General features: G+C 34.1%; 2 protein-coding genes and 1 pseudogene across 2 annotated transcripts; 2 read left to right on the forward strand and 1 right to left on the reverse strand.

Moving 5' to 3' along the window:
* Window positions 1-17,982: 17,982 nt before the first annotated feature.
* Window positions 17,983-20,354, forward strand: LOC107916619 (nuclear transcription factor Y subunit C-2). The gene is made up of 3 exons (XM_016845925.2): window positions 17,983-18,135; window positions 18,661-18,719; window positions 19,176-20,354. Exon 3 carries the CDS (start codon window positions 19,226-19,228, stop codon window positions 20,018-20,020), a length of 795 nt encoding a protein of 264 aa, XP_016701414.1. The 5' UTR covers window positions 17,983-18,135; window positions 18,661-18,719; window positions 19,176-19,225; the 3' UTR covers window positions 20,021-20,354.
* A 20,996-nt stretch (window positions 20,355-41,350) lies between these two features.
* LOC107917339 (SKP1-like protein 14) lies at window positions 41,351-41,886 on the reverse strand. The gene is made up of 2 exons (XM_016846696.2): window positions 41,689-41,886; window positions 41,351-41,635 (listed from the first exon to the last, which is right to left on the reverse strand). The coding sequence occupies exons 1-2, from the start codon at window positions 41,884-41,886 to the stop codon at window positions 41,351-41,353; spliced, it is 483 nt and encodes a 160-aa protein (XP_016702185.2).
* Window positions 41,887-49,554: 7,668 nt separating this feature from the next.
* LOC107917659 (ammonium transporter 2 member 5-like) lies at window positions 49,555-52,004 on the forward strand (annotated as a pseudogene).
* Window positions 52,005-72,089: the final 20,085 nt, after the last annotated feature.

Genomic DNA, 72,089 nt, shown 5'->3' on the forward strand with positions numbered 1-72,089 from the left:
CCAAGAGCAACTAGCAGATGCATTAACAAAGGCCTTATCAAAAAAGAAGTTCAGCTATTTTAGAAGTCTACTTGGTGTCTGCAACTTTGAATTAAGGGAGAGTGTTAAGAATTAATTCAAAGTAGTGGGTTGTTTAGATGACCAAGTATCTCGATAGAATCTTTGTTAGTTCCAGATTTTCAGTTTTATTGAATAAGTTGTTAGCTATTTTTGTGTTAAGGTAGTTTCTTTGTAAGCCTATAAATATAGACATTTATGCTTTGTTTTATCAATTCAGTGTTCATTAAAAATAGAATAACTTTGATGCATATTGTAATTGTTTCTTTCACGTTTCCTTTTTCAACAATGTAGTATACCTATCCAAATTTGATAGAAAGCTTAAGAGAAATGGGGTGCTAGAAGCAGTGTGAATACTCTTAGCCATATGATTTAGGGGATGTTGTTTCCAAATATCTTCAGGGTTTGCATTCGGAACTTTTTAACTTCCTTTCGAATTATGCAAAGTTTTCGGATCATAAATGAAAAATCCCTCTTAGGTTTCCACACATGGTGCCTATGCTAAGACCGAACTTGGAGTAGTCTATTTCTTTTCTTACCGCAGACGAGTATGATATGTTGTTTGTTCATTTTTCTGATTTCTTATGTGGCCACATGTTTATTTTGTGTATTGTGGTTTTGTAGACCTTTCCCCAAATGATAAGGATGAGCAATCAAAGGTGCAACTATTGAAATAAAAAAGGTTAGCTAAGGATGTTTCTAGTCAGGACAAGCAACGAAAAATGGCTATTCCAAAGTGTGAACCTACACAACATAGGTCTTGTATGATTTTTATCCGAGAAACCTATGCTAATCTTGCTCAGATGGATCTTCCCTTGAAAGATCTATCCAAGGGGGTGTTGCGTTGCGATCCTCTTCCTTAAGGGACACCTTGTAACATCCCTAACCCATATCCGCCACTAATGTAACAGCCCGATTCTGGGCCTAGTCGGAATAGTGGTTTCGGGACCACAAATACGACGAGGGAAAGTATGGTTATTATTATATTTTTATGATCTACAATTTCACGGAAAATTTTCGTAAAAATTTCGTTCGAAAATTTCGACGTTTGGGCACTCAATTTAGTCAAAAGGACTAAATTGTAAATAGTGCAAAAGTTGAGTTCTACATCTTAGAGGTGTCTAATTGTTATGAAATTTTAAATTGGAAGTCTTTATGTGGTAATTAGACCATTAGTTAGTTGATGGACAAAAATAGACATAAGAAATGGGTGAAATAGATTTTTTTTAAATGGGGGCATTTTAGTCATTTGGTTATTAAATAGAATTAAATGGGAAAAAGATGGCAAAATATGCTCATCTTCTTCATGGTGAACGAAATCAGCAAGGGGGAAGCCATATTTAGGGTTTTTAAGCTTTCAAGCTCCATAGTAAGTGATTCTAAGCCCCGTTTTTAATGTTCTTCGTATTTTTGGAGTCCCGGTAACTTGGTTTAGCTTATTCTACCATTAATTCATGTTAGGGTTCATATTTGGAAAAATATCCATAGGTGAAATGTGTTTATTTTGCTGTTTTATGGTGGAATATGAAGCTAGAGATTATGTTAAACAACTTTTGCTAAGCAATTTTAAGCGAAAACGGGTAAATAGACATAATCGGTAAAAATAATTAATATTCAAAAGTATGTGTTGGAGTGGGAATTTGATGTTTCCATAGAAGGGAAAAATGTTCAGCATGTTATAAAACTTAAGAATAAGTGATGAAGTTTAATTTCCGAGCTTGGGGACAAAAGTGTAATTATGCAAAAGTTTGGGGGAAAAATTGTAATTTTCAAAAAGTTGGGTGGTGGATTATTTTAATAAATGTGGACTTTAAACGAGTTAAATTTGCTATTATAGATCAAGAAAGACGTGAAGAGTATATCAAACGAGGAAAAGAAAAGATAGTGGAGTAAAGTGCAAAATTACGATATTTTGCATCGAGGTAAGTAAACACGTGACTTAATGTATTATTTTGATATTATTTGATATATGTTGAGATTTATTTGGAATTAAAATAAATGTTTGGCAATATCCTAAAAATGTTGTTAAATCGGGAAAGGTGATAAAGGGTTGCAATATATGGTTTATGGGTTGAACACTCGGAATAAGCAGGAGTATGTTGTATATAAAAGGGGTTGCTGTGTGCTGATTCCCCGATTCATTGGTGGTGCTATGTGCGTGATCCACCATATCTTTGAAATGTGAAAGGGGTTGCTATGTGCTGATTCCCCCGAGGGGTTGCTAAGTGCTGATTCCCCGATTTCATTGGTGGTGCTAAGTGCGATATCCACCATATCTTTGAAATGAAAAGGGGGTTGCTATGTGCTGATTCCTCCGAGGGGTTGCTAAGTGCTGATTCCCCGATCCATTGGTGATGCTAAGTGCGATATCCACCGTATCTTTGAAATGAAAAAGGGGGTTGCTATGTGCTGATTCCCCCGAGGGGTTGCTAAGTGATGATTCCCCGATTCAGTGGTGGTGCTAAGTGCGAGATCCACCAATAACGGTTAACATTCCGAGTGTTCAACGAAAAAGTGTGGAAGGTGAATATTGCCATATGGTGGAAAATTTTATGGGGTAAATATTGAGTTGGACACTAAATCGATCCATGTATGAGATGGGAGAAAATATCAAAAACGAAAAAGGAACGATTTAATTATAAACTGTGTTGAACAACAGCAGTTGGGTAACTTTGAAAAATCACCATAAATGGTGGAAAATGAATGGGAAGCTGAATAATATATGAAATTGAAGCTGGATGTGTCTGTTTTCATATGAAAGAAATAGAATAAGCAAAAGAGTTGTATTTTTGGAGATATCTGAATTTTACTAAAACAGGGCTGGATTGATTTCGAGATCCCCTGTTCTAACTTTGGAAAATTACCAAAATTGTAAAAAAATAATTATGGCATGAAATTTATATCCCTGGAATCCTTATTGAGTCTATTTTTATTAGAAACAAGAAAATCCATATTTCAAATTTTGTACAGAGAGTAAAATAAATTTTAGTGAGGAAGGTTCAGAACCGTTGGGCAGTGAAACAGGGGAAGGTTTAATGAATAAACTGTACTAATTGGCTGGGTTAAAAATTCTGAAATTTTTATGGTGAAATGGTATATGAGTCTAGTTTCAGGGAAAATTTACGGAACTCAATTTGGAGCCCTGTAGCTCCAGATAAAAATAAATTAGCGACTATGACGCAGAAAAACAGCTTGCTGGAAATTGCCTAAACAATAAAGTTATTCCTGAATAAGTTTATATTTTGGTGTAGTTATGGGAGTAATTACTTATTTATCATGTGTTTACTTACTAAGCTATATGCTTACTCGATTTTATTTTTCTCTTGGTTATAGTGACTTCCAACAACTCCGAAATTGGAACGAAGTCAGACAATCATCTACACTATCCTTCACATTTGGGGTATTTTACTACTAGTGTTCCGAAATTTTATGGCATGTATAGACACTTTATGTAATGTGGGATCATCATGTAAATATATGTTATGGTTCCCTTTTAAATGTAGTGTTTATTAATAGTTAAACTATATGTGTGTTTATACAAATGAAATTGGTTGGTATATTGGAATGTGTTCTAAATTTGCAGGAGGTTTAAGCAAAAATAAGTAGGAATGCTGTCGAAAATTTTTAAAAATTTAGTAATACCTCATACTCTGTTCCGGTAAGGAATACGGGTAAGGGGTGTTACATTTTAGTGGTATCAGAGCTACGGTTTAGTCGGTTCTCGGACCAATAAAATACGTGTGGAAGTCAGTCTATACATGCCATAAAATTATTGTGATAGTGTGATGATTTCTGACAATTTAAAATTTTGTTTTATATAGTAAATGGATCCTGATCGAAGTGTGGCAGATGATGTTGAAAGTAACGCGCCGGCTCTCGCGCAAGGGACCGCGCAGGAAGAGAGTAGACATGAGACACATGGACAGGATGAGGCTCGGGAAACCCTCCTCCGAATGATGAGTGATTGGTATATAAAATATGTCCGTGTAAATCCGAATGTTCCTCCTCCTCCACCCCCTCCTATTCCTCAACCGGTCCCCGTAGCTCCACGGAGTGCCGAATTGGTGAGATCAAGTAAGCCACCTGTTGATAGAATTCGAAAGCATGGGGCTGAAGATTTTAGGGCGAATGTTGATGATGATCTGGAAAAAGCCGAGTTTTGGCTTGAAAATACTATTCGGGTATTTGATGAATTATCTTGCACCCCTGAAGAATGTTTGAAATGTGCTGTGTCTTTATTGAAGGATTCGGCATATCGTTGGTGGAAAACATTGATATCGGTGGTTCCAAAAGAAAGAGTTACTTGGGACTTCTTTCAGGAAGAATTTAGAAAGAAATATGTAAGCCAACGATTTATTGATCAAAAACGCAAAGAGTTTCTCGGGTTGAAACAGGGCCGAATGTCCGTAGCAGAATATGAACGGGAGTTTGTTCGGCTTAGTAAATATGCCCAGGAATGTGTGCCTACGGAGGCTATTATGTGTAAAAGATTTGAAGAGGGGCTAAATGAAGACATCAGATTGCATGTTGGGATTTTAGAGTTAAAAGAATTTGTGGTGTTAGTTGATCGGGCCTGTAAAGCTGAAGAACTGAGTAGAGAAAAGAGAAGGGCAGAGATGGAATCTCGAGATGTAAGGAAGAGGACAATGGGCAGAACATTTCAATCTCATTCGAAGAAGTTTAAAGGGATGGATCCACGACCAACTGGTTCAGTTGGGTATTCACGCAGAGACCGAGGGAGGTCGTATTCTGGAGCTACAACTCGAGCTATCTCTGTAGCAAGTGTGGGCAATGTAGGAAACACCCGGCCTGAATGTCAACAGTGTGGCAGGCGACATATTGGTGAGTGTTGGGGATTTAAACGAGCTTGTTTCAGGTGTGGTTCCCAAGAGCATTATGTAAGAGATTGCCCTGAGAGAAGAGAGGAAGAAAATTTGCCAAGAGCTGGATCGGGTGATATTGTTAGTAGAGGGAGACCGCCGAGAAATATGGGAAGCAAAGTCAGTGGTAAAAGTGTGATGAAAGATGCAGCTGGAGGATCAGAAATTAGAGCGCCTGCCAGGACTTATGCCATACGTGCTCGAGAGGATGCCTCATCTCCCGATGTGATTACTGGTACATTTTCTCTTCATGATATAGATGTTATTGCTTTGATTGATCCCGGCTCTACTCATTCATATGTATGCATGAAATTGGTATCTAGTAAGAAATTGCCTGTTGAAAACACTGAATATGTAGTTAAAGTATCAAATCCATTAGGCAAGTATGTCTTAGTTGATAAGATTTGCAAGAATTGCCCCCTGATGATTCAAGGTCACTGTTTCCTGGCTAATTTGATGTTGTTACCATTTGATGAGTTCGATGTTATTTTGGGGATGGATTGGTTGATATTGCATGATGCCAAGGTGAATTGTAGACAGAAAATTCTTGAATTAAAGTGTGAAAATGGTGAAATTCTCCGGATTGAAACAGAGGAGCCGAATAAGTTGCCTATGGTGATTTCGCACATGTCTGCTCAGAAATACTTGAGAAAGGGATGTGAAGTTTATCTTGCTTATGTGTTGAATACTGATATAACTGGGTCGAAGCTTGAATCAGTGCCGGTAGTCTGTGAATTTCCAGATGTATTTCCAGAGGAATTGCCTGGGTTACCTCCGATTAGAGAAGTTGAGTTTTCTATTGATCTGTTACCTGGTACTGCACCGATTTCTATTGCACCGTATCGAATGGCTCCGACTGAGTTGAAGGAATTAAAAGCTCAGTTACAAGAGTTGACAGATAAAGGATTTGTGAGACCGAGTTTTTCTTCTTGGGGTGCTTCTGTGTTATTTGTGAAAAAGAAGGACGGCTCTATGAGACTTTGTATTGACTATCGTCAGCTCAATAAGGTGACCATAAAGAACAAGTATCCTTTGCCGAGAATTGATGATTTGTTTGATCAATTAAAAGGGGCAACAGTGTTCTCCAAGATCGATCTGAGGTCTGGTTACTATCAGTTGAGAGTTAAAGAGTCTGATGTGCCGAAAACCGCCTTCAGAACGAGGTATGGACACTATGAATTTCTGGTAATGCCTTTTGGGTTGACTAATGCTCCAGCTATTTTTATGGACTTGATGAACCGAATTTTTCGGCTGTACTTAGACAAGTTCGTGGTGGTGTTCATAGATGATATTTTAATCTATTCTCGGGCTGAATCGGAACATGCAGAACATTTGAGAACTGTGTTGCAGATTCTGAGAGAAAAGAAATTGTATGCTAAATTCAGCAAAAGTGAGTTTTGGCTTCGTGAGGTTGGATTCTTGGGACATATAGTTTCAAGTGAAGGTATTCGGGTTGATCCAAGCAAAATTTCAGCAATTGTTGATTGGGAGCCACCAAAGAATGTGACTGAAGTTAGAAGCTTCCTGGGCTTAGCTGGGTATTACAGACGGTTTGTCAAGGGATTCTCGATGATTGCTTCTCCTATGACTAAGTTACTGCAGAAGAATGTCAAGTTTGAATGGACCGATAAATGTCAACAGAGTTTTGAAAAGTTGAAGGCATTATTGACTGAGGCGCCAGTGTTGGTGCAACCTGAGTCCGGGAAGGAGTTTGTGATTTACAGTGATGCATCGTTGAATGGCCTTGGGTGTGTGTTAATGCAAGAGGGCAAAGTAATAGCTTATGCTTCGAGACAGTTGAAACCGCATGAGAAGAATTATCCGACGCATGATTTAGAATTGGCTGCCATTGTTTTTGCTTTAAAAATTTGGCGTCATTATTTGTATGGTGAAAAGTGCCGAATCTTCACTGATCATAAGGGTTTGAAATATTTGATGAGTCAAAAAGACTTGAATTTGCGGCAACGAAGATGGCTCGAGCTAATCAAAGACTATGAGCTAGTGATTGATTATCACCCCGGGAAAGCTGATGTGGTTGCTGATGCCTTGAGCAGAAAATCTTTATTTGCTTTGAGAGCTATGGGTACGATGTTAACTTTATCTGATGATGGCTCAATGTTGGTTGAATTGAGAGCTAGACCGTTATTTCTTCAGCAAATTCGGGAATCTCAAAAGAATGACAGTAAATTGCAAGCCAAGAGAGCTCAGTGTGAAGCAGGTGTTGACTCAGATTTTCAAATTGGTTCAGATGATTGCCTGATGTTCAGGGACAGAATATGTGTACCGAGAAATGATGAGCTAATTCGGACTATTTTAGGTGAGGCACACAGTGGTGATTTATCAGTCCATCCGGGTAGTGTGAAAATGTACAATGATTTGAGGAAGTTGTATTGGTGGCCGGGCATGAAAAAGGATATCTCGAAATTTGTAACAAAATGTTTAATCTGTCAACAAGTGAAGGCTGAGCATCAAGTGCCATCGGGTTTACTTCAACCGATAACGATTCCAGAATGGAAGTGGGACAGTATCACGATGGATTTCGTGACAGGATTGCCTTTAACTCCAAAGAAGAAAGATGCTATTTGGGTAATTGTGGATAGATTGACAAATTCAGCCCATTTTATTCCGATACGCATTGATTATTCACTTGACAGGTTGGCTGAATTATATGTTGCTGAAATAGTGAGACTACATGGGGTGCCTAAATCTATTATATCGGATAGAGATCCGAGATTTACTTCGAGGTTTTGGATAAAGTTACAGGAAGCTTTGGGTACGAAATTGAATTTCAGTACTGCATTTCATCCGCAAACTGACGGACAATCAGAAAGGGTGATTCAAGTTCTTGAAGACATGCTCCGGTGTTGTATTTTAGAAATGAAGGACAGTTGGGAGAAATATCTACCACTGGTTGAATTTGCTTATAATAATAGTTATCAGTCAAGTATACAAATGGCACCGTATGAAGCATTATATGGGCGTAAATGTAGAACCCCTTTATATTGGACTGAACTCGGTGAGAATCGGATTCATGGAGTCGACCTGGTGAAAGAAACTGAAGAAAAGGTGAAAATAATCCGTGATTGCCTAAAAGCTGCCTCAGATCAGCAAAAGTCGTATGCGGATTTAAAGAGAAAAGAAATTGAGTTTCAAGTGGGTGATAAAGTGTTCTTGAAAGTATCCCCATGGAAGAAGATTCTGAGATTTGGTCGTAAAGGCAAACTAAGTCCACGTTTTATTGGACCATATGAAGTTACCGAGAGAGTTGGCCCTGTAGCATATCGGTTAGCTTTACCGCCAGAGTTGGGAAAGATACATAATGTATTTCATGTGTCGATGTTGCGACGTTATCGTTCGGATCCTTCACATATAGTTTCTCCTTCAGAGATTGAGGTTCGACCAGATATGACTTATGAAGAAGAACCCATAAAGATTTTGGCTCGGGAGGTCAAACAGTTAAGAAATAAAAGTGTAGCCTTAGTGAAAGTGTTGTGGCAAAAACATGGAATGGAAGAGGCTACGTGGGAACCGGAGGAAATTATGAGGAAACAGTACCCAAACCTCTTTTTCGGTAAGATTTTCGGGGACGAAAATCCCTAAGGGGGGGAGAGTTGTAACAGCCCGATTCTGGGCCTAGTCGGAATAGTGGTTTCGGGACCACAAATACGACGAGGGAAAGTATGGTTATTATTATATTTTTATGATCTACAATTTCACGGAAAATTTTCGTAAAAATTTCGTTCGAAAATTTCGACGTTTGGGCACTCAATTTAGTCAAAAGGACTAAATTGTAAATAGTGCAAAAGTTGAGTTCTACATCTTAGAGGTGTCTAATTGTTATGAAATTTTAAATTGGAAGTCTTTATGTGGTAATTAGACCATTAGTTAGTTGATGGACAAAAATAGACATAAGAAATGGGTGAAATAGATTTTTTTTAAATGGGGGCATTTTAGTCATTTGGTTATTAAATAGAATTAAATGGGAAAAAGATGGCAAAATATGCTCATCTTCTTCATGGTGAACGAAATCAGCAAGGGGGAAGCCATATTTAGGGTTTTTAAGCTTTCAAGCTCCATAGTAAGTGATTCTAAGCCCCGTTTTTAATGTTCTTCGTATTTTTGGAGTCCCGGTAACTTGGTTTAGCTTATTCTACCATTAATTCATGTTAGGGTTCATATTTGGAAAAATATCCATAGGTGAAATGTGTTTATTTTGCTGTTTTATGGTGGAATATGAAGCTAGAGATTATGTTAAACAACTTTTGCTAAGCAATTTTAAGCGAAAACGGGTAAATAGACATAATCGGTAAAAATAATTAATATTCAAAAGTATGTGTTGGAGTGGGAATTTGATGTTTCCATAGAAGGGAAAAATGTTCAGCATGTTATAAAACTTAAGAATAAGTGATGAAGTTTAATTTCCGAGCTTGGGGACAAAAGTGTAATTATGCAAAAGTTTGGGGGCAAAATTGTAATTTTCAAAAATTTGGGTGGTGGATTATTTTAATAAATGTGGACTTTAAACGAGTTAAATTTGCTATTATAGATCAAGAAAGACTTGAAGAGTATATCAAACGAGGAAAAGAAAAGATAGTGGAGTAAAGTGCAAAATTACGATATTTTGCACCGAGGTAAGTAAACACGTGACTTAATGTATTATTTTGATATTATTTGATATATGTTGAGATTTATTTGGAATTAAAATAAATGTTTGGTAATATCCTAAAAATGTTGTTAAATCGGGAAAGGTGATAAAGGGTTGCAATATATGGTTTATGGGTTGAACACTCGGAATAAGCAGGAGTATGTTGTATATAAAAGGGGTTGCTGTGTGCTGATTCCCCGATTCATTGGTGGTGCTATGTGCGTGATCCACCATATCTTTGAAATGTGAAAGGGGGTTGCTATGTGCTGATTCCCCCGAGGGGTTGCTAAGTGCTGATTCCCCGATTTCATTGGTGGTGCTAAGTGCGATATCCACCATATCTTTGAAATGAAAAGGGGGTTGCTATGTGCTGATTCCCCCGAGGGGTTGCTAAGTGCTGATTCCCCGATCCATTGGTGATGCTAAGTGCGATATCCACCGTATCTTTGAAATGAAAAAGGGGGTTGCTATGTGCTGATTCCCCCGAGGGGTTGCTAAGTGATGATTCCCCGATTCAGTGGTGGTGCTAAGTGCGAGATCCACCAATAACGGTTAACATTCCGAGTGTTCAACGAAAAAGTGTGGAAGGTGAATATTGCCATATGGTGGAAAATTTTATGGGGTAAATATTGAGTTGGACACTAAATCGATCCATGTATGAGATGGGAGAAAATATCAAAAACGAAAAAGGAACGATTTAATTATAAACTATGTTGAACAACAGCAGTTGGGTAACTTTGAAAAATCACCATAAATGGTGGAAAATGAATGGGAAGCTGAATAATATATGAAATTGAAGCTGGATGTGTCTGTTTTCATATGAAAGAAATAGAATAAGCAAAAGAGTTGTATTTTTGGAGATATCTGAATTTTACTAAAACAGGGCTGGATTGATTTCGAGATCCCCTGTTCTAACTTTGGAAAATTACCAAAAATTGTAAAAAAATAATTATGGCATGAAATTTATATCCCTGGAATCCTTATTGAGTCTATTTTTATTAGAAACAAGAAAACCCATTTTTCAAATTTTGTACAGAGAGTAAAATAAATTTTAGTGAGGAAGGGTCAGAACCATTGGGCAGTGAAACAGGGGAAGGTTTAATGAATAAAATGTACTAATTGGCTGGGTTAAAAATTCTGAAATTTTTATGGTGAAATGGTATATGAGTCTAGTTTCAGGGAAAATTTATGGAACTCAATTTGGAGCCCTGTAGCTCCAGATAAAAATAAATTAGCGACTATGACGCAGAAAAACAGCTTGCTGGAAATTGCCTAAACAATAAAGTTGTTCATGAATAAGTTTATATTTTGGTGTAGTTATGGGAGTAATTACTTATTTATCATGTGTTTACTTACTAAGCTATATGCTTACTCGATTTTTATTTTTCTCTTGGTTATAGTGACTTCCAACAACTCGGAAATTGGAACGAAGTCAGACAATCATCTACACTATCCTTCACATTTGGGGTATTTTACTACTAGTGTTCCGAAATTTTATGGCATGTATAGACACTTTATGTAATGTGGGATCATCATGTAAATATATGTTATGGTTCCCTTTTAAATGTAGTGTTTATTAATAGTTAAACTATATGTGTGTTTATACAAATGAAATTGGTTGGTATATTGGAATGTGTTCTAAATTTGCAGGAGGTTTACGCAAAAATAAGTAGGAATGCTGTCGAAAATTTTGTCTAAGTGCAGCCGAAATTTGAAGGAAGCCATAGCTAAGGTTTCTTTGCTTTCTCAAGCTCATAATCAAGAAAGACGTGAAGATTATCTCAAACGAGGAAAAGAAAAGATAGTGGAGTGAAGTGCAATATTACGATATTTTGCACCGAGTGACTTCCGACAACTCGGAAATTTGGAACGAAGTCAGACAATCATCCACACTATCCTTCACACTTGGGGAGGTTTAAGCAAAATTAAGCAGGAATGCTGTCGAAAATTTTTAAAAATTTAGTAATACCTCATACTCTGTTCCGGTAAGGAATACGGGTAACGGGTGTTACAACTAAAATAAGGTTACAAAGCATTATTAGAATTAACGGATCAAATATAATTATTTAATATCATTTAACATCCATATCATAAATCAATCATACTCAACCATTTTTTCCCTTACATGAGCCCTCGAGTCCCAAAATATGTATTAGAAATAAGTTGAGACTAAATTGGGTGCTTAGAGAATTTTTCGCGAAATTTCAAAATTTTCACTAGGCGCAAGGGACACATACCCGTATGGCCAGGCCGTGTGAGAGACACGTCCGTGTCTTAGGCTGTGTGGGCATCCAAAGTAGGGTACACGGCTGTATCCCAGCCCGTGTAACTCTCTGACTTGGATCACACGGCCAAGCCACACGTCCATGTGCTAGACCGTGTGAGCAATTTAATTTGCATAAATTAGGTGCAGGGGTCGCACGGCCAAGCCACATGCCCGTGCGCTAGGCCGTGCGGATAATTTTGAGCATTTTGTTTCTAAAATTTTAAGATGCAGGGGACACACGGTGAATCCACACGCCCATGTGCTAGGCCGTGTGTCACACACAGTTGAGATACATGCCCTTGTCTCTACCCGTGTGGATGAAAATAGGTTTCCATGCCACATTTCTCACCCAAGTTGTTTTCCACCTGCATCAACACTGTGATACATTCACAAGGCAATACCAATCATTCAAATCAAGCCAAAATCAAGACAAGTCATTTTATCACATATATCTTAGCATTCACATTTACCATGATGATCAAAACAAATATTTGCTTACTTATACTAAACATACTATTTCAATCTTTTCATCAACATGCTTATAAACTACTTCACCAAACACATATCAAGCATAATAAAATCACACATATATTTACATCAAAATATGTTCAACATAAGCCATACCATTGGAAAATCACAACCAAACACATCCGTGCCATCATTTGGCCAAACTTAGCCTATACATGACATTATACCCAAAGTAAATTTTGTTATTTATACCGAAACGAGCTACAGAATAGTGTGATGTTGCTCCGACTGGCTTCCAACCTTTATGAGCTTTTGATTTACTATAAAATATAGGAAATAAAATAAAGTAAGTCTGTATAACAAGAAATTAACTTACCATTCATTTTTATTAAAATAAACATACAAAATGCATCCAAGCAATTAGGCTGATAGCCTAAACACAACACTTCACCAAACATGTTAGTCAATCATTTCACATGAATATAAAGAATTGCTTATAAGTTCACCAACATCAAATTTCCATGTATTTTGTGTATATATAGGTAACGATGCATTTTAATTCATTTATTTTCACATATCGAGATTTTGCCCGTTGAATCATTTAAAATATTGATGGATACCCAGGTAGTACACACGAAATGTACAAATTTGAAATTCGTCAATTCATATTTGAGAATGCTCATACAAGCACATAAACCGGAAGCTTTTTCGAGCCATATAACAGGAAGCTCATGTGAGCCATGTAATGGGAAGCTCATAAGAGCCGTAATTGGGAGGCTAATAAAAGCCGTAATCGGAAAGCTCATGCGAGCTAGTATCGAGAAGGTTCAAGCGAGCCATTATCGATAAGCTTCAGAGAGCCATTAACTGGAAGCTCATAAAGACCCTTCAATCGGGAAGTTTACAAAGAGCTATATATCGGGACGCTCATAAGAGCTACGGTGTGTCCATAACACATGTAGGATCACAACCAATCGGGATGCTCTAAAGAGTTATTCGCGGGAAGCTCGCAAGAACCATATAACGGGAAGCTCATAAGAGCTAATAACGGGATGCTCTTTCGAGCTGTCGTGTGTCCGCAACACATGTAGGACCACAACCAATTCGGGAACCCTGTATCCATCAAATTTCATTTGTCCAATCAGGACTTATTACTTGATGATCATTGTCGGGTATGTAATCAATTTTGATAAACATAGCAATTATACATTCACATACACACAATTCAATTTAAAATATATAATTATACAATTTAGTTACATGAACTTACCTAGACAACGTTCGTGTACATAAAAGTTACTAATCCGCTACTTTCTCTTTTTCGGATCTATACGAATAAATTTAACATCAATTTAATACAATTTACATTCAATTCAATCCAATTCACATCTTAGGAAAAATTATCATTTTTCCCTATACTTTTAATTAATTCTAATTTCGTCTCTAGGCTCGAAAAATGAAATTCATTCAATTTAATCCTTATTCCAAGCCTAGCCGATTTTTACATATAACAATAACAGTCTATGTATTTCACAAAAATTAGAATTTTTCCATGAATTTTTCCATGAATTTTACATCTTTTCAATTTAGTCCTTAAATCAAAATTTCATGAAATTTCCTTTACAAAAGTTGTTTATCTATCAACAACCTTTCATTTTCTACCATAAAACTTCATAATTCATGCATACTCATCCATGGAAAAACTTTAATGCTTTAAAAACTTTGGATATTAATCTCCGAGATAGCTAGATTAGGTTATTACGATCTCAGAAATATAAAAATTACTAAAAACAGGACAAGAATACTCACCTAATTTAGCCAAATAACTTTGTCTTCTTCAAGATTTTCTAGCTAGGGTTTCTATGTATTTTTAATTTGGGGAAGATGATGAAATAATATGATATTAGAATTTTAAAATCTTTAATTATTTCTACTTCCAATTTAATCTTTTTCTTTATTTAATTTTTCATGGATGAATCATCATGTTTATTTACGAACTCCTCTTAATGGTCTATTTTCCATATAAATACCTCAAATTTTAAATTCCATAGCTATTTGATACTTATAGCTACTAAAACTCAACTTTTACATTTTATGCAATTTGGTCCTTTCTATCTAATTAAACATGTAATCGGTAAAATTTTCTTAACAAAATTTTCGTACGTCATTCCTATTATAATGCAGATCATGCAATAATATTAAAATGATTTTCCTTCGAACTCGGATTTATAGTCCCGAAACCACTGTTTTGGTTTCACTGAAAATGGGTTGTTATACACCTCTTTTCGGAGCTACATTTATTCCTATGAAGGTTTAATATGTTTCTTCTCTAAAAACTCTCATTGTCACCTCACTTGGAGTAGAGTCTCCTATTGGTGCAAAGAATTTTTCATCAATTCCTCATGGGAACTTTGCTTTGGAGGATGCAAGGTAAAGTTCTATAGATAACATTTCAAGTTGTTAATGCCATTGGTTATCTTAGATATTAATTCTTTGCTTGTAATAGAGACTGATCAAATTGTAGAGACTTCTTATTCTCATCATGATAGTTTTTTGAAGAATAAATGGATAACCTATGAAGGCATGATTGGTATGATGGAGTAGTATTAACAACTAAGTAAGATGCTACGAATGGTTCAGACTGGGAACTCTTTCTTAAAAAGGGAGAATACGAAGTTGAAGAAGGAGGAATAATAACTCCGAGAGGCCATACTAGAGTAAGATGGTGAAGTTAAGGATTTAAGCATGTAGTTTCAAAATGTTTGTCGATTTTTAGAAAAAGAACAAAAAAGGTTGGAAGACGTCTAAGTGACTGTCCCTACCATTTCTGTAGATGGGGCTATACTAGCTATGCAAGTATCTTTTGGTCTCGTGCACACATATGGGATGGACTTTAGACCATTTTTTTACGAAATTAGGTGTGCCTGGTGCCTTAATTTAGACATTAATAGCCCATTCGGGATGGTTGGTGTTTTTTTCGCTAAAAAATGAATCCTTTCATTTTTACTGGGGAGTCTTCGAGAAGTAACTTCATGGGAAACGAGACTTGGAGGTTAAAAGCGTTCTTAGAGGAGCTAAAAGAGGATGGAAAAAGAATAACGCTCCTAGGTGGAGAGTCTAGTTTGCTTGGTGCAATTCTTGAGGACTCTTCTGCTAGAGATAATAGAGATAATCTGTTGTAGATAAAGTATAGTGTTGCATAGGTTATTCTAATTATAGTCTTTATAATTATCCTTTAATAAAGCATTGTCCTTGTAACATCCTTCCACTATGTTTTATGTCTAAGTATTCTCATCTTGTTTGTGTTTGACAGGTTGAATAGTATAAAATAATCTGCTGCTACTGAAAATAATGTTTTATTTTGACTAACAGGTGATAGTGTATAGTTTTTTTGCTTTCTTGTTTTTAGGTCTTGGTTACCGTCTATTTTGTACGGATGACTTATTAAAAGACCTACTAACTATAACAAGAGGTTTATTTACGTGAACATCTATTTTATATGCCCGATTATGAGAACTGAAATCGCGTGTTTCTTTTACTCATGCTTGGGAAGCTTTTAGAAGGGGCAAAAGGGATGCACATGCATTAATTACGTGGTTGGCAATTTTATCTAGGGAATCGATATCATTGATGAAACATCATTTGTCATGCCTTAGTGGGATGCATAGTTGTCCCTGGTTGGGTATTTTTAATCAGGGATTGTTTCTTATAACGATTCGTATGGTTTCCCATATCCTATAAAATCCTTTTCTTTGTTTTGGTTACTTTACTTTTGATATTCATCTTTGTTGGTAGTCTCTGCATTTTCTTGTAACTTTCTTTCATTGTTTCTTGTTCTTTTCCTTTGTTTCTCTTTTTGTTTGTGAGTAGTTGATTTTCACTCTGTTAGTCACAAGTAAATAAGTTTATCTTTTCTTTTTCTTGTTTTTCTTTATTTCTCTTATTTGAAATTCGATCATGAAGTCTTCCACTTGGGAAGAAGAGGCTAGCGATTCTGCTGTTGAGGAAGGGAAGAAGGATAAGGCTCCATCGCTCTTGAGAAGGAAATATGGTTGCTAGTGTTGGATCTGGTGCCTTGAGTATAGTATATATGTTTATAAACTTGTAATTGTTTTTCGAACAGATTGGTTAATAAAACAAATTCATTGATTACATTAATATACTTTTTATAATTGTCCTCACATAGCTTTTGTACACAAAGCAAAATAGAAGTAAAATTTACTCATTGATTGTCTAAATGTTTAACTAATACTAAGCGGTATTACGTTGTCTGATCGTAGTGCATTGGAGTGTGAAGAAAACAAACACCACAATCTTTGATACATGCACGGATGGGATGAAATTATTAAATTTAATTCACTAAAGCTGTCAGTTTTCAATTCTAGAAAATCAACTGACTTACCACGCATTTTTGGATGGAATCTAGGCTTTTTTGGGTAAAGATATCTTCTAATCAATGAAAGAACTACATTTTATCTTCGAAACATACTTTGAATCACCTAATTTTGAGTTCAGAAACTCATGTTATGGTCATTTTAGTGAAGACTGCAAAAGTAAAAAATTTTGGACATATTTGTTACTAGAATTACGAGTTTTGGATTTGGTTTACTTTTAAATCATATTGAATTCAATTTTGAATCTTAATTTTAATTGTATATAAGTCCAATATTTTATTTATTAAGTTTTATATTTTTGTATTTATTCATTTCAAAAACTAGGAGATTTTAAGTTTTTTAAGTTGTTTAAAGATTTTATGTTTCTTACTAGACAAAGAAAGTTTAGTTCAACTCCAATTTAGAGGTTTTATTATAATCGTGAGATTTTCATTTTGTAGCCTATATAAAGAGATCTTTATTATTCATTAGAAAAAGGCATTTTGATTATTTGATTAATAAAGCACTCTTTGTACTTATAGGATTCAGTTCTTATTTTTATCTTAGAATATTCATTTTTTTTCATCTTATTTAATATTTTTGTTGTTCTAATATTATATTTTCAGATATTAAAATTAAATTTCAAATATTTTTTTGTGTGAGAGAAGATTTCGAGCTTTCGATAAATAATTTGTTGCTTTTGGAATCAAAATTGAAATAAAATAGAAGATTTGAATTAAGGAAGGAAAGAAAATACCCTAGGTTTGAAACCTTAATTTGTTTTTCCTCTGCAATTTAAAAGAGGGGGAGTGAACGAGAGATATAGACGAAGGAGAGGTAAAATCTTTTTTAACCACATCACTAAATTCATTTAAAACAATATGAATTAATATGTAATTCTAATATTAATTTTTATAAATTTTAAATGGTTAAATTTAAAAGTTACATACATGGCATCCTCTCATTGGCTCGTTACTTTTTTTAAAGGCAGTTTATTTTTGGACTAAAAACTATAATGTTTTATAACTTTAAGTACCTGATTGAACAAAAAAATATATTTCAGGGGCCAATTTGTAATTAAGCCTTTTCTTAAATATCCTCCCACTTTGACATGCATTGTCAGAACAACCCTCCCCATTATATTCGCAGTCATTCATCGTTACGTCAGCGGTGGAAGACGTGAGCCTCCTCCTCTGACCTTTCTGTCCACTTGCTATTTGCCACATGGAATCAAATGAAACTCAGTCCTGGCTCAGGGTTTCTAATTGAGCGACACGTGTTCGCTTGTTAGATACCTCCAGATAACTCTTTCTCTTTCAAAATTAAAGTTTTTATCTTTTATAGAAATTCAAATTGAAGCTCTCCCAGTCCCTCCCTTTCTCTGTACTTTTTCTTTTTTATTGGTTCTTGAGAAGATTCAACTGCTGAAGGGAAGATAGATCAAAGGTAAATTTTATGAATGTTTTTATTTTTATTTTTTTGGTTTTCTAGGGTTTTTACTTTCCTGTTTGGTTGGTGGGAAAGGATCATATAGAAAATTCTATTTTGGGTTTTGATATCTTTTGTGTTAGTTTGGGTTTCAGACGACTAAACCAAACTCGGTTTGTTCTAAAACCTTTTTCTTTTCCTTTTATTTTCACATGAAAAGAAGAAGTTTGTTATCAGTTCTTAGGAATCAAGCAAAGCAGTTAGTGTTATTTTTTGGGGCGAAATGTCTTTGAAGTTACTTCCTTTCCATGCATGTATGGTTTTCTTTTTAAAAATTTAGTGTTGTATAGGCATGAAAAAAAAGAAGTAAAGTTTTGGGCTTTCAATTAATTGTTTTTTTTTTCTCTGCTATGAATTAAAAAAGCAATTACTTGATTGTAATTAGGCTAGTCATGCATGTCAATTGCATGTTGTAGATTAGATGGATAGTTTGTATTTCAGGGTTTTGTTAAAAGTAATTTAACTAATCAATTATATGTGCAGGTTGGAATAAATTAGTGGCATTCAAGTGTTTGGTTATCTGCTTTATTTTCTTTTCAAGGGTAAGTGTCCCACATTATCTTAAAAATTACTTTTCCTCTGTGTTTAGATTTTTTTCCCTTTTCTTGAGACTGCAACTTGTCAATAAATGGATTGGCTATAAGATGGAATTTTGTTGCTCTTACAAATTCATTCAACTTGCTACGAGATGGTATTTTGTTGCTGTTAGATAATGCAGGACATTTGAAGAGAAAGCTTAATTTGCCGTAAACTACTGACTAGTTTCGTGTATGTGGCTGCTAGAGCTAACATTTGGACAAGAAAGTATAATGTTAACAAATAGTGGAATCAAATTATCAGCATTCTAAAAAGCTTTTCTTCTATGTAGTTGTTAGTGAGTAGGTCTATGCCTGTTAATAAGTTGGTTAAATGATTTACAATAACGAAGGAAGTTTCAGGTCAAGCTACTTACTTATGTTAAAGGGATAGCTGTTTTAATCTATATTTATTTGTAACAGTGTGGGGTAATGAGAAGATAGAAGAAGATCAAAGGCTTCTTTTGTAAATCATGGATCAACGGGAAAAAACACAGCAGCAGCAGCAACAGCCTGTGATGGGAGTTGTACCTGGTGCTGGGCAGATGGGCTATTCTACTGCTTACCAAACTGCTTCCATGGTCGCTTCTGGCACTACAGGAGTAGCTGTCCCTATACAAACTCAGCCTTCTGCTACTTTCTCTAGTTCTCCACATCAGCTTGCCTACCAACAAGCTCAGCACTTCCACCACCAACAGCAGCAGCAACAACAGCAGCAGCTTCAAATGTTCTGGGCTAACCAAATGCATGAAATTGAGCAAACAACAGACTTCAAGAATCACAGTCTCCCACTTGCTCGGATAAAAAAGATAATGAAAGCAGACGAAGATGTGCGGATGATATCAGCAGAGGCTCCTGTAATTTTTGCGAAAGCTTGCGAAATGTTCGTCTTGGAACTGACTTTACGCTCTTGGATCCATACAGAAGAGAACAAAAGGAGGACACTACAGAAGAATGATATAGCAGCCGCTATTTCGAGGACTGATGTCTTTGATTTCTTGGTTGATATTATTCCAAGGGATGAGTTGAAAGAGGAAGGACTTGGGGTCACCAAGGCCACTATTCCTTTAGTTGGTTCACCTGCTGATATTCCTTATTACTATGTCCCACAGCACCCTGTGGGATCCCTAGGGATGATAATGGGAAAGCCAATTGATCAAGCTGCATTGTATCCTGGCCAGCAGCCTCGACCGCCCATGGCTTTCATGCCATGGCCTCAGGGTCAGCCACAACAGCAGCAATCTGAACAGCAGCAAAGCGATTCTTGATTCTCCCGATGCATTGTAACCGGTTGGCTGCAGTGAAATATCCAAGCAATTAAATCAAACACTGCTTTATCTATAGTTAGTTTGTTGTAGCGGTAGGTTAGGCACAAGCTGTAACATTGAGAGTCGATGATGCCAGTTTCAATCAATGGCAGCTTTAACATGTCATTTGCTGTGAGCGGGTATAGTTTCCAAAGGGTTTTATTGAAGACGCTGGTTAGTTGTAATTGGTAAAGCTTGGTACTGCCCTAGAGACGATCGAAATTTATTTTGTGCTTTTCCGGGTTCAAAGAAAAGATATCACTTATTTGGTTATATAATTTTACCATTTTTTTAAGTTTTTTGTTTAATTTTTATTCTATCTTTTTTAACTTTTAAATTAATGAGTTGTTTGTTAAATTATTAAAAAAAATGTTTGTTAAATTTATTAATGTAGCATATAAGTGGATGGTCACGTGAAAGTCATGTTAATAATTAATTAAATTTTAAAAATTTTAAAAGTAAAAATATAAAGATATTTAATAATAAAAATATTTTTTAATTTTTTTAATTTTTTTAAAAATTAAATGAAAACTAAAAAAAATAATTTTTTTATAAAATTGAAAGAAGAAAAATATTTTTATGCTTCAAGAAAATACTACAGACACATATTTGAATTCCTACTAAGCTTTTGTGAAAAATATTCTGTAATTTGAAAATTATCCATTTATCTTTCGGAAATTGATTAAAAACACATAAATCATTCGACATTTATATACCAAATAAATTTTAATTAAAATAATATCATACTTTGGTTAATTATTATATTTTTTATTCCTACTTTGGTTAATATTAATAATGCATTTTTTATTTTATTTTATTTTTATCCAAGTTTTCAATTGCAAAATGAGTTCTAGAATTGTCATAATTACTATGAAATAAAATTTTAGTGAAATTATACTCTAATTGAAGTAAATCTTAAAATTTTAAACTTATTTTAAATTCAATCATAGTTCATTAAATTATTTTCATTTAAATAAATTACTAAAATGTAATTTTTTTATTATAATTGAAGTAAATTTTAAAATTATTTTTAACTCAATCATTACTCATTAAAATGTTTTTGTTTAAATAAATGAGTGTCTAAAATGAGAAATTTAACTAAAACTAGTGCATATCAATATTGTCATTAGTCGTAAATAATTAAAACAAGAATACTATCTAATGACGGTACTATATATGAAAATTTGAGTTTATATACATACATGTATACAACCACTAATGCGACATATGAAATAAATTTTTTAATATGTTTTATATACAACTAGATTTTATCACACCTACAACATTGGCGAATAAAAATATTTTATATTTAAAAAATATATTTATGAAAAAGTTTAATAAATGATTAGTAGTGGAGTAGTAAGGGGTTTTCTTATGAGAACTTGTTAGTCTTGTGTTTAATTCTCAAATAATGTTTTCTAATTATTTTATTTAAAGATTATATAAAAGTATGAAAATATGAAAATACCACTATAATAATATTAATTGTCCTTTAAAGTAAGGTTATTTTAATAATTTCACAGCTGAATTGATATGGAGTTGATTTATGACACTAACTCGGTCATCCAGTTTATATATAGTATAGATTAGAAAGCATTTTAAGCTTCAATTTGTTTTTAGTTTTTTTCTTTATATAGAATTTAGCCTCTTAGCGTTTTTTTTGTCACTTTGGTCTTAATTATTTTCTTATCACTTTGATATTTAACCTTTAAATTTTAGTCAAATTATTATCTTTTATGTAAAAGCTAACTAGACTACTAATTTTGAGGATGCTAATGTGGTAACTCACATCACAGACTATATGTACTTTATAGTAATATGAATAATTTTATTTGATTTTAATGAAGAAAACTGTATTTTTAAATTTTTTCTATGAAGTAATATGAACTGTCATGCAAATTATCATGTTAGTGTCATTAAAACTTGTCATAATGATAAATTTAGCCCCTAATGTTTACCTTTTTTTACTTTGGCCCTAATTTTTTGATCACTTTGGTACTCAACCTATAAAGTTTAGTCAAATTGCTTTTCTTTAGGCGGAAAAATTGATCGAACTGTTAAAGTTTTAAAGACACTGACATGATAGTCTGTGTGGCACTCCATGTATACTTCATTGTGATGTGGATGATTTTTTTTTAAAAAGTATGAACTTTTTATTAATTTTTTTAGGTAAACTACACTAATAGTCACCTAACTATTAGTTGATTTCTTTTTTGGTCATCCAACTATGAAAATTTACAAGATAATCACCAACTATTCAATGTTGTTGTTGTTGTTTTTCTTTTTTTTTGCCACTACTAAGCTAATGGTGGTAGTTTTTAAAATTGACATGACAATAATTTTAATCCTCAATATTTATATATTATGTCAATTTAGTCTCGATTCTAAAAAAATCTAACTCTAAACATTTACACATCGTGTAATTTGGTATTTTTTTATAGTTTTGCTTTTCTTTGTGACCCTTTCACCTAAAAAGCTAAAAAAAAACTTATTTTAACTTGATTGAAAATATAAAAAACAGAAACACCGAAAAATTTAAAATAATAATTTTCATCTTTTCTATTTATTTTTAAAAATTAACACTTAATGCCAGAAAGAAAAGAAAAACTAAAAAAAAGACCCACAATGTATACATGTTGAGGGTTAAAATTTTTTAGAATAAAGACTAAATTTGTAACACCCCATACTCGGCCAGGACGGTTCGACCCAAATCCGGAATATCACATTAGTCACCAGAGTGACTCTCTGTTCCATCTCCAACCGAACCTCCAACACACCAGCATATCGTGTAACACGCCAAACCCAACCCTTATGGAGGATAAAGTATATCGTGTTACAACTCATAAAACCTATTGTCTTTAAACTATATCTGGCATGTAATTAACAAAACTTGTGGTTTGAGTTGTTTTCAAAACTATATAAAATTTTTGGAAATAACCATGTAGCATTCTAAATATAATAAATCACCCTCGTTGAACCAAACATATCATTTTTCAAATCATTCCAATTACGATAGATTTTCAAATAAGACATCTTGATAAGTAAATGTTTGTTATACTGATTTCTTCTCAAAATAAATCTCTTCACACCACACCCTTTATGTAATGCTTAATACAAAATAACAGGAGTCTCACAGCAACATGTGTGCTTTGGCGTAGTCTAATAGAATATTGTAATAGTTTATTTTTCAGTTGTGTTAGAAACAGTGGTTTCGGGGCTATTAAATTCGATGAGTAAATTTGTAAATATTGTTATTTAATATTTACGAGTCAAATATGGTTTTAAAAAGGTTTTCTATTTGATAATTTATGTTATATAAGCGATTTATTAAGTTCAAGTGGCAAGACCTTAAGGTCAAGTGGTTTTAGAAAATGAGGTATCGAGACCTCGTTTCTATAAACCGAGCTATAAATATTTTTATAAATATTTATGGAGTGTCATTAAGGTTTTAATAAAGTTTCGTTGAAAAATTTTAATGTTTCAATAGTTAATTAAGTAAAAAGGACTAAATCGTAAAAAGTGTAAAATATGATCACTATTTGATTAGAGTGATTAAATGGTTTATTAAATAAAGGTAAGTGGACTTGAATGGTAAATATGCCATTTTTAAAAGGTTTTGGACGGTTAGTGGGGTTATTTAGTTAAAGAAATGATGTTTATTAATCTATAAAAACATTATATTATGTTATAATGTTAATAAAATAAGAAAAAGAAATTAAAAGATGATTCATTCATCTTCTTCACCATTGTTAGTCGAAACGAAAAGGGGGAGAAGCTCCAAGCTTCGGCCAAGCTTCAATGGGTGCATGTGAGTCCGTTTTTCACCGGTTTCTTTTAATTTTTATGTTTTTGAGATCGTTGCAACTAGGTCTAGTTAGCTTGTACTTTCGATTTTGAAACTATTAAAGATATTGAATGTTGCCATTGATGAATCTATTTGATTTTAGTTATAAATGATGAATATAAAGTATTAGTTTTTATTTATAAGTATTTTATTAAGTAACTTTGATGAATTTACCGATTAGGGACTAAATTGTTGAAATAGTAAAAATATAAGGTTTTGATGTGAAATTATTGTAAATATGGGATTTTTTTGTGCCATGAATATTCGGCTGATGTGAATTGACATTAAAAATGATTAATTTGCATGTTTTAGACTCAGAGACTAAATTGAGTAAAAGTAAAATGTTAGGAGAAATTTTGTAAAAAATTCAAAAGTGACTAAATTGCATAAAATATATTGTTTTACTATCTAAATTAATAGATTGAATGAAATTACTAATTTAGATCAAGATCGAGTGGAAAATTGAGGAGAACAAAAAACTACCAAAATGCCCCTGTACTTTGTCATTTCTACAATTTAGCCAGGTAAGTTCGTTCGGTTGAATTTCAGTTTATATTTAAGTGAAATATATGAACCTAATTGCATAATATTAGATTATATTGATGTGTGTAATTGAAAACGAAAATAATGAATTGATATTACGTCAATCATTGATTGAGAAACTTGGAGCCATTACTGCAAATTAGCTTTGTAAGTTCATTAATATGAACTCAATCATATTTCTAAGTGTTTATGAATATTAAAGTTTAAATGATGTAAAATTACTTATATTAAATTGATTTGTTGATAGAACAGGAATTGTAAAAAGTTAAGAAAATGATAATTTCTGATATCAATGAAGACAGGTTGCATTCTCACGTAAGACCATAGCGAGGCTATGGCAATTATTCAAACGTAAGACCATGGTTGAACCATGACAGTGTTTATATGTAAGACCATAGCTGGGTTATGGCATTCTGATGATAAGACCATAACTGGGTTATGTGACTATGGATGTAATACCATGGTTGGACCATGATAGTGTTCATATGTAATATCATAGGTTGGGTTATGGAATTCTGATAATAAGACCATAACTGGGTTATGGCACTATGAATGTAAGACCATGGCAGGGCCATGGCAATGCATATGTAAGACCATAGTTGGACTATTGCACAAATGAAACGTGTACCAGGGTTTCAATCGTCTTCACAGTATTTACCGATTATAGAAAAGGGATAATTTTGACCATTATTTAGCACACTTTGTGTGAGCTCCGGTAAGGGTTCCGATTGACTTCACTACGAAAAATATGGAAATGTATGATGTACCAATGATTAAAGTATGAATATTCATAAATATGAAAGGTATGATTTAAAAGATGCTATGTTTATGTACTATATCTTACCATGTGATGATATCACTAAGTTATGTGTTTAATCATTAGCTTGTGGCTATGGTAAGTGTTTAATATGAACCAAGGTATGTGTGTATAAAATTTATTGAAATGATGATACATGGAAAACATGATATGTTATGAAGGATGATAAATCTAATTGGATCATGCTCAAGTATAATGGTTATTTATGTTAAGTTCACATGAATTATATTCAATTATGCTAACATGTGTTGTTGTTAGTGCTTAGGCTTGTGCCAAGTTGGTGATTGAATTATATCATGTTTAATCTGAATGAAATACATTGAAACAATAAGTTCTCAATTGGTAATGTGCTTATGTCCATGAAAAGGTTCTCAATTGGTAATGTGCTTATGTCCATGAAAAGGTCGAATAAATCCAAGTATGTAATTTCTTATGCAATGGTTGATTATGTGGTTGATTCTAAAAGAGCTATATTTAAATGCACTAGTTTGTAGTCATGGTTGATGTTATGCTTATAACTTGTATGTTATGCATATGAAATGGGTGAAGAAAGGCAATAAAATGGTAAATTCATAGTTGAAATGAAATTTGAGGAAAAAGGAACTAATGAGTTTGAATGATGTATTATATGTGGAAATTGACGTATGCTATGGATGAATATAATTATAACATGCATAAATACACTAAGTCGGGAATTGATAATGTTGTTTAGGCTTATGATAAGCATTGGGAACATAATAAAAAAAGGGTAAATTGAAAAGTGTATAATCTTATATAAAGGTGGATGATTATCTATTAAGTCCCATAAAATTCTATCATGATATGAATGATAAATATATATGACATTAGTGAACTTACTAATTTGTCAGTTAATGATCATATCGATTTATAAATCTTATGGCATTGGCATAGATTTATGTTTATTTTATAAAGTATATTATTAAAATGGAATATTATGCTTAAAGTTTATTCGAACTTACTAAGCATTCACTACTTACATAGTTATTCTCCTTTACTTTACAGATTATCAGAAGCTCAATCGGGTTGGAAGCTAGTTGGAGATCCATCACATTATCCATCGGCTATATCGGTAGATTTTCATTATTTTGAGTCACGGTTATAATGGAATGTATAGGTGTCTTTGTTTGATGAAATGAGCCATTATGTTTGGCTTTTAAATATCCAATTTTAAGTAATGAAAAAGTTGTTATGTTGACATGTATGTATGGTACTTTAATGGTTGTCAGTTTGGTATCTAAGTACTTAAATGATGGTAGTTGAAATGATGAATATAATGGTATGCTATGAAAGGTTAGTTTGGTATGGAATGAGATAGTGCATTGAGTTTTTAAATGACTAGTTTTGGTAGCTTTGATTATGGTTGGCATATGGCTAAGTTGCTAAGGTATTGATTGAGTTGTGCGAATGATCATATTGGTGGTTATGAGTACGAAAATGATATATGAATGTTATGGTAAATGTAGTACATAAGTTGTTCAATTGGTTGATTGATTAATGGTTAAAATTTAGAAAATGTTTAGGCAAATTTGATTATTGTGTTTGAGGTGCCATTAAGGCATATTGGTTGTATGGATAGATGTCATTTTAATTTAACTACATCATACATGTTTTAGATAAATTTTTGAATGTTTGGAATATGTACAAATGGTTTTACGTGTGAACATGTTTAGGGTGAATGAAATGGCTTGAAAATGACCTGTTTCTCATCCACACAGCCTAAGACACGGGCATGTGTCTCAGTCGTGTGTGAGACATGGTCACGCGACATAGCTGTGTATCCCCTGTAGGTTTTTATAAGTTGTATTTCAAGAGTTACACGAATTTGTACACGAGCGTGTGGCTTGACCTTGGACCCAAGTCAGAGAGTTACACAGGTACGGACATGAGCTGGGACACGACTGTGTGTCCCTACTTCGGATACCCACACGGCCGTGTGACCCCTATAGTATGAATTTTTTCTTTCTTTGCCATAATGTTCTAAATGTTTTCGATTTAGCCCCAAATCGTTTCTAAAGTGTTTCTAAGGCCTCGAAGGCTCGAAAAAGGAACGTTATGCATGTGTTTGAATAGAGTATGATGTGTTTTATAAATTATTGTAATTGAATGTTTTAAGTTAAAAGTTTTTGGTAATGCTCCATAATCCTATTCTGGCGACGGATACGAGTTAGGGGTGTTATAATGTCATTTTTTCAATAGAAAGATTGAGAAGGAAAGGAAACTAGGTAAGTTCAAAAGAACTTAATAAGTTCTAGATAACATCAATCACATAGATATTGGTATTTCACCACATAGCCATTCAAAGTTTCAAACACAATATTACAGTTCTCCAGATGGTGAGTACCATACACAGACAGACTATACGCCAATTTCCTTTACCTTTGGCATCTACAATATGCCCATATGACTATACAAACTATCTTTTTTCATGTTAGCCACGTACCCAGATCCATAGTCAGATTCATATTGTTCACTTAATTGGTGTTCATTTTTTTCGTGTTCTGCCAATCTGGTTTGCAATATACATTTGCCTTACTAGATGCTACACTACCATTTTTCATGTATCACGATCTGCCAGTTTAATGTACAATCCATTGAAGGCACCACCATGAATATATATATTTTTATATCATTTCCATGATTCAATCCATATCCTTTTTGTTAGAAACAAAATTTAGTGGCTTAAACATGAAAAATAAACCTTACACTTCAACACTGACGTAATAGACTCAGAATGACAACTCTAAACACCCATTCTTCATATACACATTGCACCTTATTGTAGTGTAAGTACTTACCTTAACAAAACATAAACATGAATGCCCCACACATGGAAGTAAGAAGGAACTTACCAGAAATATACAACAAAGTCTAGATAGCATGACCTTTGCCCTTGTCACTTGGACCTTTAAGAGCATCTTGAGCTAAAATATAAATAATTTAAACTTATCAGGTCCCTACACCACTGAATCCAAACATGCATGCAAGAAAAATTACATTTAACCTAGAATCCTAAAGTTTCTTCCTTTACATAATGATCTAACACTTAAACATGCAGAGCTAAAAGCACGTAAATAACCATGACAATAACATAGGCTCATCATATTTACCAGGAAGCTTAAAAGAAAATAATGAAAGAGTTGGCTGAGTACAGCGAACGCAACTTTCAGATAGGTTTTTGGACTTTAAGTTTTAGAGAGAGCATAGAAAATCAGGAAGAAGATGAAAGCAAGAAAATGTAAAGATTACATGTGAAGTGACTATTATCCTTTTATACCTAATCACAAAGACAAGGTTTAGTGGAAAGACCAGTTTATTCCACTAACACCTTTGATTCCCGTGATTAAGTGTGCTTATCATCATTTAGGTCTTATCAACTACTTAACTTAGTTCAATTCTAACCAGTTCTTATTAGGCTAATTAAATTGCCTTAATAAAAATAATAAACAAATCTATTAACTATAACTAGCCTCATTTGCCTAAACATCTGAGATGGCGTATACTCAATAGAAGAGTTTGCCACATCTTAGACCACTCCAAGAAACAAAATTCGTCAAATGGTGCATCCATAAGATTCTTACACTTAGTTAAAAATTTATACTTTTCTTACTCAGAAACTACGTCAAGTACCATAGCACTATAAAAAGTAACTAGATATAGAGACTTTGTCTGGTGGTGTAATACCCCTAACCCATATCTGTCGTAGGAATAGGGTTAGAGCATTACCATACAATTGAAACATTTATAATTAATTTCATTTTAAAATCATAAACGCAATTTAAACCATTTCTACATACACATATCGTCCCTGAATCGAGCCCTCGAGGCCCTAAAAATATTTTAGAAACAAAACGGGACCAATTTGAACTCATTTAGAAAGCCTAGGAAAAATTAAGAAAAATCTCAAGCTGTGCAACCTTCAAACTAAGGACACACAGCTGTGTCCCAGCTCGTGCCCTCACCCGTGCAACTCACTAACTTGCACCTTAAGCATTCAATAGGTGACACAACCACCAAGCTGTGGGTCTCACACGGCTAAGTCACACGCCCGTGTCTCTGGCCGTGTGGACCTAAAATGTACCTTAAACAATAAATTTACCATTTCAAGATTACTTGGGCTTTAAACAATTCAAATACCAATCATTTAACCTATTCAAAATATGATTAAACATATTCAAAACATGCCAAAACAATCATCTTAAGTGCCTAACTAATGTACCCTCATTGGTACCACATTTTATATCATCAAAACATATCAACAATGTATCATCCAAAAAAATTTTTAAAGTATGCCAAAATCACTCAATTTAGCCTAACCTAAAGCTACTTAAGACATCAAGCTTTAAGTTTCATACACATCAAGCCTTTGGTCAAAACACATACTAACATTTAGCTTCAAACATAAACATATACTTATAACTCAATTTATATCACATTCACAAAACGACTAACAACCACACTTGAGATTGGAATTGTTGTTGGATGTTAGTCGATAATCAAAGAAAGTACCTAACTTGCACATGGAAAACAAAACTACATGCTGAGTAAAACTCGGTGATATTTCTATAATCTGAACATTTTAAGACATGATATGATGCATGAATGCTCAAATTGAATTATATCATCATACTACTATCTAAACATACAATTACAAGATATCACCATTTTAATTTCATGATTTCATCACCTTATTTCATGCTATACTCAATTTTCACAAGTATTCACCTTTAGTTGGGTTGAACATATCTCTTAATTCACATCACTTGTTATACAAATAACTTTGCATAGATTAATCAACAATTTACTTATACTATGGCATAACCCAATTCACATTGTAATGGCCTAAGTTTTGAAAATGTGTTTTTGTGCATGAGTGATACAATTGTGTATCTACTTCAGTGGTTATGTGTTCTAGGTGTGTTTGGGAGGTCTTAGGTTCAAGCTACAACTTGGGTAAATTTTTGCATTTTTATGAATAAAGCCTTAACTGGATAGGCTTATATTTGCTTGTTTGTAAAAACATATTAGAATGGGCCTGCTAGTCTGGTGGTTAAGTGGAGTGTTAGAGTGTTGGGGGTCCTGTGTTCGATTATCTGTTTTGGCAAGGGTTAGTATTTTTGCTGCAATATTCAGCTAGAGTTTGAGTTTTACTGAAAAACTGAGTAGTGGGTTTAGTGGAGAGAAAACCAATGAATTGTGGTTAGTGGGAGTCATGAGAATTTTTCTTTCCTGATTGTTTCCTATGAAAATTTCGGCTCTCCATATCTTTTGTGTTGTTTCTGACGTTAGCCTTATATTTTTCCCTATTTTTCAAAAGCTACTCTTTTTTTTCCGTTCCTCTATTGAAATTTTCCTGCTATATTGTTCTCCCCATCTCAATTTTCTTTCTGTCTATTCAACGGTTCTTTGTACAAAATTTAGACGATAGTTCGGTAAGTTTCCTTTGTAATCTTTGTTGTTGAACTTTAAGAATCTATATAGTAACGTATTCTTCTGCTATTGAAGGCGTTAGATGAGGTTCTGAGCAGTGATTTTTGTATCGTGGGTGTTAATGGTGTTTGTGAAGGACCTTTGTCGGCAGTAAGTCTAGTCTCTGCTTAATTTCGTTATCTGAATTCGCTAATAAATCTGTTAAACTGATGAGGGATATCTCAATTTTAGGCCTAGGAATGCTCGGGACGATTTTTGTAGCAAATTGAATTCAGGTGTGTACCCAAAAACACAGAAAAGAAGAAATAGCAAAAGCCGAAAAATGATTCTGTCGATACCACACGGGCATGTGGTCGCCCGTGTGGTAGTATACAGCTGTGTGATTGACGAGGCCAGGCCGTGCACAAAGAACATGACCGTGTGATGGCCAGGTAAGGCCGTGTGCGACACACGGGCTCGACCAATTGGGCGTGTGGGCCACACTGGCGTGCAAGGTCAATTTAGACCGTGTGGCCCACACGGGCAGACAACATAGGCATGTGAGCCCATTTTTCTGAAAAGTTTGGATAGGTTGCACGGGTTGCCCAAGTCGATTGTGAACCTACTGTAAGGTCGGTAAGCGCTCCTTAGACCCTAAATAAGTATTCTGACTGTTTGATTTTTGTACTGAGCATGAACTGTGATATCTGAATTGATTGTATGATCTGATAAATTGCATATTAGCATGTCAAATTTGTATGTTGCATTGCATCGGGGTTGGGTTGATGTTTTGGAGGAAGTATTCTGAAAGGCGCTTAAGCCCGATATCTGGCAGCTCAGCTACAATTATCTGATTATGTGCTGTATTGCGATTCAGCATGGTGTGTAGGGATGGGTGGGTCGATTTTATCCTCACATAGTGTGTAGGGTTGGACGGAATTGGTGTGTAGAGGCTGGTGGGTAGGACTCTGTTATTCTGTTGTGTTCTGCATGTTATATCTGAGATGGGTTAAGGCCCTAATTCGTATCAGATTTTGTATTTGAGTGGGCTAAACTCCACACCGATTCTATAAAAGGCTTAGGCCCGAACTATTTATAAATACATGACTGATTTCAGATATTGTGCTATGTGTATATTTTCTGTGGGGATTACACATTGAGTTTGCGAAAACTCACCCTTTTCTGTTTAACCTGTTTAGGTAATCCCCAACATTAGACGGATCGGTGCAACAGAGGACTCAATGGTGACTACTGCTTCTCCTTACGATAAATTTATGGTTTTATGCTAATTATGGTTTTAATTTTTTTTGGGGAATTTTGATGTAATTATGGCCCTTACGGGTTTTTGGTTAAATTTGGGATTTGCAACATTTTATGGTTTTTACTGCTAGTAGTAGGAAAACTCGAGTTTTCAAAATAAACAAACATTTTATCAAAATATTCACGACTACTCAACAGTTCGAAAGCTTCCGCGTAGGTTAATGTTTTGAAGATGATAAACTAAATAGGTGAGGCAATTTGAAAACCAGTGTTAAGATAATGTAGTGCTTTAAAACGAGAAATGAGGTGATAGCAACGATATGATTTCAAAAGCACTATCATGTGACATCGCTAGATTCAGCCATAACGTCCATACCGGTTTGGTGTGTTACACACATTAAGCAACTTCACTTATTCGAATAACCACAAGTATATATAAAGCATTTGAATTTATTTCACAACTTTAATAATCTAACTCAAGAATATATCATATCTTCTAATGAATAAATGTATATACATAAGTAAATATAATATTCTTTAGTAATACCTATAACCATCCTCCTTAGACGATTCATAAAACCTTGCTGTATAGTCCAATTGATACACGGCACCCGGTGCCTAGTGGATAATCGCAAAAGAGTTTGCCCCAGCGCTAGTTAGATAAACCGAAAAATGTGTTCCCAGCACTAATTAGATAAATTGATAGAGGTTGCGCCCAGTGCTAGTTGGATAAACCGACGAATAATTAGTGAGCCCAGCTCTAGTTGGATAAACCAACGATATTTGCGCCCAGCGCTAGTCAGATGAACCTACAAATGTGTGCCCAGCACTAGTCAGATAAACTGACGAAAGTTGTGCCAAGCGCTAGTCAGATAAACCGACGAATAATTAGTGAACCTAGCTTTAGTTGGATAAACCAACGATATTTGCACCCAGCGCTAGTTAAATGAATCAACGATGTCAATTACTCATTTGCAAGTCCATAATTTTTGCTTTTCATAACTCAAAATCAAATTTCATAATTTAATAACACTTCCACTCCAATTATCTACTAATCATACATTAATTTATTCCATAATTTCACATTCCATAAATCTCCATTCAATTGAATTAATTTTTACATCCATAAACTTCCATTCAATTTAATTAACAATTACATTAGGGATATATTAAGGCATCAAGTAGTAACTAGATTAATTAAAACAATTTATAAAGTTTGAGTTTGGGGACTACGAACTTACCTAAAACCGTAGACGATTATTTTGAAAACTTCTCTTTTTCCCCAATTTACAATCAATCTACTTGTTTCACGATCAAAACATAGTAAATTAATTTATTAACTAATTCAAATACCATATCATGTTCAAGTTCAAATCATTCTACCATTTAATTACATTTTTACTTATTTGCACTCAACATTTACCCTCGATACAATTAAATCCTCAATTATAAATCATATTATTTAATTAAAATCAAGAAAGTCTCATTTCAACCAATTATTCCACAAGGTTCAAAACAACTCATACTTTCAATTAATTCACAATTTAATCCTTGAATTTTCATTTCCATAATTAACCAAATATACATATAAATTATTAACAATCCCTAAATTCTTGAATTTTATAACTTAACACCATGCTAATTTAATTTATAGAATTAAACTCCTTGAAAGCTAATACTAACAAAACTCATGGTACAAAATATTTTAATTACTCACTAAACTTAGTAATTCAACTCAAATTTCCAGCACAAAGAACAATTCACCAAAACAGTCCCTAGACTTCACAAAATTAACAAATTTACCCTTAATTCTATCCAAACAACTTCAAACATTAAAGTTTTTCAACAATGGCAACTTCCACAAAAATCATAATTTCTCTAAATTTCCACATGGGTAATCTGTTAGAGTTTGTAAAATAAATCTGAAATAAAACTTAATAAACCAGAATCTATCATGTCAAATCATCAAGAATAAATCAAGAATAAAACTAGATGCGGAACCGTACCTGAATTCATGAATTCCTTATAGTTTTACTGGCTCTTAGGGATTTGATCTTCCAAATTAGCACACAAGAAATTTAGAGAATATCTGCTCTCTCTTTCCTAATGATGGGATATTAGAAAAGATATCTTGTGTATAATTTGGGGACCATAACCCTAATATTTATAACATTGACATATTAGTTCTAATCAAATTCTAATTAGCCCATCATTAATTAGAATTTGATTAGAACTCAATTACTAAAGTATCTACACATATTTGACACATACTTTATTTAATAATTAAAGCCCAATAAAATTTTAACCAAATTAGATCACTTTTAATTTGGGCTAACTTATCATGATAGTAAATAGTAATATGTAATTACCCTTATTATATATGTGATGTTCATATTTTCTAACATAATCTACTACATATAAAATTTAATTGAAAATAATCAAATCATCCCAACAAAATTAAGCTTCAAAAATGGCACTTAAAGGCCGAATGGTGCTAACTTTTCTTCTCCCCAAATCGGCATGCAAGAGATGAAGCTTTAATTTTTGTGTCTTTCATTTTTCTTTCCTTACTACTCTATTTGTTTCTTTTATTTTATTCCTATTTTCATTTTCATTATAACTTAACATATATTACATATATATATAATTCCATCATAATTATCCACTAACCAAAACTCATCAAATTAATGGACTATTTATTTAAATAGTCCTTTATTCTAATCCCATTTTGAAATTTAATACTAATTATTAATTTATCACCCACTTAAGTTAATCATTGTACTTAATTAAACACTAATAATTAAAAATTTCAAACTATCATTCAACTCGTTTCTAAAATAACTCCGTAAATATTTAGTAAAAATATTTACGAGTTTGGTTTACAAAAATGAGGTCCCGATATCTCAATTTTTGAAACCACCGACTTTAAGACAAATACTCTTGTACCTTATCTGTCTTCCAAATAACTAAAATTATTAGACCAAACTTCAATATAATACTATAATATTCGTGTAAATATTAATAAATACTATTAACTGATTCTATCATCGAAAAATAGTATTCCGAAACCATCATTTTTGACTCCACTGACTTTTGGGTCGTTATAAGTGGGTTGTTACATAACATGTGAATGAAACAAGGAACATGCAAACTCACAATACTTAACTTTCACAGGCCTTGGTTCGCATGTAGCAATAACATGTCATGCAAACAAAAGGAGAACTCATGCGAGCACATAAACATGCAGAAGACTGCTTAGGCAAAGTAACTTAATTTTAGGGCTCACAACTTACATAGCTCACGATTCTAAGTTTTCGCGAAATAAGTCTCCTTAAATAGGGTAGGTCTAGCGAATGACCCCTTTGTGTTTAGAATCTGCAAACTCGTTTCGTAGAGTCTCTTCTATTCCGCATATTGTAAATTATTAAGGGCTCGTAGGTAGCAGTTCGTTAAATGTTAGGGTTCACATATTGCACAGTTCAAAAACTTTGTCACTTCGCAGCAACTTTGGCGAACTCTATATAAATTAGTCAATTTTGATTATCTTAGGCTCTAACTAATGGTAAACCCTCTTATTAGAAATTAAATACTTAAACATGAACTCGTAAATTAAGAAAACATTAAACATGGCTTCAAATTATATTCATACTGACAAGGAATTAACATACTTAACATTCAGACATATATATAGTTTTATTGGTTTGCAAGCTTGAAAAACATAAATAACTAAGTCTTAAAGCAACCAACAAAGTTAACAAATAGAAAGATATCTCTAACCCCAAGCAGAATCCCACATTGCCTTTAAGTTCAGAGTTCGTTTGTACCACTTATTCAGTGTTTATGTCTCGCTTGGATCACTTGCTTTGTCGCTACACATCGTGCGATCTAACTATCTGCAATGTTTAGTAAAGAGTGTGTGTGTAACAGTCCGATTTAGACCCTAGTCGGAACAGTGGTTTCGAGACCACGTAACCAATTCTGAAAAATATTTTAATACTATTTTTTGTGTCTGTGATATGTGAATTTATATCTGCGAAGTTTCTGTGATTTAATTAGTTTATTTCTATGTTTAATTTGCAAAAAAAAAGACCTAATCGCGTAAAGTGTAAAAGTTGTGTGCTAGATGTTAAAAGTACCAATTTGATTTGGCTTATTTAAGTGAGGGTCCTTGCATGTCAAATTTACCATTTGTTTTAATGGTGGAAAAATATGGACATTAGTTGGTGGATTTTAAAATGAAATAGTTAAGGTTAAAATAGTCATTTGTGTAATAATATGTTTTATAATAAAGAAAACATAAAATGGCTAGGCATTTTCACCTTTGTTGGCCGATTATTTGAAATAAAAAGAATAGAAAAGATCAAGCTAGGTTTCGGCTAGCTTAATCCTTGATTAAGGCATGAATTTTTGTCTGTTTTTGATAATTTCTACGTTTCCGTGATCGTTGCTTCGTGTTCTTCAAAAGCCATGTCTGAATTTCTATTTCTGTTGAAGGTTATGAAATGTGCCATTGACGATTATATGAGCTTTGTAATGTTTTTATATGGATTATGAAAGATATATGTGAAATTATCATACTTTGTTCTTGAATTTTTGATGGAATAGAGCTATTTGGGCTAATTTGTGAAAATGATGTTTTGAAGGACTAAATTGTGAATTAAATATGTTATTTGGGCTTGTATGGAAGCTATGTATATTCAGACAAGCTATAGTCTTGGTGAATTTTGCATATTTGTGATTTTGTAAAAAATGGACTAAATTGTCAAAGTGTGAAAATGTATGGGTTAAAATGCAAAGTGCCCTAAATATGTGTTCATGGATTATTTTGAATGAAATGAATGATTTAATGGTTGAATTTTAATTGTAATAGATCAAGAACAAAGAAAATTGGACTTATATCGAGGGAAGTCTGAAATAGTTGAATAGTCGACTCGTTTCCGTCCGAAATTCGTATGAGGTAAGTCAAATTACAATTACGTGTTAAATTGACTAAATTCTGTGCATATAAACTGTAATCTGTATTGGACGGCCTTGAGAGCCTGATGAATAAATTTCGATGTAAACTCCGATAATATGCTAGTATCTAAAAAGCTCTGTATGTTTCTAAAAGAACGTTGACATTGATCTAAGATATCGTGTAAGACCGTGGATGGGACATAGGCCTTGATTTAAGATTTACGTGTAAGACCATGTCTGGAACATAGGCATCAAATCTGATTTCGTGTAAGACCCTGTTTGGAACAAAGGCATCAATACTGAATTACATGTAAGACCATGTCCGGGACGTCGGCATTGTACCCGTTTATGAGTTTCTGTATCATTTTAGAACCGTCTGATGATAGAATACGAGATATGGAAATGAATATATAAATGTATAATCTATACATGTACGTTTGTATCGTACTAAATTTTTGAATATGAAAGACTCTGTTTATGTGAAATAATGAAAGCGAAGTATGTATGAAATCATGGAAATGAAATATGACATGTATACAAGCAAATGAGCATGGTTAGGCTCATGAACTATTCTGTGAAATGATTATGAATTCTTCCTGTTGATTTTTACTTTATATGATTTAATAGTTAAACCAATTGTATTTGGCTTACTAAACTCTTTATAGGTTACTCTGTGTGGTTTCTGTCTGTTTTACAGTTATCGTAGCTACTGAAGGCTCGGGGATAGTCGAGGATTCTCACCACACTATCGAACTCATTTTGGTACTTTTGAAAGTGTAAATATTTTAAGTATGGCATGTATAGGCTGGAATGTCTATGTATTTAAGTTTTGATATGTATATATGTTATGCCATGAGAGTTGGCTAGCAAATGATATCTTTGTGCTTAGTTTTGGTATGTATTTGAATAAGTTATTGAATGATGATGATTTAATTATAGTAAAGCATGTTTTGAGCATAGAATTGGCTGAAAATTATGGAATAAATGTTGTTTAATGTTGCTTGTAGGAATGACCCAAAAAGGGGTGGCGATTTGGCTTAAACCAAGCCTGCATTGTGCCACACGGCCAGGGCACACGGGCTTGCCTTGTGGCTGTATATGCAAAGCAGTAACCTCCTAAGACCACATGGTTATGACACATGGGCGTGTCATATGGCCATGGGTTTAAGTCAGTAGCTAGCTAAGTATCACACGGCCATAGCACACGGGCGTGTCTGTTGGCCGTGGGTGAAAGTCAGTATGTATACCTTGTTTTGGCACGACTAGTTCACATGGGCATGTCTGGTTCTCGAGTGAGGCACACGGCCTGGTTACACGGGCATGTGACCTCAACAGAATTAAAAAATTTTCTGAGTTCTGAAATTTATGAATGTGTTCCGTTTAGTCCCGACTGTCCTTAAAAATATGTTTTAGGTCTCGTAGACCTTCATAAGAGATGGATTGTAGATGATTTCCTATGTATTAATGTTATGTGATATCTGTGATTCTGAATTGGTCTGAAATGTTCTGTCTGTCTGGTAATGCCTCATAACCTTAATCCGATGATGGTTACGAGTTAAGGGGGTTACAGTGTGAACTCTTGCAAGCTCGATGAATGTTCCAAAGAACCATATAGCATATACAAAACATAAGTCACACAATGAGTTCACCATTACATTCATACATTTATCTCCCATACATATATGGGTTTGCATATAAACAGTTTGCATATAAATATTTCTTTGACGACTTGAAACATAAAAGTGGACTTAAAAACCACACATTGGGTAGGAAGATCTCCACCATACCCCGAAACTCAAAGATTCATTTATTTCTCCATAAGTGTAGCATAAAATTAAACACTCTCCAAACACACCCCACATATCCCATAAGTGTAGTATAAAGCTAAACACTCTCCATTCACACCCTATATATCCTTAGGGCCTCAATGCCCAAATCACAAAGCATATAGGTGAGTACTCACAAATCCTATGGCATGCCAATGATATCCAATTGTTTCAGAGATCACAAAGTCAAATATAAATGTATAAGCAGTTCATATTAGTCAAATATAAATGTATAAGCAGTTCATATCATACTTACTCAATTACGTGCCATATATAGCTCGCAATGGACAAAGCATGCTTTCACATATCATAATCCATTCATATTCATACTTGTCGCAAACACATATAACTTACACTTGGCGAACTCACCATAAAACTATGGTTTACACATACTAATGGCGAGCTCAAAACACTCACCTGTCAAGTTCGCAGAATTGTATACCAGCTTCTCCTTGTCCTTTGCTTTGCTTGTTGATGGTTTTTTTGGGTTCACAATTTCACACATATAATCCACACAATACATATATGTTAAACACATTGAAAATCAAATAAAACATAGAAATAAGCCTAGCTTGCTTAAACCTATACTTTGCCAGTTTGGCAAACCTATTAGATTGACTTGTTCTTATAGCTTGCTATAAGTTCTCAACTTCTAAACTCTTTAGAACAAGTTGGAAATATCTTTAAAAGAGCAGATTAATTCAAAAATCCAGATTCCACCATTGATGACCTCAATTTTAATTAAAACATGAACTTTGTTTCAATGAGTTTAAAACATGTTTTCAAAAAGCTAGATCTCGCCAGAAATACTAAGCAGAACATAACCTTACTTCGCACTAGGGAATGGTGACCTGGTGTTCGCTTGTTATAAAAACCCAATAGAAACAGGCGTGAAAATCGATGAAGGCTCTTGAAAACTTTGAAAGAGTTTTTGTTGTTTAAAAGATGAGTAAAATTATAATGAAAGAGTTTGATTTTATAGGCTATCAAAGTGTTTGGGTGAGTGAAGGATGTTCAAGTCATTGCAAGAGTTTGAAGGAGAGTACCTGAGTGTCTGTCTTTTGTTCGAGGAAAAATAGGTTGATTTAAAAAAAGGTATAATAACTTTAGGAATATTTCTAATTTTTCCCTTTTTACAATTTAGTCCTCTAAATCACTTTTCAAAATTCATTTCTCTTTTGAAACCCGTTAGCAAAATATTTTCTGAACCTCACTGAAGTAGTTGGTATCGAGAACTAATTTCGGCCCAAACCAACTAAACCCGATTTACTAAACCGAAACTTTTAGGCCCAATTTTTGGATGTGACAAAATTGAGGGTTAAAGTTGCTATCATTCCAATTTTAAAAGTTGCCACCATTAGCGGGTTGGTGACCATTGGATAACTATTTTGTAACTTTTCATAGTTGGTGGCTAAAAAAGGAATTTACTAGTAGTTGGGAGATCATTTTGTAACTTTTTATAGTTAGGTGACCAAAAAAGAAATTCATTGATAGTTGGGTGACTACTAGTTTAGTTTACCTAATTTTTATGAAGTTTTTTGAATTTTTTTAAAGCACACACGAATTGCCTTGTGGGCTACCAAGTCGTTTTCATTAAAATTTTAACATTTCAATAAACTTTTCCAACCAAATAAAAGCAATTTGTTTAAAATTTGAAGGTTGAGAGCCAAAATGACAAAAAAGAATTAGGACCAAAATGAAAAAAAAGATAAATATTAATGGCTAAATTTTAATAGATTAACTAGTTTTTTCGTAAATAAAAGAGTAATTTAACTAAATTTTAGAACTTAAGGATCAAAGTGATCGAAAGAAGAAAAGAATTAAAATCAAAGTAAGATAAGGGATAAACTTTAAGAGTTAAACTTACCATTATGCAATATATTAAATCTAGTTCTTAATAAAACATATCATATTAAAATACAAAATTGTCACAGTCTGACCTAACCCATTATGTGTTATCGTGATTGTATAATATTGGGATTGTCCTATTTAAATATTGATAGGTACCATCAACATATATGCCTTCATAAATTCAAACTAACATCCTCAAACATAAATGAGCATACTTTGCAAAATGAAGTTTAAGTGGTACTCTTTCTATAAGATGCATTCATTGCTAGGGGTGAGTATTTGAAATTTAATTTTTTTCTTCGAATTGATTCGAATAATTTAATTAACTTGATCTATTTAATTCAAAATTTAAAATTTTTATCAAAATTTTTGAATTGAATCGAGTTTTGTTCACACTTTTGTATTCCGAATCAATAAAACCTTATTAAAAGGAGATGATTCTTCGAATTGATTCGAATAATTTAATTAACTTGATCTATTTAATTTAAAATTTAAAATTTTTATCGAAATTTTTGAATTGAATCGAGTTTTGTTCACACTTTTATATTCCGAATCAATAAAACCTTATTAAAAGGAGATAAAAACTTGTGAGGAGGATAATTTTAAATTTGGATAGTATGTCCTGCTAAATTAGTTCGTCCTAGCTAAGCACTCACGAGGCCGAATAGATAAATGATTTTATTTTACCCGAAAGAAGAAAAAAAAAACATAAATGATGGCTTATAATCGTAATTATTTTGTTAAAACAGTAAAAACCCATTCCTAAATCAATTATCGTCGGGATCCAAATCTTCGAAAGCCCATTCATTCTGTTTCCTAAGCTCAGCCTCTTCCTCTGGCGTATAATCGTTCTCGATCCCGAAAACCTTCCTAACATATTCCACACTCTTATTTTTTATCCTATCCGCCACTGCTTGCGTCAGCATTTCAAGCAGATCTTTTGCATCCAGATAGTTAGCCGCCATTATCATCTGTTTCATTCCCTCGTTGTCCAGCGTATTGAACAGCGCTTCATCAAACGCCTTCGCTTCCTCGTCTTCCTCCTCTTCGTACTGTAAGAATTTGATTTTTACCGGTTCGGTGCTTTCCTAGCTCGATGCTCTACATGCCACTTGTAGTATTCGATCACTTTTGCCAAGTATTTGGATGTCACGTTGGGGAGTGGAATGGCTTCATCGCACGAGTCTGGATTGTCCTCGTAGTACGTCTTCACCGTGCCGAACTCCATCGCTATGGCTTCATCCACTACGAATTCCTCTTCATCCGCCGTTAGAAGGGTGATTTTATTCGTCTCCGTCGCCATAACTGACATTGTCCACTCAAGTTTAAAACTAGATACAGATTTCAAGATTTACAGAAATGAACTTTTAAAAAAAAAAAAAATTATTCCAGATTTCAGAATGTTAGAAAAAGTTCAGAGGTGATGCATATTTATACACTCGAATTTAATTAACAAATTATTAATTTCAATTCATGGAATTTGCCTTAATTTTATATATACCATTTAAACTTCAAATCTATTTCACATGAACTAGCAATGCGGTCCGAGCTTTGCGGCTTTTATATAAATATTTTGAAATTATGAATTTGTCAAATTCTTGAAAACACTCATCACAACAACAAATATATGTTTATTTTCAAAATAATATAATAATAAACTCTTCTCTTGAGCTTTTAATGGCGAATATTTTCCTTTTATGAATAACTAATAATTTTATTATATATGTATGCATGTGAATATCATATATTTAAAATATGTGTTCATTTACAAATAACATTTAATAACAAATGAATCATATGGTTTGAAACTAATAATACTAATAACAACATATATTTAATAGGTATGTAGAAAGTGGGGGTACTTGCATTGCAAATAGAAATTACGGTTAAAATAGCATTTGGAATTTTGGCCATAGTTTCAACCATGAAATCAAAAGTGCAAAAACGTAAAAATGAATATTGAGATTGTGTATACAGTTTGACCTCAGACTATGTCTATGGGGCCTTGCCAAAGGAATGATCAACTATCTTTCTTACAATACAACAAATTAATTAATTCCTAACACCGAGCTAGCTCTCACTAATTTAGCAACCTTACCATTGTACAAAGACTAGATCACTCTCACACTAAACTTCTCTTCTAAAGCTTAGTTTTGCAACTTAAGAGACTCTTGATTGCTTACAAAAACAATGCACACATACATGTTCCTAACTTGAACAAATTTATGCTCTCTCCAACTCATCTGTCGGTTACTCTCAATATCTCTTTAACCTAGACAAAACTTAAGTTTATATACTACTTAAGTTTTGCTTACATAAGAGTTATAATCTAATCACTTTTCTATAAACTAAAGCTCAAAATCAATATAGGATAATAATTCTATAAGAGTCTTGGTGTAATTGAAAGTCTTCAACTATAGAAATGATTTTACTTGTTCCACAAGTAACCAAACTTGAACCGCAAATAACCAAACTTGAACTGCAAGAATCAATCTTCAAGACTTTAATTTTAACTCAATTGGTCTTCATGGTTTGAGCTCTAACTTGTCCAAATATCTTCAAAACAGACAGCTTAATGATTTTGTTCTAAAATATTTCAATTCTAAAAATAGATGAGTAACGCAATGAAATAGTGTCTGAAGTTGTGGTCACTATTTTAGCCACAAAAACAGCCTCAGAATTCATCTTACCTTCAAATGCGTCAACAATCTCCCCCTTTGACAATGTAAAAAAAAAGCATACACAGGGAAAATAAAATCATCGTATTACATATTCTCCCCTAAGTATCTCTCCCTCAATCAAACAATCTCTATTAAAGTAAGCATTAAGTACAAGCTTGTTAATGTGATCCAAAACATGTAAAAGCAGAAGTACAAAATTATCGGACTGAGTGAATTACCACACAAGATTGATGAGAATTGGAATCCTGAGTTTGTGGTTCTTGTTGCTAAAAAATAATACCACTCACTCATTACTCCCCATTTTTGTTCAATGATCAAGACCATAGTTGAAAGATATTATGGCATCACTAGGGAATTGTGTAAGGCCTTGGTTGAAAGATATCAAGACATCTTCAGAATGATGAAACAATTGAAAAGGATATCGATGGAATGATTATTATATCAATGTTCTAAGATTTGGTATGTGAATAAGAACTTATGAGTATTATATTAATGGACTGAAGTTTATTATCCGAATAGAATGTTGAAGTGAGTTTTAAATACGTGTACTTGTAATGTTTTATGCCATAATAAAGTCATTTGTTTCATTTGGTTCAACAGGTATTAATAAATTAAAATGTGAGTTAAATTATATGAAGTGTAATGTGATTATGAATGTTGAAATGGAAGATGATGGTTTAATGCTTTGAATGGAATGTGTTATGCAAAATGGTATTTGTGATGAATGAAAGATATATTTGGTATGTTATTATTATGTGTGTATCTTATTGAGCTCACTAACTTGTTGGGACTTTTGATGTGTAAAGGATATTATAAGTTCATGAGAATGATAATAAAAATTATGCATCAAGTGTATATAGTTGATCCTAGTAGGTAAGTTTACATTTGTAATTATACGAGCTTACTAAGCACTAGTAGCTTACTTAGTTGTTTTCTCTTCTTGTAGCTCATATGAAAGCTCTATCGGTTCAGAATCTCATCGAAATACAATCACACTATCCATCCATCATTTTGGTAGTTTTTGGTTATTTTGGTTAATGGTTATAAATGGTATGTAATAGGAGCTTTTATGCTATTTTGCCAAAGTGATGTGGTTTGAGCTTATGGTTAGCTTACTTGTAAGTATATATGTCATTGATTTTAGATTGTAAATGTCTATGTGAATATATTTCTTTGGTCACCTATTTATGCCTTTGAAGTAGGTGACTTATGGTAGAATTGGAATGTAAATGAAATGGTTAACTAGTATGTATGATGTATGTTTAAGGTTTGGACATATAGAATTGTTTTTGAATTGTTTTGGTGTTTGAATTGTGGTGCCAAGTGATGGCATATTGATTAAGCACATAGGTTGAATAGTTTTGGCCTATTTTTGGTATGTTTGAATGTATTTTAACCATGTGAATATGATTGGAAAAGATTTGGTTTGATGTCCAAGTAATGCTTGTTGTTTAGGCTTACATTAGAGGTCATAGTGAATGCACACAGCTTGGGATACGAGCTGCCACATGGCCATGTGCCACACACGACCTTTTCACACGGCTGTGTTTCCTATTAATTTTAACTGCAAGATGAACCACACGGTCACAAAGAGTTACATGGTCGATGACACGGCCGTGTCGGTCTAACTTCGAATGCATACATGGTCTAGCACACAACCTGCTACACGACCATGTGAGCCTATTTCGAACATCCACACAGGTGGACACATGGGCTTGAACACAGTCGTGTGTCCCATACTTTGAGTTGTACACGGTTGGCCACATGACCACGTTTTAAAGACGTACGGCTTGAACTATGTCACACGGCAGTGTGAACTTTGTTTCTAAATTTTTTAATTTTTCCAATTTTTTTTGTTTTAGTTCAAATTAGTACAAGAATGTTCTCAAACTATTTTTAAGGCTCATAAGAGTATTTATGATATAAATGAAATATGTTTTTGAGTGTTATTACTTAATTTGGATGATTGTTTCTATTGAAATTAAATGTTTTTAATTGTACTGTAATACTTCATAATCTTAATCCGAAGACGGAGACGGGTTAGGGGTGTTATATTTAGTCTATATTTGATCATCTTTAGTCCCAATAATTTTTAAATTTTGAAATTTTAGTCCTGGCTCAAATGGTAGACGATAAATTCATTAACTAAAATGATGTGATTTTTTATGAGTATTATATGAAAATAGCAAGGTAATATGCCATTACACACGTGATAATATGTTTGTCGCATAAAATATTAGAATAACAAATGTTAATGAATTTAATGGCTATCGTTTGGTTATGACTGAAATTTCATAATTCGAAAAAGTATAAGGACCAAAAATGATTGAATTATAGTACAATGACTAAAAAAAAAAACTTATGCATAGTATAGGGGTGTTTAAAATACCACTCTGGTCCCTCCCAAGTTCAATATTAAGCAAATTGACCCCTCAGAAAAATCGGAGCAATTTAATCTTTGTCAAATTCGAAAAATGGCAACTAAAGATAATCAATCACAAAATTAATAATTTCCTTTAATTGTACATAATTTTAATTGGAATAATAATAAATTTAGTCATTTATGTTTAATTATGATTTTTTCAATTTAATTATAATTTAAAAAAATTAATTTTAATATTTATATATTCTATCAATTTGAATTTTATTGCTCGGCCCTTCCCTTAGTAAAACAAAAATTTCTTTTGAAATTTAATTCTTTTAATTCAAATTTGATAAAAAAAATTTTGATGAAATAAAAACTTTCAAGTGTTGACGGGCAGTGGGTTGAATGTATCTTTCTTTTTGGAAGATATGCCGTGAACCTTTTTCCTTTTTAACGGCTTCTCCTTTCCGTGAGCCCTAAGTCCCTTTTGTTTTTTAAAGAAAAGATGAATTTCATTAACTATATAAAATAACCATTAGCTTTATCTACTTGAAGTAAATTTAAAATTTTTTTGGTAGCCTCATCAATGACTTGTAAATTAGATTTTCAGCTCAAACTAATTTTAGAAAGACGATGTGCTGCCAAATTTAAATTTTTTAGAATGTGTTTAATCTTCCACTCCCCTACCAATTACATGATGCGTTGAGTTCTTCGAAGCATAATAATTCATGGATCTTCCAAATCCAAAACAATCAATTTTTGAGCGACTTCAAGATTATCAATCATAATGATAATCCGTTCAGAATAAAAAAATCTCTAATTTCTTTGAACATTTGTTTTCTAATTTAGTTTTCAATTAACGTGTAATTAGGTAGAGCATCTATTACTAATTCTGTGGGATAATTAGTTCCTCTTGCCATAATGAAATCTATTCTTATCCTGATTATTGGCTTTTTTTTTATGCCTTTTGATGCCGAAAGCATCATAAAAATTCTCATAATTTAATTTTAATTTATATAATAATTTATTTGAACTTTCAAAATTAATGAAAAAATGAACGTTGATTATTTTTGTGGACGTAAAAGTTAAAATAATTTTTTTTATATATAAAAATGAAATGTCAAATAAAAATCTTTTATCAACAAAGGTGTAATTTTTTGTCAAAACTGGTTAGGCAGAGCGCAAAAACAACTTTCTAATAATTGGGTGGGGATTTTAGATCAAATTTGGAGTGTGTTAACATATGAAATTAAATTTGTTGGAAAATAGAGAAGGTTTTCCTTGATCTATCTTTTGAACATTTTAAGGGGGCGATATCAAACCCAAAGCAGAAACGCTTCAACTAAGTATGGGTTTGATATTATGAATCCAAATTGGATTTGATTGGAATTTGCAGCTGAGATGATAATCCTAGGAAGTGCTTTTGCATCTATATATCTTTGGTATTAGACTCAAAGCAAAATTCTCTTAAGCTAAACATCAAATTTTAAACATTGAGATTCTTCAAAAATTTCAACATTTTTACATATTTGAGTTGAATGTTTTATTTAGAATTAAAACTATATTCGGGTAAATGTTATGGGTTAAATTTTTTAAATTAAGATCTAATTAAATAGAATATTGTGTAAACTTTAAGAGTGAAATTTGTTACTATACTAATAAAAATGTATAATGGCTTATTTGGTGTTCCAATCTTACAAAAAAAAATCATTTTAGCCTTTTATTTAATTTTTCGCCTCTTTTAATCCTTGAATTTGCATTGTTTGTCAAGTCATCTTAAAATGGATGGAAAAATTAATGTTTGTTAGCTTTGTTGGCATGATATCCACGTGGCAGCCTACGTGTATACCATATCAATAATTAATTAATTTTTTTAAAATTAAAAAATAATTATTTACTGATGTGACATATAAGTGGACTGCCACGTGGATGCTATGTCAGCAAAGTTAACAGATGCCAACTTTTATTTTTGAAAAAGAAACAAACATCAAAATTTTCATCCATTTTAAGGTATTTTGACAAAAAGATCTAGTTTAATGGTCAAAAGAGGCGAAAAATAAATGAAAAGTTAAAATGATTTTTTTTGTAAAGTTAGAAAGCTAAATAAGTCTAATAAAAAATTATGTGCATTTGACAAAAAATATTAACACATTGATTAATTGCCCTTAATTGTTTACTCTCGAAACTAACAATGATTAAATTGGTCTTTTTACCTACAAGGACTAACAACATAATTTTACCCAAAAATTATGTATAATAAATTATTATATACATAAATCAAGAATTTTAGTACAACTTCTATTATTAGTCCCTGAACCATGCGTAAATTGTGGATTTGGTCCTTACACTTTAATTTGATCATTTTTAGTCTCAGTACTTTTCACATTTAAAATTCTCGTTTTGACCTAAATGATAATAGTTAAATATGTTTAGTTAAATTTTGCTACTAGTCTTATAATCGGCATAAAGTTATAGATTTAGTCCAAATTGTCCACTTTGATTATTATTAGTCTCTATACTTTTCCAACTTTCAAAATTTCAATCTTGTCACAAATAACAAATGTTAAATCCATTAAGGGTATCTTTGGACAACATAGAGTAATTGAATGAAAATGTAATTACTAAGGTAGACACTATCTTGTAATTACAAAAAACTGTAATTCTATAGACGTGTTTGGTTGATAGAGTGTAATTTCATCGTAAGTCCTTATGTTAAGTTTGGAAGTATAAATTGTAATTACCAATTATAATTACACAATTACATAATTTATTTTTAAAAAATATTAATTACTTTAAAAAATATCATTACGATAAATTTTTTGAAAACAAGTAATAAAAACAAAAATTAAGTCATCATATGTAATATGTTAGTCTAAAATTGTAGTTAATAACACTTTTATAACATGTAACAAAATTTATAATATAGTTTTTGGTCATAACTTTATAAATTTTTAAGATTAAAATAATATAAGGTTTTGTTATAACTTTATAAAATAGAAATAATTATTTTTTATAATAGAATTTTAATATTTTTTACCATAATCATCTCAAAGACTCATACATGTTCATGCTTGTAATATAATTTTTATCATTTAAACTTGCATAAAATTAATTTTTTAAAGTTAAATCATATACGAGTGTTTGAAAAGCCATGAGGTGATTGAATTTGAATGTAATTACTCCACTTCTCATCCTCGCTCTAAGAATTGACAAGTATTATTGGCTACTCTACTTACACCCAATTCAATGGGATTCTCTAATTATAATATTTATCCAAATATTTCATACTGTCTAATTATAAACAATTACACTTAGATTCGATTAGTAGGTGAGTTTTCAAAAACTAACTGTTTTTTTAATGAATTATATATAAAAAATAGCAAGCTACCATATAAGATTTTGAAGAGAGTAGAATTCAACCCTGTTATGTATTTAAAACAATACACCAAAATTTACCAATATTAATAAATTTGAAAAAAAAGAAATATTCATTAGGTACATATTTAAAGTATATAAATGCTTCTCCGAGTAATGTAAGTTTAAACCAGTTATTCCCCTTCCTAAGTTCTGATTAGCAATAAGGTCTTGATTCAGTCTACTCCGCAGAACAAACATTGCCATTTTCAACTAAAACGCACCCTTAAAAGAACATCTTGTCGTTTTATGTCGAAACAAAATAAAATTCATTAATCTTTTGATATCATCATTGAAGCATGAAGCAGTAACAGACAATCCAATGATATAGCAAAATTGGATCCGGTCCCAAATTTACTTCGAAATCATCGTTACAGTTGTTTGGACAACTCGATAATAACTATTGAATTTCGAACTGCTGGTGTTGCCTACCTTCAAGAAATGGGGATAAATGTCTAAAAAAAAATGACAAAAGAGATACTATAGTAATGACAGGTGATCGACATAATCGAAACGGTTCATTTCCTTGTTATATAAATCCGGGAGAAAATAACGTTTTTTTTCCATAGTCAGATACTTTTGCAGAGGGACGGAAAGTTGATAAAAAAAGATGAATAAAACTGCGTTTTCTATGCCTCCAAATCTAAACCCAGATCAAGCCAGCCCAGACTGGATGAACAAAGGTGACAATGCATGGCAACTCACAGCAGCTACTCTTGTTGGTCTTCAAAGCATTCCAGGGCTTCTTATCCTTTATGGAGGGTCAGTGAAGAAGAAATGGGCAGTAAATTCAGCTTTCATGGTGCTTTATGCTTTTGCCTTTGTTATTTTGTGTTGGGCGGCTTGGGGTTACAGATTTTCGTTCGGTGACAAGATGATTCCATTTTGGGGGAAACCCAACTTTGCGTTGGATGGGCACTATCTAATGGAGCAAACGTTTCTAGGAAATTCCCCAACGCGACAATGGTGTATTTCCAGGGCGTTTTCGCTGCTATAACTTTGGTTCTGATAGCCGGAGCATTGTTGGGACGAATGAATTTTTATGCTTGGATGCTATTTGTGCCACTTTGGCTAACCTTTTCTTAGACAATTACGGCTTTCAGCATATGGTGTCCCGATGGGTTTCTTGCTAAGATGGGAATCATTGATTATTCAGGCGGATATGTCATCCATTTATCTTCTGGAGTTGCAGGATTCACTGCTGCTTACTGGGTATATATATCAACCACCATAACCATTTCTTACGCATAGCTATGAAATGAAAGAATTGTTTTATTTATGTTGTAACAGGTAGGACCACGTCTAACCCAAGACAGGCAAAGATTTCCTCCCAATAACATCCTGCTGATGTTATTCGGAGCAGGTTTGCTGTGGATAGGTTGGACAGGGTTCAATGGAGGAGATCCCTACGTGGTCAGCGTTGATGCTTCCTTGGCTGTCATAAACACTCATATCTGCACTGCTGCCAGCTTGCTTACCTGGCTACTACTCGACATTGTGTTTTTTAGAAAGCCTTCCGTAATCGGTGCTGTTCAAGGCATGATCACTGGTCTGGTCTGCATCACACCAGCTGCAGGTAAGTATTCCCACAATTATATACATACACATAACGTTGCATTTTAGGGGTAACAGTACAAAACCTTAAAATCGGATGACATTTTGTTCACTTTACTCAAAAAATAAGTAAATTAATTTTTACATGTTAGATTAAATTGTAAATTAGTTTTTTATGTTAAAATTTTTATCTATTTGTACTGTTAAAAATTGATGAGCTTGACGGAATAACAATACAGTAACATATGAGTGCGATGTGTACATCATATTAACACGTGCAGGGATCAATTTTTAACCCTAAAAATTGATGAAATTTTTATTAAAAAATTAATTTATTCTCTAATGTAACGTATAAAATTTAATTTATTCATTTTTTAAAGAGAGATAACAAGATACTGTCTAAATCTTAATTTCTGCATGAATCTCTTTAGTACTTTCATCACATTTTAGATGCACAAATTTCAACATAAAAAAAATCAATATAAATATATTCTAAAGGTTAAAAGGGTATATAAATCTTAAGTTTGGCTAAAACATCAATTAAACTTTTTCAAGAATTGTACTCAATTAAATTTTTCGTCAAATTTCAGCGGTTTAGCTTATTCCAAAACTCGTATCCACGTGCATAATGTTTCTCAGTTGACTTTGTAAAAGGGGGTACTTCTATGCGTTTAGTTTGTTGACACAATAAAGAAAAGGATAAGATGCAAATTAAATTAAATGATGTAGGGGTTGTACAAGGATGGGCAGCAGTAATAATGGGGCTTTGTTCTGGCTCAATTCCATGGTTCACCATGATGGTTATTCACAAAAGATCTGAAATGTTTCAAAAGGTGGACGATACCATGGCTGTACTTCACACTCATGCCATCGCTGGCAGCCTGGGAGGCATACTTTCCGGCATCTTTGCCGTACCGAAGCTTAACAGGTTGTTCTACGGTACCTCCGGCCACTACATTGGCCTATTTTACGGACTAGCGACCAAAAGAACACATGACGGGTTTCGACAGATTGGAGTTCAGTTGATTGGGGTGGTGTTTGTGGTGGTTCTTAACATTGTGAGTACAAGCATAATCTGTGTTGTGGTGCAAATATTTATGCCTCTAAGGATGTCTGAAGAGGAGATGGAGATTGGTGATGAAGCAGCTCACGGTGAAGAAGCATATGCCATTTGGGGTGATGAAGAGGAGAAGCTTGATCCTAAATATGAATTGGCCAAAAGCAAAGCTGGTGGTCAAATGGAAATGGTATGATCATAAGATGCTTTTGTTTTTGTTTTCACCTTTTAGGAAGACGTACAATAATCCTAGAGAAAAATATGATGTATCAATAAAGGGTTTTTGGACTTCTGTTTTATCTTTTCTTTTTTCTATGGACTTTGTAATTGTAAGTTATTAATACCTCACAAGTTTTCCTGTGTTGCACTTTTTTCTTTAAATTGGAGATGCAGATTGGGGATTGGGTTTTTATCTTCTATAAATTAAATTAATACGCATAATTACAATCAAATTAATATAAAATACGATAAATTTGGGCATAATTTATTTATATATATATATATGATACAATTTAAATTTGATTAGATTTGAATATAAGACATTTAAATTTTTAAAACTTTAACTTTATCATTTCAACTTATTTTTTTAAAAAAATAAATTAAACTTAATTTTATTAATGATAATTGTGATGGAAAATAATTCTTCAAAACTTTTGAAATATCATATTGAATATTGATTTTAATTATGTTAAACTAGTTTGTACATTGTACAATACACTGGGTAATTTTGTTTGTTTACATATTTACCCAAAATTAATCTTTTAATTATGAAAATGGAAAACATATATTATAAAAGTATTCAAAGTGTAGAATACATTAGGAAAAGAAATATCTTTACCTATATGTTCATAACAATTGATAAAAATATATAAAACTTTTTGTATGAACAAAATTAAATTCATTACTATGATATAAAACCTAATCCCATGGCTCTTAGTTATTATTTTAACTTTATAATATAATGTTGGAATTGCTTTTTGGTTCATGGGAATGACCTCATTGTCCACTTTTGTTGCTCATTACTTTCATAAATTTATTTGTGTGATAGTGAGTTATGTAGTTGGTAGTTTTTTTTATGAGGAATTACTACTATAAATATCAATTAAGTTTTAGGTTTTTAAGCACCAAAAATTTAAAAATAAAAAATATTTTATCTAGTGAGGTTTTCGAGTGCTAAGAGATTTTGACAATTTTTAGTTTTTCGTACGGTTAAATTTGATTACCTCGCCGGTAGTTTGATGTGCTTAACAATGGTGTCATAACATTTAGATTTTGGCATTTGGTTCAGGCAATGGCTGGAGGTATTTATGTTCGATCTTTTTTGCTGCACTATATTGTAAACCGTTATTTTGCTTACATTTAGTATCCGAGCATGGTTAATCTCTACCTTGTCCGATTTTAAAAGTTTGTAAATTTCTCAAAATAATGATGCCATGTTTCTTTAAAAATAAATTTTTATTTTTTTTGAGAATTTTTATTGTAAATTTTTGTGCAAAATCATTGGATTTTATTAAAGTGAAATTTCTAAAATTAATTATACTATAAATGATTTGAGTGAAAAATTTTAGAAATTTATTGTTTTTTATATGCCTCAAGTAAATGGTTATACGTGAATTATCTAGTTATTAGTTACATAAAAATTTTTAGGTGCATAAAAATTTTTAGAATTATTGCATAAGGTATTTAGTAATAAAACTTTACAATATATGTCTAGGGATCCAAATAATTTTATTTGATTAGAAAATTAACCACAAAAAATTAATTAAATTATTTATTGTAGTAAGGATCTCATAAGATTTATAGACATTAAATGTTACGTAATGACTTTAAGGATTTATATCTAGCTAAGTGATTTTCATAATTTTATTTAGTTAAAGATTAGTCACAACATCTTTAGTTAAAAATCACATACAAAAAGCATAAGTATTATATCCCATTACATAATTTATTAAGATAAAATTATTGTACGACTTTTCATAGTTACCCAGAGGAATTATGAAAATGAATTTAATAATTTTTATCAAAAGTATAGTAAATAATTCTATCATAAAATGTGTCTAATTAAATTCAGCCCACAAAATATTTTTTTGTCAGTAGATTCATTATTTACATAATTTACATTGGTAAATTATAATTTATGTTTGCCTCAATTTTTTGTTAAGCATGTATGGTCATTTATTTTGACGTTTTACAACCTGTGAATATGTCTAATAATAGAGTAGATATCCCTGAATTAACTAGTGAGAACTTTAAGTTCTAGAAGGAGAGTATTCTTCTCCAATTAGGGTGCTTGGATATTGACTATGCCAAAAGGAAATCTGAGCCACATAATCTTTATGAAAAATGGGAGCGATCTAATCATTTAAGTATCATGTTCATAAAGAGTAAGGTTCATGCTAATGTTTGTGGCTCAATTGAACATTATGAGAATATCCAAGAATTATTAATAGATATTGAAAAACATTTCAAAACTTCTCAAAAGTCATTAGTCATCACCCTAAGTATGATGTTCACATCAATGAAGCTCACTATCGTGAAAGGTGTATGTGATTGCATCTACAAGATGAGTGATTTAGCAACTTGATTAAGGGCACTTGAGGTTGAAATGTCTGAATCTTTCCTGGTGCACTTTATATTGAACACTATTCCACCTCAGTATGGGCTATTTAAGATATCCTATAATACACATAATGATAAGTGGTCTATCAATGAACTTTTGACCATGTTTGATCAGGAATAGGCTAGACTCATACTGGAGATGGGAGAGAGTGCACTAACAGTTACTCAAGGAAAGAAGACAGTCCAAGCCAAACAAAAGGGAAGGCCAAAATGCAACCCCAAACTGACATAAAGAAAAAGTCCAAGTGTTTTTTCTAGTAAAAAGAATGGACACTTAAAGAAGGATTATGTCAAGTTTAAGAGCTGTCTTGAAAGAAAGGTAAATCAATCTCACTTGTTTGATGTTAGTTATAACACTTGGTGGATTGATTCTGGTTCTACAATCTATATCTCAAATTCCTTACAAGGATTAAGAAACCTGAGGGAACTAGTAAGAGCTGAGCGACATATCTATTCAAGAAATAAAATGAAGTCACATGTGGAAGCAATTGGAACATGCTAATTAGTACTTAAGAGTGGTTAATTTTATAAAGGACTTTTTGTATTATCAGTTTTTCTAGAAATTTAGTTTCTATTTTAAGACTTGCACCTTTTCAGTATTGTTTTAGTTTTTCAAGCAATGGTTTTAGTTTATTTTATAAATCTGAACTTGTTGGAAATGATGTTTTATCTTATGGCCTTTATTATCTTAATTTGCAAAATAATGGCACTCATAATGTTATGCACGTTCAAACTGGTACTAAACGTTGTGTTATAAATGAAGATTCCTCTATTTTATGGCACTAGATATTAGGACACATCTCCATTGAAAGGAATAAGATATTAGTAAATGATGGGGTACTCAATACTTTATATTTTATTGATTTCAATACTTGTATAGATTGCATTAAGGGCAAGCAAACTAACAAGTTAAAGAAAGGTGCCAAGTGGAGTTTGACCATATTGGAAATCATCTATTCTGATATATATTGTCTAGATATAGATGTGAAAGGTCAGAAATACTTCATCACCTTCATAGATGATTACTCACGATACATGTATCTCTACATGCTTCATCACAAAATCTGCAACACCCTTAGCCCTTATCCATCGCCGAAACAGGGTTATGGAATATTATCAGACTTTACAGATTAAATGCGAACATTTCACAACCTTTATTATACATATAAAGAATCAATTATATAACACTCATATTGTCCCTTAGATGGGCCCTTGAGGCCCAATATACACCTTAGAAGTGAATCGGGACTAAACTAGATACTTAAGGAATTTTTCCCAAAATCTTAAAAAAAAATTTAGAAGCAGGGGACACACGCCCATGTGGACGACTGTGTGGCTTACATGGCCATGAGACACGCCCGTGTCTTAAGTCGTGTGGGCACTCAATGTGAAGCACACAGCCATGTCCCAGCCCGTGTTCTTACCCGTGTAACTCTCTGACTTAGGTCACACGGCCAATCACATACCCGTGTGCTAGGCCTTGTGCAAAAACTTGGGCATTCTATTTCAAATTTTAAGGTGCAGGGGACACAGCTACATGCCCAGGTGCCAGGCCGTGTGTCGCACACGACTGATACACACGCCCGTGTGGAAGAAAATAGGCCATGTTAAGGCCACTTTTCTCACCCTTTTTGATATCAACCTATACACAACATTTCAATACATCAAATAACCCCAAAAAAACAATCAACACAAGCCAAAAATCATGTTTTAAACATAATATAACATCACAAAACTCATTTATCTAAACTTACCAAAATAATTCCATTCATAGATTTACCAAAATCTACTACTAATTACATGCATACAGATTATATATATGTCATTCACAACCATACTTTAAAATTTGGTTCTTTTACAATCCAAACCTATACATGCCATATAAACCATGGAATGAATAAAAAAATCTACAAGAACAATCTAGATAGTGTGACTAATGTGTTGATCCAATCCTTCGAACTTCTTGAAAATCAAAAAGAACATTAAACGACACAAGTAAGCTTAATGAAGCTTAGTAAGTTCTTTGGTTTTAAACATAATTCTTACTGAACATACTATAATAATTCATTTAGGTAAATCATTTCACAAACAATTCATGCCAATCACAGCTTTGATTGATGAATTCACTTATTTGAGCTCAATATCAATAATAACTTAAATTCTTCCACAATAATTCCATATAACACTTACCAATCCTTGTCAAATTGAAGAACGTTTTACGGATTTGAGTACATCGTAAATAGAAGCTCGAAGGCTGTACAAAAGCACATAAGTGCTAAATGAAAACTCGTAAGGGTTAAATGGAAGCTCATAAAAGTTGGACGGAGACCTATAAGGGTTAAACTGAAGCTCAAAAGAGCTGAATTGAAACCCAGAAGGGTTAAACTGAAACTCCTATGAGTTGATTGAAGCTCATGAGAGCTAAATGGAAAGAAAACACAAGAGTTCGCAACAAATGCTGAACCTCGATTTACTTCGGTAATTTTATCGTCAATTCCCCTTTGGCACTGAACGATTGTACTCAATCCTGTGTTCCATTCACTTCGAACACTTAATTCAATTTCGTAAATTCAATAATAATTTTATTTTCAAAAAAATGCTACAAATAAATACAAAATACCATTTATCAGTTAACATATAACATTAGAATTTAACTATACGAACTTATCTAAGCTAAATTGTAAGTTTCTAGTAGTTAGGGATTATTCTGCTAATTTCTCAATTTCTCGTTGATCTACGGGCTCTTCATCTAAATTATAAAATTATTCATTCATTAGCATATTTTTCAATTCTAATTCACTTCACAATTAATACCCTTCAATTTTTGAAATTACATAATTACCCTAACTTTTACAGTGTAATTTAGTCCTTTATCAATTAGCCCATCAAATAAGCTAATCTTTCTCAATTAACATTTTATCTAAATATTCTAAGATATTACAAAGCCTTTGATAAATAGAATTTAATACAGAACCCTAAGGTTTAATCTTTTTTACAATTTGGTCCTAAAATCAATTTCCCTTGAAATCACTTGATAAAATCATCACATAACAAAATCAAAACTTCAAATCGATGTTAATTCATCATAAACATCTAGAACTCATCATTGGTAACTTTCAAAATTATCCATAAAATCAAAAAAATAATGAAATTAAGTAGTTGGACCTTATTGAAAAAGTCTTAAAACACAAAAATTTTAAGAAAAGAGAAAGAATTGAACTCACATGTAGCAAAATATGAAAAACTAGCTTCTTAAGGGTTCTTCAATAGTGTTTTTGGCTGAGAATTTTGAAGAATTGTCTAGATATTCAATTACATCCTAATTTTTTTAACTATTAGGTTTTATTTCATTTCTAATTTTACCTCTTGTTCACGCTAATTTTGTTATTTCTTATACACACATGCTGTCAAAGCTTTGTAATAAGTGTATAATTACCTTTCTAGTCCTCTTTTATTGTAATGCCCCAAATTTCTGTAATTTTGACTTTTGTGGAATTGTAGCATAGGAAAATATCTGAATATGTTTTTGCATGAATTTGCATAATATCTGTCTGTTTTTGTGTTTAGGTGTTTTGTGGGTGTGTTAGGGAAGTCCCAAGTTTAAGTCTCAAATTGGGCAAAATTTTGGGTTTTTTTAAAGTAAAGTTTGGCTTTTGGTTAACGGGCCTATAGGAAATTATTGGTATAAACTTAACAGAATGGGCCTGCTGGTCTAGTGGATAAGTGGCAAGGGTTTATGCTAGAGGTCCTGTATTCGAATCCTAGCTTGGGCATTATTTTTGCCACTGAGGTCGTGATAGAATTGGAGGTAAACTAAAACACTGAAATGGTAGGGTTTATCAGATTTTTCTGAGTAGTTTCCCCGAAAGAACTCTCGCTGCCGAAATTCTCTTCTATTTTTCCCCTCTCCACGTTCTTTTTCTTTTCTTTTTTCTGAAATTTCCCTTGCCTTCCTCCCATTTGTTTTGATTTCGTATTAACGGGCTTCTGCGATTCATTGACGTTCTCTTCATTGGTAAGTTCTGCTTGTCGTTCGTAAACATCATTTTGATTAAGAGATTAAAGGGGAACTTTCTTTGGGTGTTTAGGTACTAATTAATGGACTGTTCTTCGTTCCTGAACAACGAATTTTTAGCACGTAGTATTCACTGGTTTTCGCTCGAGGTAAGAAATTTAACGATTCTAGGGCGAAATACCTCGTGTAGTTTCAATAAAAAATTGTTTAAGTGACTAAAATGGGTCTTGACATTGTCGAATATAGGTTCTAGAGTGCTCGAGATTGCGTTAGGCTTCAATCGAAACCAAGTGTGTACTCTAATCGATCTAAAAACACGTTTCGACGAAAGCCAAAAACGCTACTGTTGACACCACACGGGTGTGTGGATTGCCCGTGTGAAGGCCATGTGGCGAGACATGGCCGTGTGGTTGACGAAGTAGGCCGTGCGCACACCACGCAAGCACGATGGACATGGGCGTATGGGGCTGGCAAGGCCATGTGTGAGGTACGAACTTGACCATTTGGACAGTGTGGGCCACATAGGTGTGTAGGTCACACGGATGAACCACACGGGCGTGTGGGATCTTGGGCCAGGCTGTGTGATCCATACGAGCAAGGCCAATCTAGGCCGTGTGAGCCACACGGGTGTGTAGGCCCATACGGGCAGGGCATACGACGTGTGAGCCTGATTTGTTTGAAATATTCTGCAAGGTTGCACGGGTCGCCCAAGTCAACTGTAACCTGAGGGTCGGTAAGCATTACTTAGACCCCTATACTCTGATTTGATACTAAGATGTATGTAAAAGCATGATAATTAAAGCATGTGTATCTGTTCTGATTTGATGATGTTATGATTTGATATCTGCACATGAGCATACCCTATTATCTATGTTGCATTGCATTGAGTTAGGTTTGCTGTTGAAGAGAAGGAAGGCTGAAAGGCTACTAGCCTATCATCTGGCAACTATGCTGCATATATCTGATACGTGTCATGTACGGTACCACTTGGTGTGTAGGGTTGGATGGGTTGATTCTATCTCCATACTTGGTGTGCAGGTCGATTTTATCCTCACATGGTATGTTAGGTTGGACGGAGATAGTGAGCAGGGTTAGTGGGTATTACTGTTTTGATTGATATGCATGTATGTCTGTATTGGCTAAGGCCCAAATGTATCTGATACTATTCTGAGTGGGCTAAGGCATACACTGATTCTGTTAAGAGCTCAGACTCGATTATGACTGGTTGACTGTTATCCGTTTACATGCATGCTTTACTGTGGGGATGTACACACTGAGTTTCTGAAAACTCACCTCTTATTTTATTTGTCTGTCAGGTAATCTGCAGCAGTAGGTGGATCGGTGCAGCGAAGGGCTCGACAGTGACCACTGCTTCATACACTCTGGTTTTAAAGGTTTTTAATGCTTTTGTTATTTTAATTGCTATAGTTGGGAGTAATTATGTAATTTCATGTTTCAGACTGTTTGGTTTAAGTTCAGAATTTGAAATACTATTTATGGATTCTGGAACTGCAACTTTAATTGTTCTTAAGCTTCCGCGAACCAAGAAATGTTCTCAAGCAAATCAATCAATATATGTTTTCCGAGTTAAGTAAAAGGTGGTCACTGGAACGGTTTTTGGGTAAACATGATTTTAAATACGTTCTCTTGTGACTTCACCAGATTTGGCCATAACGTTTAGGCCGAATTTAGGGTGTTACATTTAGTGGTATTAAAGCCAGGTTTCAAAACTCGACTGTGGATTTGGGTTTTAAAAAAAATTGGTTTTTACAAAATGATTTGTAAAATGATTTGAAATAATTTGGATAACAAGTATGTGGTACACATAGCCTCCAGCACTGATCCTATAAGTTTTCTGAAACTCTGATATGAACTGTTTGAAAGCATGCCTATACTGAAATTTTGTCTGTATCTGCCGAAAACACTGTGTAGGTGTGATGAGACTACTGTAGGTAGTACTTTACTAAAACACTATAGGTAGTGTGGACTGAAATTGTAGTGAGACTACTTCTCGCGGTAACTGACTTTGAAACTCTGATACTGTTCTGCATAAAATATCTGTTAATTATTATCGGAACTGTAACTGATTTGCATAAAACTCTTAATACAGATTAATTCATTAGTTATGATGAGCACACATGGTACTCATGAACAGGGTACTAGAGGCCAAGGTAGAGGCCGTAGAAGGATTCAAGCTGAGACCTTCACATCTGATACGATTCCTAATCTGGAAACTAGCGAAACACCGGTTTCACCTGTTACTGAGACTAGTGCTGAGTTTCATGACCGTGCAGTTGGGGACGACACACTTTCTCATGCTATGCTATGAATTCTGGAGAGGGTTGTTAGTGTCAATACAAGATCTGGAGGCCGTGGGTCGATTACGGAAAAACTCTAGTCGAATGGGGCTGAGATATTCAAGGGCATCACTGGAGTTGCTCCGAGTGTGGCCGAGTACTGGATGGAGGCCACGGAGCATATCATGGATGATCTAGACTTTTCTAATGAGCAAAAACTCAAGGGGGCTGTGTCATTGTTGCGAGATGAGGCGTATCAGTGGTGGCTGACCGTTAAGGAGGGTACTCAGCCCGATCGACTGACTTAGGATCTATTTAAGACCACTTATCAGACTAAGTACGTGGGAGCCAGCTACACTGGCGCTAGGTGACGTGAATTCCTAAATCTCACTCAAGGTGACCATTTGGTGGTCGAGTATGAGGCTGAATTTCTGAGATTGAGCCGTTATGCGAGGGACATGGTGGCAACTGAGTATGAGGGCTGTGTCTGATTTGAAGATGGTTTCCATGATAGCCTGCGGGTTCTAATTGCTCTACAGAGGGAGCAGGTTTTCTTCACGTTGGTCGAGAAAGCCAAGATTATCGAGGAGGTGAAGCACTTTGAGCGTCAAAACCATGAGAAGGGGAAGGCTAAGAGGGATTCTGAGCCTTCGAATACTGGGATGAGGCCTAAGAAAAAGGCCAAGACTGATGGGCTTATGAGAGCTGGGCCTTCTATTGCTGTTTCTGTTGGGGTCTCATTGTGTCTGCTCTGTAATAGACGTCATCCAGGTGAGTGTTGGAGGGCTACTGGAGCTTGTTTAAGGTGTGGTTCGACTGAGCACCGTGTTAAGAATTGTTCAATGAGGAGTAAATAGATGCAAGTTCCATTTGTTGAGATTATACAACTGTCGACAGGGGTACAGCAGCCACCTGGGGGCCGGAGACAGGCTAGGGGGTGGTAACGGTAGGGGTCGAGGTCAGAGAGTACCAGGCAGAGGTGCTGGGCTGCCTGAGGCGAGGCAGCCTGCACTTTTGTATGCTGCACATCATCGTGAGAATGAAGATGCTCCGGATATCATCACGGGTACATTTTTAATTCTTGATGTACCTTATGTTACACTAATAGACATAGACTCTACACATTCCTATGTTATATGTTCTGTGTCTAAGACTTTGGGAATTCCGCATAAAAGCACTTCTAGTGAGATTTCAAAGGTGAGTCTATTGGGGCGGTCCATTAGGGTTAGTAAATTGTTTAAAGACATTCTGTTGGAAGTCCAATGGATGATATTTTTGGTTGATCTGATAGAACTTCCGTTTGAGAAGTTCGACTTAATTCTAGGCATGGACTGGTTGATAAAGCATCGTGTAAGTCTAAATTATGCTGATAAGAGGGTTGTTTTGAGGATCGAGGAGGATAACGAGATAGTTGTGATTTGGGAGAGACAAAATTATTTGTCTAATATGATATCTGCGCTAGTGGCAGAGAAGTTGGTGAAGAAAGGATGTGAGGTGTTTGTTGCCTACATCAGTGTTTTTGATTCTATGGACTCTTCGGTTAAGGACATCCGCATTGTGAGGGGCTTTCCAGATGTTTTTCCAGAGGAATTACCAGGATTGCCTCCAAGTCATGAGGTAGAATTTGGTATCGAGTTGATTCCTAGTAGCTCCATTGTCTATCGCTCCTTATCGAATGGCACCAAAGGAGCTGGCAGAACTGAAAGCTCAAATTTAGGAGCTGTTGGATCGTGGGTTTATTCGTCCCAGTGTGTCTTCATGGGGAGCACCTATTCTGTTTGTAAAGAAAAAGGACAATACGATGAGGATGTGTATCGATTATTGTCAGTTGAATAAGTTGACGATTAAGAATAAATACCCACTTCCGAGATAGACGATTTATTCGATCAGTTCAGAGAGGTTTCTGTGTTCTCCAAGATCGATTTGTGGTCATGTTATCATTAGTTAAGGTTAAAGAGGCCGATATGCATAAGACGATATTTAGGACTCGTTATAGATATTACGAGTTTTGGTTATGCCCTTTGGGTTGACTAATACTCCAGCGGCATTCATGGACTTGACGAACCGTGTGTTTTAGCCCTACTTAGACTAGTTCGTGGTGGTGTTTATCGATAACATCTTGATTTACTCTAAGTCTGAGGACGAGCACAATGAGCATCTCAGGGTTGTTCTGCAGATCCTTCATGAGAAACAGCTTTATGCGAAGTTCTCTAAATGTGAGTTTCGGCTTTGGGAAGTAATCTTTTTAGGACATGCGGTGTCTGCTTGGGGGATTCATGTTGATCCTCGTAAGATTAAGGCTGTGTTGGACTGGAAACAATCGAAGAATGTATTATAGATCTGCATTTTTCTAGAACTGGTAGGATATTACCGACGTTTCATAGAAAGGCTTTTGTTGATCGCAGCGTTGTTGACTAAGTTACTGCGTAAAGGAGTTCCTTTTGTTTGGACTGACGCACAGCAGGAGAGCCTCGAGAAGCTTGAGACAGTTTTAACTCAAGCTCCAGTTCCGATACAGCTTGAGCCTGTTAGGGACTTCGTGGTTTATAGTGATACGTCACATGTGGGTTGGGTTCCGTTTTGATGAAAAATGGTAAGGTAGTTGCCTATGTGTTTCGACAGCTTAAGACTTACGAGGCTAATTATCCGACGCATGATTTGTAGTTGGCTGCAGTTGTCTTTGCATTAAAGATTTGGTTATCTGTACTGTGAGAAGTGTACCATCTGCACTGATCACAAGAGTCTCAAGTATCTCCTCACTCAGAAGGAGTTAAATCTTGACATTGTCGAATATAGGTTCTGGAGTGCTTGAGATTCTGTTAGGCTTCAATCGAAACCAGGTGTGTACTTTAATTAATCTGAAAATGCATTTCAGTGAAAGCCAAAAATGCTACTGCCGACGCCACACGGGCTTGTGGACTGCCCGTATAGAGGCCGTGTTGCGACACACGACCGTGTGGTTGACGAAGTAGACCGTGCGCACGCCACACAAACATGATGGACACGGGCGTTTGGGGCTAGCGAGGCCGTGTGTGAGGCACGAACTTGAGCATTTGGACCATGTGGGCCACACGGGCGTGTGGGTCACATGGATAAACCATACAGGCATGCGGAATCTTGGGCCAGGCCTTGTGATCCACACAGGCAAGACCAATTTGGGCCGTGTGAGCCACACGGGTGTATGGGCCCAAACAGGCAGGGCACAGGGCGTGTGAGCCCGATTTGTTTGAAATGTTCTGCAAGGTTATACATGTTGCCTAAGTCGACTGTGACCTGATTGTAGGGTCGGTAAGCGTTACTTAGACCTCTATACTCTGATCTGATACTAAAATGTATGAAAAAGCATGATAATTAAAGCATGTGTATCTGTTTTGATTTGATGATGATGTTATGATTTAATATCTGCACATGAGCATGCCATATTATCTATGTTGCATTACGTTGGGTTGGGTTTGTTGTTGAAGAGAAGGAAGGCTGAAAGGCTACTAGCCTGTCATCTGGCAGCTATGCTGCATATATCTGATACGTGCTGTGTACGGTACCACTTAGTGTGTAGGGTTGGATGGGTTGATTTTATCCCCATACTTGGTGTGCAAGGCTGGGTGGGTCGATTTTATCCCCACATAGTGTGTTGGGTTGGACGGAGATGGTGTGCAGGGTTGGTGGGCATTACTGTTCTGATTGATATGCATGTATGTCTGTATGGGCTAAGGCCGAAATGTATTTGATACTTCTCTGAGTGGGCTAAGGCCTTCACCGATTCTATTAAGAGCTCAGGCTCGATTATGACTGGTTGACTGCTATCTGTTTATATGCATGCTTTACTGTGGGGATGTACCAACTGAGTTTGCAAAAGCTCACCCCTTATTTTATTTATCTGTCAGGTAATCCCCAGCAGTATAAGGTGGATCGGTGCAGCGGAAGGCTCGACGGTGACCACTGCTGCATACACTCTGGTTTTAAAGGTTTTTAATGCTTTTATTATTTTAATTGCTATATTTGTGAGTAACTATGTAATTTCGGGTTTCAGACTGTTTGGTTTAAGTTCAGAATTTGAAATACTGTTTATGGATTTTGGAACTGCAACTTTAATTATTCTTAAGCTTCCGCGAACCAAGAATGTTTTCAAGCAAATCAATCAATATATGTTTTCCGAGTTAAGTAAAAGGTGGTAACTGGAATAGTTTTTGGGTAAACACGGTTTTAAATACGTTCTCATGTGACTTCACCAAATTTGGCCATAACGTTTAGGCCGGGTTTGAGGTGTTAGACTTATTATTTACTTAAGCTATTTAATCACTATTTCTCTTAATTAGCAAGTTTTTCACCTTTTTCAATTTAGTCCTTTTTAATTAATTAACTATCAAAACATTAAAATTTTTTAACGAAATTTTAATATTAGCTTAATGACAATCCATAAATATTTATATAAATATTTACGACTCGGTTTATAAAATCATGGTCTCGATACCTCATTTTCAAAACCACTTAACCTAATAAATTCTTCTAAAACACAAATCACTAATTCAAAAATCTTTCTAAAATCACACTTAACTCGTAAATAATAAATAATAAAATTTTAAAACTCACTCATCGGGTTTAGTGGTTTCAGACCACTATTTTCGTCACATCTAAAAATTGGATTGTTACAAATCGAAGCATTAAAAGCTTTTAAAAGTTTGCAATGTTGAAGTAGAGAAACAATGCAATAAGAAAATTAAGATTGTGAGAATCGATGGAGGTGGTGAGTATATAATGATAGATACGCTGAGGATGGACAAGCACTTGGTCTATTTTCAAAGTTTTGTCAAGATAACAATATAGTTGGCCAATATACCATGCCCGATTCACATGACCAGAATGGTGTTGCGGAAAAAAGAAGTTGAACTTTAATGGACCTAGTGCGAAGTATGCTTAGTAGCTTCAAGTTACCTAAGTCTTTATGGGTTGATCCTCTTAAAACGGTTGTGTATATATTAATCCAACCAAGGTTGTCCCAAAGACACCCTTGTATTGTTCAAAGGTTGGAAACTGAAATTGAGACACATACGCGTATAGGGATACCCATCTGAAGTAAAAGTTTATAACTCACAAGAAAAGAAATTGGACCCAAGGACCATTAGTGGGTATTTCATTGAATATGCCAAAAGGTCCAAATGATACAGATTCTATTGTTCATCTCATTGTGACGCCCCAAAAATCTCATATTTATACTTTGTTAAAATTTTAACATAATTGAGTATCTGCTTTAGTGGTTAAGTGATTTGGGTGTGTGTGTAAGGTTCCAAGTTTAAGCCTTTCATTTGGAAAATTTTGGTATTTTCCTGAATTAAGCCTTTAACTGGATCAGTGGGCTTATATTTGATTATAGGTAATTCCATATCACAATGAGTCTGCTGGTCTAGTGGTTAAGTAAAGTGTTGGTATACCGGAGGTCTTGTATTTGAATTCCAGCTTCAACAAGGGTGTTTTATTTTGTTCGGTTGGGGGACAGAGTTTTGGTTGCATCAGAATTCTGAGTAGTGGGATTAGATGGAGAGAATTTAGGGACTCAATATCATATCCCTTATTTTCTTTTTGTTAGTTGTTTTCTTTTTCCAAGTTCTGACGTTATTTTCTTTCTTCTCCTCTTACTCTGCCGAGATTTCTTGGTTCCCCTCTCATTGTCTGTTTTTCAATTGCTTTTATTGGTTCGACATATTCTGCTCGTTCGGTAAGCATCTGCTCTGCCGTCTTCTTAAGTTTTTGGTTAGCGTTTTAATGGAGATTTTGTGTTTATTCTCAAATAGGAAAGCACTTAATCCATTTTTAAAGTTTCATAAAGATAACAATGTAGTTGGCCAATATACCATGCCCGACTCACATGACCAGAATGTTGTTGAGGAAAGAAGAAGTTGAACTTTAATGGACTTGGTGTGAAGTATGCTTAGTAGCTCTAAGTTGCCTAAGTCTTTATGGGTTGAACTTCTCAAAACGGTTGTGTATATATTAAATCGAGTTCCAACCAAGGCTGTCCCAAAGACAACCTTGTATTGTTCAAAGGTTGGAAATTGAATTTGAGACATATATACATATAGGGATACCTATCTGAAGTAAAAGTTTATAACTCACAAGAAAAGAAATTAGACCCAAAGACCATTAGTGAGTTTCTCATTAGATATGCCAGAAGGTCCAAATGATGCAGATTCTATCGTTCATCTCATTGTAACGCCCCAAAATCTCATATTTATGCTCTGTTAAAATTTTGACATAATTAAGTATCTGCTTCAGTGGTTAAGTGTTCTGGGTATGTGTGTGAGGTTGCAAGTTTAAGCCTTTCACTTGGCAAATTTTGGTATTTTCCTGAATTAAGCCTTTAACAGGATCAATGGGCTTACATTTGATTATAGGTAATTCCATATCACAATGAGCTTGATGGTCTAGTGGTTAAGCAAAGTGTTGGTATGCCAGAGGTCTTGAGTTCAAATTCCAGCTTTAACAAGGGTGTTTTATTTTGCTCGATTGGGGGACAAAGTTTTGGTTGCATCAGAATTCTGAGTAGTGGGATTAGATGGAGAGAATTTAGGGACTCGGCATCATATCCCTTATTTTCTTTTTGTTGGTTGTTTTCTTTTTCCAAGTTCTAACGTTATTTTCTTTCTTCTCCCCTTACTCTGCCAAATTTTCTTGGTTCCCCTCTCATTGCCTTTTTTTTAATGCTTCTATTGGTTCAATGTATTCCACTATTTCGGTAAGTATCTACTCTTCTATCTTCTTAAGTTTTTGGTTAATGTTTTAATAGAGATTTTTTGTTCATTCTCAAATAGGGGAAGCTTCAGAGGTTCGTAGTCGTTCATAGGGATATTAGTGGTGTGGAAGTATTGCTGTTCGTTTGAAGGTAAGTTGTGGTTATCGAATCTTTTGAATAACTCGGCTAGGATCGGTTTAGTTTGTTGTTTGTAGCATTTAATTTGGAGACTTTTGGTTGATTTTAGGTTCTGGAGTGCTTGGAGTTCGATTTAACTTCACATGAAACCAGGTGTGTATCCAAAACACCAAAAATGGGAATATCTTCTGTCAACGCCACTCGGTGGTAGACCGTGTGATAGAACAAGGGCGTGTGTTCGACGAGCCAGGCTGTGCACGCAAGACACGGCCGTGTGATGGCCAGGTGAGCCGTATGTGACACATGAGCTCAACCAATTTAGGTCGTGTAGGCCACACGGGGGTATGGGATTTTAGGCTAGGCCGTGTGGGCCACACGGGTGTGTGGGCCCACACGGGTAGACAACATAGGCGTGTGAGCCTAATTTATTGATTTCTTTGCTAATGTTGCACAGGTCACCCGACACAGCTGTGAACTTACTGTGGGGTCGATAAGTAATGATTTGACCCCTAATTGACTAAAATATATATATGAATGTTTACTGAACATGATTATAATACTGTACTGATTATATGCATGACATTATGTGATAGCATGCCATGACTATATGTTGCATTGCATGGGGATAGGATGATATATGTGGAGGAAGTGTACTAAAAGGCTTTAAGCCTAATATTCTGGCAGTACAACTGGTACTTACTGATGGCTTCAAGCCTAATACTGGCAGCTCAGCTGCAAACCACTGTTTAGTGCCGCGTACGGTACTTCTTGGAGTGTAGGGATGGAAGGGTTGATTATTTCCCCACATGGAGTGTAGGGTTGGAAGGAGTTGGAGTGTAGAGGCTGGCTGGGTAGGATTTGATATTGCATATCTATTATTGTACCGAATATTGATACTGTAATGGGCCAAGGCCCTAATGTAAGACTGATTCTGATACCGATACTGAAAAGGGCTTAGGCCCAGACTGTGTTTGTCTGTATGTATGCATGGGGATTACACACTGAGTTTTTGTAAACTCATTCTTCTATTTTGTCTGTATAGGTAATCCTCAGACTTGACGAATCGACGCAATGGAGGACTCGGTGGTGGCCATATGACCCCTTTTGACACTGTCTTGTAGTTATCCATGATTTTAAATTTTATTTTACTTGGGTATTTTTATGTAATATGGCCTCTACGGATTTTTGGTTTAAATTGGGTTTTATACTATTTAACGTTTATGACTGCTACTAGTAGGTAAAAATTCGGGTTTTCAAAAGAAATGTACGTTTTTAACAAAATACCCTCGATGACGTGAACTGTTTTAAAATGCTTCCGCAATGTATAATGTTTTGGAAACCAACGACTGTACAAAAATCATGATTCTAGAATTAAAAAGTGATAATGATAAGTTCTAAACGGAAAAACAGTTTTAGCAAATAAGACTGATTTCATACGCACTTCTATGTGACATCGCCATATTCAGCCATAACGTCCAGCCCGGGTTTGGGGTACTACACTCATCGCACTAAAATTGTGAAATCGATAAATACAAAATTTTTTAAGAATGACTCAATCAGTGGGAGCGATCTGTCTTGGGGAATGATTCTCTTAGGTCAATCTTCCACTTCAAGTGAGAGATTGATTATTATACATAATGCCCCCCAAGCTCAATCGGGTGTTAAACAACCAGTCAATTAAAATTGACAAGCTGCAAAAAACACTCTAGTGCATCAAATTATTCAAGAAAACCCATAAATTATTGAACAACCATTTGAACAACATGATCCATAAGAAAATGTTGGTTCAACATTAAAAAGATCTACTAGAGAAAGGAAATCAACAATTTCTAGTGACTATATTGTGTATTTGCAAGAGTCTGACTATATTATTGGAGCTGAGAATGATCCTGAGTTATTTTCACAAGCTATGAGTTGTAAAAAGCTAGAATTGTGGTACAATACTATTAAAGAAGAGATGAATTCTATGAAAAGTAACTGTAACACCCCAAAACCAGGCCTAGAAGTTTAAATCGAATCTCAGAGGTTACATTGGCCACCCAAAGCGGCGGAAATAAAACTCTATTATAAACATGGAAAATTCTTCGCTAAACCATTATGCTTTGTAATTTTAGTGAGTTAAATGTAACATAGTTTTCTTTTGAAACAACATTTAATAAGCATTTAAAAGTAATTAGGAATAAATCAAATTAGCATTCTTGAACAGTTTCAAAATCCCTTAAATTTTGCCAATTATAACTCAAATTTCAAATTAGGGTTTGTGTGGAAAATATATTATTTTCTCAAATACATATAAAATTGAAACAACAACAGAAACCAAATTTCTTTTAAAAAAACCGTGCACGAAACTTTTGAAATATTGTCCACAACTGAGAACACATAGTTTAACAAAAAGTCCAACCCTAATCCATACTACAGTTTATATAATCGCCTTACAAATAATTTAAAACCAACCATATTAAAATTATTAAAAAAAACATAATAAAGTCGACCAACACCAAACTGTCCCTGAGACCTCCGATGTGCCAAATTTAGAGCTTAACCACACGAGTTACTTGAAAGAAAAGATCTGAGAGGAGGTGAGCTATGCAAGCTCAGTGTGAGCCTGAAATAAAAAATGAAAGGCAATTGACAAAGTATCGAAACAAATATTTCCAATATGCACACGCAGACAGTGAATGAACAACTTATACCAATAGTCAGTCTCACGAGTAGTCTATTAACAAACATAACATAAAGTTATTAATCCAAACACACCAGATACCAAAGACGTGTTGGATGGTTCAAACTATTATGCAATTAACTCCACAATCATACAAACAGACGTATATCCAATGTGCAATGAATGTAATAGAAATAATAAATCCCACTCATCTAGCCAAACACACTCCGTCCCCCCTGCACACCATATTAGAGCCATGAAAGACCCAAACACCTTATGCACCACATAAGACCATAATAGGCCCATCCACCCTACACACCACAATTGTGGAACTAAGCCACCCAAATAATAATATGCAGCTGAGTTGACATACGTTTAAAATAATGCGTTAATTGCTATACAGTATTAATGCAGTTGAACTGCCAAATCAGTCTTCCTTCTCTTCACAATCAAAATCCAAGAATTTTCATACAATTGCAAAATGCGCGCTAAATGCAAACAATCACATAGAAATAGAAATACACACATTCGATCGATCAAATTCAGAATCGGATATGCTTGTATTCAATTACTAAGTAATATCACGTTAACAGTTAAACATATAGCTAAACTTAATCCTATGAACTCAAATACACACATGAGTCCAGGTTGTAGCAGATTCCCAAACACAGTTACCAAGGCTTAACCGAGGGTCAGATTACATAGAAATATTAAACGAGTCAATTTAGGACATAGAACAAAAATCTGCAAAACAGGGCCACACAGTTGTGTGGGAGTATCTAGGCCGTGTGAAGATCAACATGGCCGTGTGAAAGAAGTACATAGCTGTATGGAGAAGACACACGCCCATGTGACCAAGTTACATGGCCATGTGAGTAGCCCGTGTAATTTATTGTGTATTTTATGCAAAAATAAGCAAAATTAAAAGCAGAGTAGACACGGCTGTGTGTCCAAGGCACACGCCCGTTTGAAAATTGAAAAATTCCCCAAATAGTAGCCACACGGTCGTGTGGCAAAAGAAAATGTCAAAAACCCTAATTTCACAATGTTACACAGCCGCGTGGACCGCCCGTGTACGGCACAGGCCCATGTGGCTACCCGTATGGTCATGAAACCACACCGAGATAGGCTAAAATCATAGTTTCACAATGGAAACGCAATCTCTAATCGCTAATGGTTTAAAAACACATCTTAAAGCGAAACTCTGGGCATCACGAACTGATCGATTCACCTCTACCAGCCCAATTCGACATCTAAACAAACAAAGAATGAAAACACAACAAAGACTTACAGTAGTAGTTTACAATGATATTGAAACCCAAGAGGAAAGGAAAGAAAAAAAACAAAAAGAAGAAGAGAACTCAAAATCAAAAATCAAAGTTTGACAATTCAGAAGAAGGGAAACAAAAACTAACATGTGAAGAGAGAGTGTGTATGGTGAGACATTTTAGGGATTTTTTTCTATGTTCAACAACTTAAGTAAAAATAAATAAAAATAAAAATATAACATATTACCTTAAATAAAAATAATAGAATTTTCTCTCCACTCATAACGAGATTCGAACATCGACCAAGAGTAAGCTAAACATCTAACCATTGAAGCATATGCTCATCTTGTTCTAAAAATGCTTAGAGAAACATAAAAACCCACTTGAAGCCTCTAACTTACACACAAACTTTAATCCATCTAACCCCTCAAACCGGAGTGTTACAATTATAGGATTTAAGCAATTATTTGTTCATGCATTAAGGTGACGTGATCAGTTATGAGATTTTAAAGTTTAGTACGGTGGTGCATTGAGATCAGAGTTGCACAATGGGAGTGTAGTGGTGAGCTTTTGTATTTAGGCGTTTGTCTTGTTTGTAGGAAATTTCAGGGACGAAATTTCTTTAAGGAGGGGTGAGTTATAACACCTCAAAATTTGGGGTTCGAAGTTTTGATGTTTGTAGTTAGGGTCAATAGGTAGGTTGGAAAAT

Source organism: Gossypium hirsutum, chromosome A01 (assembly GCF_007990345.1).
Source record: "Gossypium hirsutum isolate 1008001.06 chromosome A01, Gossypium_hirsutum_v2.1, whole genome shotgun sequence".
Lineage (NCBI taxonomy): Eukaryota > Viridiplantae > Streptophyta > Magnoliopsida > Malvales > Malvaceae > Gossypium > Gossypium hirsutum.

Bases quoted from the DNA above. Each gene is read 5' to 3' on its own strand.
- LOC107917339 (XM_016846696.2), bottom strand. From the start codon at position 41,886: ATGGCGACGGAGACGAATAAAATCACCCTTCTAACGGCGGATGAAGAG. The intron at 41,636-41,688 runs GTAGAGCATCGA...AAATTCTTACAG, and splicing joins TCGAATACTACAAGTGGCAT to TACGAAGAGGAGGAAGACGA.
- LOC107916619 (XM_016845925.2), top strand. From the start codon at position 19,226: ATGGATCAACGGGAAAAAACACAGCAGCAGCAGCAACAGCCTGTGATG.